The sequence below is a fragment of the Pseudomyrmex gracilis genome, unplaced genomic scaffold (assembly GCF_002006095.1).
Source record: "Pseudomyrmex gracilis isolate BER0280 unplaced genomic scaffold, ASM200609v1 scaffold_75, whole genome shotgun sequence".
NCBI lineage: Eukaryota > Metazoa > Arthropoda > Insecta > Hymenoptera > Formicidae > Pseudomyrmex > Pseudomyrmex gracilis.
In genome coordinates, this window is record NW_018020659.1 from 195,598 (window position 1) to 267,058 (window position 71,461).

The 71,461-nt window shown below is 40.4% G+C and overlaps 6 protein-coding genes across 13 annotated transcripts in view; 4 read left to right on the forward strand and 2 right to left on the reverse strand.

The window, feature by feature from the left end:
* Window positions 1-7,871, forward strand: part of LOC109854923 — an 84,362-nt gene extending 76,491 nt beyond the window's left edge. For 2 of the 5 annotated variants that reach the window (XM_020428557.1, XM_020428558.1), the window contains exons 7-11: window positions 2,184-2,762; window positions 2,994-4,658; window positions 5,036-5,134; window positions 5,283-6,210; window positions 6,298-7,871. In XM_020428557.1, the coding sequence (XP_020284146.1) occupies window positions 2,184-2,762; window positions 2,994-4,658; window positions 5,036-5,134; window positions 5,283-6,210; window positions 6,298-6,802 (3,776 nt within the window). In that variant the 3' untranslated portion in view covers window positions 6,803-7,871. The remainder of the gene's footprint in view (window positions 1-2,183; window positions 2,763-2,993; window positions 4,659-5,035; window positions 5,135-5,282; window positions 6,211-6,297) is intronic. The other 3 variants (XM_020428560.1, XM_020428559.1, XM_020428561.1) reach the window with 3 other exon arrangements.
* An 8,464-nt stretch (window positions 7,872-16,335) lies between these two features.
* LOC109854922 lies at window positions 16,336-20,245 on the forward strand. Of its 3 annotated transcripts, none has more exons than XM_020428554.1 (3): window positions 16,336-16,673; window positions 18,220-18,404; window positions 18,737-20,245. In XM_020428554.1, exons 2-3 carry the CDS (start codon window positions 18,326-18,328, stop codon window positions 19,300-19,302), a joined length of 645 nt encoding a protein of 214 aa, XP_020284143.1. In that variant the 5' UTR covers window positions 16,336-16,673; window positions 18,220-18,325; the 3' UTR covers window positions 19,303-20,245. The 3 variants fall into 3 exon arrangements, with proteins under 3 accessions (XP_020284143.1, XP_020284144.1, XP_020284142.1); XM_020428555.1 differs by lacking the exon at window positions 16,336-16,673 and adding an exon at window positions 17,475-18,085; XM_020428553.1 differs by lacking the exon at window positions 16,336-16,673 and having other exon boundaries at window positions 17,475-18,404.
* On the reverse strand, window positions 19,533-25,455 carry LOC109854921 (alkaline phosphatase). The gene is made up of 8 exons (XM_020428552.1): window positions 23,266-25,455; window positions 22,652-22,854; window positions 22,345-22,537; window positions 21,669-21,838; window positions 21,216-21,563; window positions 20,947-21,145; window positions 20,658-20,879; window positions 19,533-20,488 (listed from the first exon to the last, which is right to left on the reverse strand). Exons 1-8 carry the CDS (start codon window positions 23,330-23,332, stop codon window positions 20,310-20,312), a joined length of 1,581 nt encoding a protein of 526 aa, XP_020284141.1. The 5' UTR covers window positions 23,333-25,455; the 3' UTR covers window positions 19,533-20,309.
* Window positions 25,456-28,457: 3,002 nt separating this feature from the next.
* Window positions 28,458-52,918, reverse strand: LOC109854929 (arginine/serine-rich protein PNISR). The gene is made up of 8 exons (XM_020428568.1): window positions 52,670-52,918; window positions 35,085-35,147; window positions 33,460-33,527; window positions 33,079-33,193; window positions 31,232-31,400; window positions 30,943-31,085; window positions 30,598-30,728; window positions 28,458-30,503 (listed from the first exon to the last, which is right to left on the reverse strand). The coding sequence occupies exons 1-8, from the start codon at window positions 52,916-52,918 to the stop codon at window positions 30,146-30,148; spliced, it is 1,296 nt and encodes a 431-aa protein (XP_020284157.1). The 3' UTR covers window positions 28,458-30,145.
* LOC109854933 (hepatic triacylglycerol lipase-like) lies at window positions 35,641-43,105 on the forward strand. Of its 2 annotated transcripts, none has more exons than XM_020428577.1 (6): window positions 35,641-35,773; window positions 39,849-39,948; window positions 40,316-40,464; window positions 41,338-41,573; window positions 41,809-42,061; window positions 42,193-43,105. In XM_020428577.1, exons 1-6 carry the CDS (start codon window positions 35,716-35,718, stop codon window positions 42,432-42,434), a joined length of 1,038 nt encoding a protein of 345 aa, XP_020284166.1. In that variant the 5' UTR covers window positions 35,641-35,715; the 3' UTR covers window positions 42,435-43,105. The 2 variants fall into 2 exon arrangements, with proteins under 2 accessions (XP_020284166.1, XP_020284167.1); XM_020428578.1 differs by having other exon boundaries at window positions 41,760-42,061; window positions 42,193-42,365.
* A 16,558-nt stretch (window positions 52,919-69,476) lies between the features above and the next one.
* LOC109854935 overlaps window positions 69,477-71,461 on the forward strand; it is a 38,534-nt gene continuing 36,549 nt past the window's right edge. The window contains exon 1 of the mRNA XM_020428579.1: window positions 69,477-71,173. Coding sequence (XP_020284168.1) covers window positions 71,068-71,173 — 106 coding nt within the window. The 5' untranslated portion in view covers window positions 69,477-71,067. The remainder of the gene's footprint in view (window positions 71,174-71,461) is intronic.

Genomic DNA, 71,461 nt, shown 5'->3' on the forward strand with positions numbered 1-71,461 from the left:
GGCACATATACCACCGCGACGAACGGGGGGAGTCCCCGCGAGCCACACGAGAAATATTCGACAATTTTTAAACTCGTTCCCGAACACATCCGAACGTGCGCGCGCGCGCGTGCGCGGTCGGCACAAGTGGAAATTTCTGAGAATTGACCTTCTCGTTCTTCTGGCAGGGTGCACCGAACGCTGGATGACATGACAGATGCTGTAAGGTTGTAGAACATTGGCGTCTGGTCAATGTGACATGTAATTTTTTATCGCTGCGTGATTGGCTCCGATACAAATGTCTCATAAATTAATGAAAATCAATTGCAAATTACCATTTATTCTCGATTCGCACATGTAATTTAATGTTCACACGCGCAATTATACTCGTTGATACATTTCGTGCCGTCTAATCTTGTATAGACCTCTATAGATGGGGGTTTTTTTTTTGCACGCAATGTATCGGCATTTTACGCTTCGAAAAAGATTATTATCTCGTCGAGAGTCGCGATTGATTTTGATTGATCCGCGCGCACGTTCGAGACTATATATGCGCGCGAATAATAAAATTTTAATACATCTCGGCAAAGAAAATGCAAATGCGACCGCTTCGAGAGCGCTTTAACTGTAGAATCATTCGTTTAGGCAAAAAAAAAAAAAACAAAAAAAAAGGAGAACGCGGCGTGGTGGCGTTCGGCGCGCACAGTTTATTTCCATCTCTCGTGTGCCGCGCATTACCTCGAGAGATAATTATCGCGAGCGAGGATTGGTCAACTGAATTGCGTATCTCTCGCGCTCAATATTTTCTTGCGCGCGGCGGCTGTGTTGTTTCGAGCCTTTTAGGAGAGAGCTATGAACGCGCTCTCGTCGAGGTATATAAATGCTTACGCGCCTCAGCTTCGCCCGCGGCCACGCCGCGTTTTTTGCATACGCGCGCGTATTGCGATCGGCCCGATAGTTTTTTACCTCGACCATTCTTTCTTCTCTCCCGCGCTCTCTTTTTTTTTTTTTTTTTTTCGCCCTCTTCTTTATTCCGCGACGTCCCCGCGCCCTCGCTCGCCGAACAACCAGTTTTCGGACGCCGCGCGGGAGAGTGGCGTAGGTCGACGAACGCGCGGGGCGCGCTCATAATTCTCGGTATGTGTATCACAAGTCATTCGCGCTGATACGCGTTCTCTCTGGTGATGTGAGCGCAAACCGTGCGGTTAGATAGTATTGTCGTGAACGAATACATCGCGCCGAGTATGCACGGTCGGTAAAATACGATGGTTGGATGCCGCCGCATCATCTGCGGAGAGAGGTGGTTACGTACCAGCAAACCATATTGTACCGATCAAACCGTGTCTTACCGACTATCTTGCAGCGTATCGAACATCGATTTCTAAATTAGTTTGTGATCTATCGAGTAATTGACAAAAAAACAAATGTTAAATCTTGAAAAATTAACACAGATTAGTACAAATGTAAAAACTAAATACTTTTCGATTTATTATAATCAACACAACTCTCTAGTAAACTGCCCAGTAACAAACCGCACACCAGGGAATAACCATTACGCAAATAAATGTAAATTATAGGCTTAAAGATCAAATATTTATAGCGAAGTTTATTTGTTTTTTTTTTTTTTTAGAATTTTATATTTTTATTTAACGGTGATATGCAAACAGTAATAAATCAGATTCTTATTAAAATTATTTCAGATTATAGACCACACATTCAGAAATCGTCAAATTTTTAATAAATTGTCAGTAAAAACTCGAGTTTGAAAATTATATATTAATTCGATTTTAAATTTGAGTAAAAATGAATATGGTTATCTGGTCCTTTGTGCGTTGCACATAATTAATTTATTTGTTGCACATAACTAATTTAAAAATAATTACAAAAAGTATGTAAATTATCTTCATGAATATATGTATATGAAAAAAAGAAATTAATTCTGAATATAAATAATATTTACTGTTGTTTTATTTTTATATATAAGTAAATTTATTCAAGAATGATATTTTTTTAAATCTTCGAATTAAAAAAGAATTTTACCCGAACATCAGGTGTTAGCTTGTTATTGCCTTTTACCTATCTTTTTATTTAAACACTCAACGAGCATTATAATCGTGTATAATTAAAATAATTCCTTAATGAATTAATTAAATAAAGCTGATAGAGTTCAAGTATCTAAATATTTTTTGTTTCATTTGTTACAGCCTTACTTCGGCAAAGTATGTCACCGGTTGCGGACTCTTTGATGGGTGGTTCCAAAACGTCGGTGTCTCAACCCATCATCGATTATTCCCGGTACGTGAGGAGATATACATCTGGTCAAGAATGCGGCAGTGCGTATTGTAAGGAATTGGGATGTAAAGAACATTTTCATTGTCTCGACTGCAGCGGTCGCGTGTTCGTGAAAAAGGAAGAGATGATCAGGCACTTCAAGTGGCACAAGAAGAGAGACGAGTCTCTTCAGCACGGCTTCATGAGATACTCGCCTACGGACGATTGCTCGGAAAAGCATCCGGGCCGAGCCTGTCCTCACAATCGAAAGCAAACCCACTATCATTGCATACACGAGAATTGCGACAAAGTGTACATATCGACGTCGGACGTGCAGATGCACGCGAATTACCATCGCAAGGACTCGGCCATCATACAGGAGGGCTTTCAGCGATTTCGAGCTACGGAGAGTTGCGCGACCGATCACTGTCCGTTCGTTGGTCAACGAACCACGCACTTTCACTGTCGGCGACCGGGATGTCGATTCACGTTTAAAAATAAGGCCGATATGGGTAAGGAATTGACGATTAACGACCGCGTGATTAATGCTTCTCGATGTTCTAGGTCATAAATGTCGTCAATCAAAAACCTTTCACTACTATAGACTCACTTAACAGGTCGAAAGTTTTAGAGTCAATTTTTTTTTTTTTTTTTTACCAAGAAATATATAATTCCACACCGCTAAAATATTATTCGACACGGTTTTTATTGTTCCAGTTTCAGGTCGTCACGATTTCATCAAGTTTCCCTTTTTTCAGACAAGCACAAGTCTTACCACATCAAAGACGAGCAGCTGTCGCGCGACGGTTTCAAGAAGTTCATGAAGTCGGAGGCCTGTCCGTTCGAGCAATGTCGATTTTCCCGTGTCTGCAATCACATTCATTGCATACGGCCGCACTGCAGTTACGTTCTGCACTCATCTGGTCAGCTCTTTTCGCACAAGCGGAAACACGAGCGTCACGAGTCGGAACTTGCGTACCGGAAGTACAAGCAGGTCAGCGCGGTCGGTGGTATACGTCCACCCGGTTCGTGGGCGCCGGACGAATTGAGCTCTCAAAGTCTGTCCTTGAGCCTGAACGGCGAGAGCTCCAACGAGGGAAGAGGTTCTCCATCGTTTTATTCTCTGGAGGATTCATTTCAAAGCGCGAGCGATCTGGCTATGGATCTCACCGCTCCGACCACTACCGTTACATCCAGCGGAAGTTCGTCCAGTCTCGATCAGCAGTCGCATCAGCAATGCCAACAACAATTGAGTCCCGCAGAATTGACGTATCTGGTACCGGCTACGTCGGAATGCGCCTGCAACGTGGGAAAGGAACATCATCATTGCGGATTGGACCGCTGTGGGGCCACTTTGAAGGATCCTCGAGAAGTTCGGGAACATTTGAAGGAACACGAGACTCAGGAACGCATAACGGACGCTTTTTTCGAAGAGGGCGGTTGCGACGACGGTTGTCCGTACGCGGACAAGGAAAAGCATTATCACTGCAATTGGGAGAACTGTCGAGAAGTGATACTCTCCACCGATAAACCGTTCCGTAGGTTGCAGCATTACAAAATTCACGAGTACAGTCGACAATTGAACCTCTCGTGTACTTCTCACGCTCTTTCATCCGACGTAACGTTGACCCACCTGACCAATATCGACGCGATGTTCAGGCGGAAACGTGGCAGACCGCCGAAAAATCGTGTGATAGAAATTTGGTCGGGTGGCGATCCCGCTACGCATACTCATGACTCGCCGCAAGCGATTTTCACCAGTTTCAAGCTTCCAAAACCGCAGACTCCCAATTTAACACCAAATCCGTTGATGGAAGATCGAGATGGCAGCGTGTCGCCTTCGAACAGTCTGGGCGAGCCCGAAGGATTCGCTACGTACAATCCCGAGGGATGTCCGGACACGATCTGCGTCTTTCGATCGACCAGGCATCATCATTGTTCGCAACCGCGATGTTACTTTTCCACCGATCGGCCGGAACAACTGCTCATGCACAGCAAGGATTTTCACGACAACGTCGACATATTGCCGGGCTTCGCTTTCTACGACAAGATGGTCGATTGCCGATTGATCGGCTGTCACAGCAACAGTGTGAATCGACATTTTCACTGCACCAGACCGAACTGCGGATACTCATTTGTCAGATATTCGACGATGGCGTTACACGAGAAGCAACATTCCGGTTACGCCGAATCCTGCGGTCGAGGAATCGAGGAGTCGAGCAATCAGGAATGTCAAACGCAACCTCAGTCGTTGGTTCAGGAGACGAAACCGAGAATTCAGGTGAAAAATCCGGCCGAACTGATCGAAAAGCCGGACGAGAACTTGATGGCGAGCGATCAGGAAAACAGATCGATGATTGAGGATAAGGAGTCGGAACTCGCGAGTCCCGATAGCGGCAAGACCACCGGTGAGTAGTAAGAAAAGAGAGAACAAAAATCAGTGTGCGCTCTGATGATTTCATTCACAAGCAAGTTTCGTTTGGTAGTGATTTTTTTTTTTTTTTTTTTTAAGAACACACAACAGAGACCTTTTCTTCTATTCGAGTATTATATGCATGCATCTTTGCACGTAGTCGCGCACCAATGTATCCATCGTCATATCTTGCACTTTGTCGTCAAAGTAGAATATTCTTCACTATTTTTCCGATTGTTTGGTTTTGTCTCGTGAGACTGTTTTATCGTTTTGATTTTCTCGATGTATATACTGTATGTACACACACGGTGGTTGTATTCATATAGTGGGCGGTATATTTGAAGTGTTGGTTGTTTGGTTGATTGTTGCTAGTGGTGAGGGCGGCTGGCACCTATTATCCGGTCAGCGGACCGCCGAGTGAACCCGCACTTCCGGGCGTCGTGCTATCCATGCGAACTTCCGTGCACCAAGGTTCGTCTGTCTCTCTTTTGAACCAAATTTTGTTTGCTTTTGAGAGTGTTCGTGTATTTGTATAAAATTATAGTTCGTCTTTGTCTCTCGCGGTTTCATACGTCCCCGTATGGATCTGTTGTATCAAGACAAATTTTTCACGTTCCAGAATCATCACCAGTTATGCCGTCTTTGAACTCAACTTCGCCGCACACTCTTTACGGACCGGAACAAAGCTGCAGCAGGCCGTTCTGCAAGCTTAAACGCAAAAATCATTATCACTGTAACGCGTGCAATCAAGCCTTCTCTGAATTGGATCGCTTGGTCGCTCATATAGCGAAGCACTCGACCGGCGCCATCCTCAGCCAACAGCAGCACGATATGGTCAGTCCGTCGCCCAATCAGCTGCAGCACGACTACATCGCGCAACTGTCGCAGAAACACGACTTCATGTCGCCGAACGCTCAGATGGCCCAGAATATTCAGAACTTTCAGAACCAAATGCAGCGTCAAATGCAGCAGAGTCTCGGCCAGCAGTCACAATCGCCGAAAGATATCAAGTTGGAAAAACCGAGATGCAGCACGGACATAGGCGTGCAAAATGTGCCGAATGTTAAGCGGGAACCTCCCGAAATTCCTTCCAGAGAAGAAGCCAACAATTCCGCGATGGATAGTCACGAAAATGGCCAATTGCCGCAACCACCCCCGATCCAACCGCCTGCAAATGTGCAACAGCCTACGGTACCAACGAGCTTCGAGCTCGATCTAGCCCACGGCTTTCACTTTCCGAGTCCCGCTGTGATGGCCGCTATGAATCAACAGATCGCTCTGATGAATCAGGCCCTACCCCCGTTTCTTCAACACGGTGGAATGTACGCCGGTGGACCCGGGCTGATGTTCGCGCCCGGTTTACCGCCGGCTAATTTTCTTCCACCTACGAGAGACGAGAATCCTCTCGCTTCATTGGCAGCTAATCTCAATCTGAACAAGAGATCTCTCTCGCCGCCGGACGCTAACTCGCCGGAAGCCAAGAAGCAGAGACTTCATCACTCGATGCGCATGCTGAAGGACGAACCTGTGCCAGAGGGATATGTTAGGTTAGCGTCGCTTTAATCAGATCTTAAAGATCTTTCACGTGAAGAAACGATTTATAATATTTTGATCATTATTATTTGTTGTTACAGATTCAGGTTTAACGAAGACTGCAGGTATCCTCATTGCGGTTACAGAGAGCACCAGACTCACTTCCACTGTATGCGTCAAGACTGTGGTTATTCGTTCTGCGACAAAACTCGCTTCGTGCAGCACACAGCGAGACACGAACGATTGGACACCCTGATGGGAGGTGACTTTCAGCAGTACCGGGCGAACGTGCCATGTGGCAGAGCACAATGCGCGTATACGTCATCTCTCGGATCGATGCAGAATAAGGCGTCGCACTTTCATTGTTTGAAGTGCGACTTCGTCTGCACGGATACGAACAAAGTGGTCGCTCATCGGCGACAGCACGCCAAGTTGGACAGTATCGCGGCGGCGGGCTTTCAGAAGTTCACGCCGAGTCAGCCTTGCGGATCCGGACAGTGCCAGCATTCTGGCAAGCAGACTCACTATCACTGCCTGCAGTGTCAGTACGCGGTGCTGGGCCTGGCGCAGATGTCGGCACACAAGTACCGACACATGGACACCTAACGATCTCTCCCGTAGAAGTTCCGCGCGAGGCGGAACGTCCGAAATAAAGCATTATCTTGGTCCCTGTAGACATTCCCCTAGAGAATGGGCGCGGCCGTCATCCCCCGACCAGAGATGGAGAATCGTGCGTAATCGATAACGGGGCTAGTCAGTGACTTCGTCTCAACTCGATGCCCATCGTCGACACTTTTGTCCCGTGAGAGAAAACTCCGTTCGGTCGAAATTGTGAAAAAGACCCGTAAAAGACACAAAAATTCCTAGTCCCTACAGACATTCCCCGAAAGATCACTCGTGTGCCTTGATCGTTCACGATCGAGTTATGTTCCTGGTAATGGTGAATGATCAGTGGCCAATCGATACAGGGGGCTAGTCAGTAACGTTTATCTTCAGGAGAAATATATTAATAAATGAAGACTTTCGATGGTTAAGATACTTTTCGTATCTGTAACAATGTCGGGAAAAAAAAAAGCGTTAAGGCAACTCGGTCTCTCCGTACTTAGAGTCTGAACAAAATGACGCGAACAGACAATTTTTGAGAATCGAAACGAACAATCGCATTATCGAGCACCGCGTTTTCCAGATTCTAAAAAAAAAAAAAACACCTTCGAGTGTCCGAACAAGATGGAACTTCGAATATATATTAAATTCCATCGTCTGTTAACAAACGTTTACACGTTAGTCGAATCTCAAAATACATTTTTATCATATATTGTATTACAAAAATTGGAAGAGAAAAAAAAACGAGAGACGCGAGAACGTGGCGTAGCACCTAAGACAATAATACGAAGACAAGCCTATAACTTGTAGCTTTAGCACAAAAAAAAAAGACAAACTATGATATTTAATAGGAAGAGTAACGGAATTCTGTACATTTTTTTTCCCTTTGTTAGTATCATCCTGTGTACCCTCCGCGTGAATAATCCTTACAACGATCGTGAAATAATTTCTTTATTACGCGAAGAAAACGAATATGAAAAAGAGAGTATATGTCGTATAATCGGAGTAATTATTATTTACAAAATTAGTATAAAGATCGATTTGACGAAGTTTGTTTCATCATTTTAGAAGAGCAAAAAAAAGATATCAATATCTTTTATCGTCTTAGATAGATACGCTTACTATAATACTAGTATGTCGATAGTGTGTAATTATTATTTTATGCGTTGGGGTATTTCTATTGCACAATCGATAACGAGAAAAAACTTAATATATATACATTGGCTCTTATTTTCGTGAAATGTAAACTACTCTTATTATACCTTTATCGTCTTCTATTTGTAGGTAAAATTTTATGTTTGTTTTTATTTTATTTTTGTTGCAATCACGAATTAGAGTTGTTGACTAGTTGATTGTGCAATGATAATGATCCATTGCAACGTTATTATTATTATGCGCTCAAAGTGTGACAAATTAAAACGATTGTATATGTTTGTTTTCTGACTGGATTATATTTAGGAGGGTACGCGATGAATCACAAGCAGTATTGATAACTCGAGAATTAGAAAGACTGCGAGCCGAGACATAAGAAAAAGAGAGAAAGAGAAAGAGAGAGAGTGAGAGAGAGAAAGAGGAGAATAGAGCAAGGCAGAGCGACGATCGTTGAACGATCAGATAAAAAAAAAAAAACGAGATTATAAATCGGGAAGGCGAAAGTTAAATATATTTTATGTGCGAAAAAAAAATATATTTGAAATATATTCTAAAATACGGTCGCTGATCGACATAACGCAAAGCTGTTTAATATATATATGTATGTGTATTATATATATGTACGTAATATGTGATGATTGGTACGAATTTTTAAAGGAGCAACAGATTTCTCGCGCTTCTATTTCCAAAGTATGCTCAACGATGGTACGATTCTGTCTAATTTCATTTTTAACGGAATTTAGTTTTTTTTTTTTTCTTTTTTGGAATTTAATCTAATCTCGTCGTGTACTTCTTATCAGAGAGCGTTTTTGATCTTATTTTAGAAGCAATACAAACGATGAAAGAATGGAAATAATCGTTAATCAATTATAACCAATTGATTTTTTATTTTATTTTTGAAACAAGATACGCGCGCGCTGTCTGTGTATTTTTGTGCATATAAAAACGTAATATACGGCGAGAGATAATAACACCGGATGAATGATAAGGAGTATCCGGAGAGATCAACGCGAAATATACGAAAGCTGGAAGAGACACACGCATATTTCCTCGGCGGACAAAATGAAACGTGGTGTGCAAAATATTACGCGACTGCTCGGCGAGAGACGACGCGCTAGGGTGCCTTTAGAACTTTTTCCAAACTCTTTTTATAGTGCCGTGCCTTAGCGACTTTTAACGTACAACAGTAGACACGCAGTGGGATATTTGTTCAATGTATAATCAAAGCAACAATTTATATAACAACTAATAGTCGCGCGATCACATTTTAGAAAAATTCAATCAATCAAGAACTGTGTGAAAATCAGATTTTTTGAAATAAATATAATAAATTTTTTAATATAGATATAAATATAATATTTTTTTTTTTTTTTTTCAATATGTTCGTCGTCGATTTTGGCGATCGTAATGTAATTAAATTCTCATCTGGAATTAATTTATGTTAAATTAATTGATATCGAAAGACGCGATTGTAGATTTAGCAACTGGATGTTTAGAGTGCCTTAAAAAAACATCAACTAGAGAGATAAAATAATCGCAGAGTGTAGTCGCTGATATTTAAATGACCATTCTAACGTCTTTACATTTTATTATACTAAACTGTCTATACGATTTGTGTTTAAAATGAATCATATACTTTATACAGTCACAAAAATTAAAAAATTTTTCTAATCTTATGTTTACAAAACCAGATCTCCAACAATGCAACAGATTTATTTAGAATTGTAGACAAGAACTTCTTATTTGTAGAATTTGCTTTTATGCTTGCATATTTTTAATAGCGGATAACGACGCAAAGAAATTTGTTACATCAGACAACTTTCCGTTTTATGATGAAACTTGTACTTTGTAATGTAAATCGAACGTGTTTGCTCTCTCAATTGAAGAAACATCGTTACAAAGTTCTACTTCTTTTATCGCATTACATGATAATAATTTGATAATTTATATCTTTCTCTGTAATTTATAGTAGACATTAATCGACCGTGATTCAAAACCTTGGACCTATATCGTTTCTGCGAAAAATATGCGGTGTCAAAGTTCATTACCCGGCAAGAAATGCAAATTTCTAAAAAAGATTAGATAAATCTTGTGTGTAAAAAAAAAATGTTACATATCGAGAGTCTTGTAATCAAAGAAGTCGTACTGCATCGTCGAAAATATGTCTTGTCTCAGCAGAAGTGTATCAATTTGTGTAGCGACAATATCGCGAAGTAAACGATTATAAGACGCTGTAATATATAATCGAACTGAAACATTTTGCAATGAAAACTTCGTTTATTGCAGTTGTAAACGTGTGTTATTATTAACAATACGTTTCGCACGGCTCATAGTCATAAGTTACAAAATATGTTGAAAGCGATAATACAACAATCTCACAAACTTTATAAAAATCTTTAAAACGTGTAATTATTTACAATTAAAGAACACACACAGCTTCTTCATCAATATACAATCCTAAAGAAATTTTATAAATTGTTCAAATCATCGTCGTTCCTTAAAAAATTGTTAAGACAAGTTCAATGAAAATAACAAAAAAAAAACACAATTTTTTATATATACTTATAAAGGGCGAGTGAATATTATATAGTTTATTTTTAATTAGGCTTTTTAAATGTCGCGCGCGCGCGCCTTTAGAGAAATTCTAATTTTATTATTACAATTCTCACAACTTTTTTCCATTTTGCAATAACAAGTTCACTAATTAGCCAATGAGACGGATCTATTGTGGTGACCAAGAATGGCCGACAGGTATCCCCGATACGCGGCCGACTGAGCGGATCCCTTGGAAACGAGCCGAGGATGGACTCGATGTTTTATTAAATGTTTCTTAAAAATATTACAATAGTAGCATTCCATAGCAAGTCGATAGTCATCCTGTCCACGTCGACGGTGCGTTTTTTTTTATTATTCCTTACGCGGCAGGTTATCAAAAATCGCGGGGAGAGTTCGTTGATCTCGCGGTATCGCGTGTCGTATCCGCGCGATGTAATGTGATAGCGAAGCGGATACCCCAGAAGTAGAAGAAAAGAACGAAAACGCAAAGCCGAAGATACAATATATATATATATATATATATTGTTCGCATCGGGAACGTGGAGAGGCTGAAGTCCAGCCATTAAACGAGTGCCATAAAATCAAGAGTCGAAGTACAGTTTTACTATGTTAAGTCGCGAGAGACTTGCGCGGGACTATGGAAGAATTAGGCATGGTGGTCGATGTAGACAAATCTGTATAATATTTATTTAGTTTTTAGAGTCGAAAGTGCGTGAAGAAACGAGCGAAACCGGATCGAGTGATCGAGTGAGAATAAAAAAATAAAACAAAAAAAAAAAAAAGAAAAAAACAATTTGTGTCTGCTCGAAATATGTCATTACGAGAGACAAATTCTGATTGAACGTTGAGTGACAGAGAGAGAGAAAAAGAGAGTATAATTATATAGTAACGATGTATAATGCCTTATAAATATTGAGAGAGAGAGAGAGAGAAAGAGAGAGAGAGAGAGAGGAAGAGAGAGAGAGAAAGATAGAGAGAAAAACTGTATTATATATATAATATATATAATTTATATATGTGAAGATAATGTGTTATATATATTATCATATATAATATGAAATATATACATACATATGGTCATATCCTTCGAAGGAAGCGAATCGAGAGTAAAGTGAAAGGGTTGTATACCAGTAGATCGTACTATATTCGGAGAAGCTAGAAAGAGATCGTTTATGATCGTTAGTATTATATGTGCTGTATGGAGATCTAAGAGAGAGAAGGATAGAGAGAGAGAGAGAGAGAGAGGAGAGAGAGAGAGAGAAAAAGAAAAAGAGAAGAAACTATTATATAATTTTACCTATTATTATATTATTATAATTATTATATTACTCTGTTTAAGTTTTTCTGCCCGTCAGGCCCGTCCTGCAACCTTCGAATCTACAGGACGAGTGTGCGGATACTATACTGTGTATTATTCTCTATTATTATTTTTATTATATTATATATATTATTTGATGAAGGCGTTTCCTCGTCAGGTCCGCTCTGTAGTCTTTTATATCTACAGATCGGGCGTGCGTGAGCCCTATTATTATTAATTAATTATTATATTAACGATTACGGAACCACATCTTATGTAGCTGTGATTTTGCTTTCAAGAAGTAAAAATTAAAACTATTTATAGCAACTGAGAAAAAATGATGTGTGACAATTTTTTATCCGCTCGACACATTTCCCAGTCCGCATACGCGTGTTTCTTATCGCGCGCTTTATTGGATGTTGTGTAAAATATAGATTGAGAATTATATATCGAGATATATTAAGATAAAAACATTTGTATCGATCATTTGGCAGACTTAAGAATTTTTTTTTTTTTATTTCAATGTCATCATTTATTTTTCTGCTTCGCAACGAGAACCTCAAATTTCGTCGCGTCGCATTTGGCGCGAACATTGCACGCTGTGAAACATCGTTCAGTCTTCCGCAAAAAACGCTCGGTGCAAAAATGTCATATCGGGTTAAGTGACGCAATTCATCATATTATCAATATAATTGCGTACTTTTGAGAGAGATACTGTAACGATAAAAAAAATTACATATAAAACGTTAAAAAAATAACGTTTTAAATAAAACACGTTTTGTCGTTAATAAACTTTCGTCTCAATAAACGTTTAGCAACTTAATTACAAAAGAGCGTACATGTTTAATTAAAAACAATTGAGAGACACGATATCGTATAATGATATTTGCATTGGAATTGCGTACGTGAGGATATGACAGAATTCTTTTCGATAATAAGATAATTAACAGGTTAATCACTCACTGTGAGTGCACATAGAGAGGTGTCAGTAACTTTATAAGATACATGAATAACACTCAAGATTAAAAACTTTAGTGAGAGAATTCAACAAAAGAACTGTATAGTTATAACGTTCCGCAGTATCTTACGTTCAAACGATCACACAGATCCGCCACAGAAAATTTTGTGGTTGACCTCACAAAAAGTTTGCGGTCGTCACATTTCTAGTCACGGAATCTTGTGGCTCTCTTCTGAGATTGATAAAAAACAATGTTGCATATGCACTCTAATCGTATGATGCTGTCGCACAACAGAAACATTATCTTCTGCAAACGATGTTGTTGTGCCATTTGTAATACGAAAAAGTTATGACATAAAAAATATAAGTTTTCGTTCCATATAGAACTTGAATATGTCAATCACTGTTTGTATAGTACAAACGTACTAATACTTGTCTGCAACGCATACTTGTCTCTGGGATAAGTATATCTGCGTAAGAAGAAACGACTGTGAAGATGAAAATTTTCCCAAGCACGTGATTATTTCGTGACGAAAGATAATTGATAAACTAGAACTATATGCAAACGCACATATAGTCCGTCAGGGTGATTCTATAGTTCGATCTTATCTAGTTTTAATATATAGGAACATATATATATATAATAAACATATATATATATATAACATATAAAATAAATGATGACATTGAAATAAAAAAAAATTCTTAAGTTTGCCAAATGATCGATACAAATGTTTTTATCTTATATATCTCGATATATATATATATATATATATATATATGACAAAAGTCAGCATAGTCTACCAAAATTTTTCAGATCTGTGATTCCTGTTTTGTTGGTTAACAGAACTTGTTTTGACAAACAATTTACTTTTAAATAATGAAATCTGAAAAAAAAAAAATTTTCATTATATAGAAGAAAAAAATTATTAATATGATTCTCACGCAATATATATATATATATGATTATTTATAAGTTACCGAGAGAGATAAATTGTTACTTTTCTACTTCCTTTTATGCAACGACAAATATTATTGAAATTGAGATTACGTCATTCCTGCGTCGTTTCTAAATGTAAATGCGTTTGCTTCACGTGTCGAACACGAGTGGATAACGATTGGTGATAAATTTGAATTTCACACATGTGAATTATATGTGTGATCAGTGTGATTGCGGACGCAAGTGGAAGAAACCAACGAGAGGCAAAACGACGCGTTTGTGATATTTGTGTTGAATTTACATGCTGCGAGCAGCTTCACAAAAAGTGATCGAAAAAACAAGAAAAGTGCGTATATCTACACATACAAACATAGAGCACCTGCAAATAGGAAAAACATTCACTCAGTTTACGCGGAAATTTAAATATGTAGAAAAAATTTTGCAGAAAATCTTTTGTAATTCAGCATTTTTATTATGTCGCTGTGTCATTTATTTATGAGAATCAGTCATCATAGTGTTTAATTACGATAGAGAGGTACGATCCAAGATTAATATATTTTTAATATATTTATTAATATATTTTTTTGACATAATATAATTAACATACTTATAACATATTAGGATACTTTGATTTTAAGTAAGTTTTTAAACATAAGATTTATTTTTATCGATATATTTGATAGAAACTTTCCATCAGTATTGATTGTTTCGCGCGGCGTAACATACGTATATATAGGTACATATGTGTATATATATAATATATGTATATATATATACATATATATATATATATATCGTTTTAATGGAAAGCTTCTAACTTTAGATTAAATCATCAAATAAAATTGCGGTATCTGTCTACGAGATATCAGTAGCGCAACATTGTTGTGTCTACATTGTGAAGCACGACCATAAAGACGACCTGAATCACTCCCTCCGTCATGGAATCACTCATCATTCAGAAACACACGAACATGCAGCGAGTCACGCACGACGCGTGTTGTGCGGCCTTGATTGAAAAAAAAAAAAAAAAAACAGCGGGGTCAATAAATTTGATTCGGAACGTATTTTGTCTTCTTAAGCGCGTCTGCCACTGTTTTTGCAAATTTATTCGCTAAAATTATGTTTACCGATGGCGATATCTTGACAACTGTGTTGCACGATATCGTGAAGTTTGTATTACCATCTCTTCTCTACATCTCTCGTCTTCTCTTGATCACGCGTTTCACGCGTGCGAGCGCGGAATCTACGCGTCGATCGTGTGTGAAGGAAACCTTCCGCATCTTTTTCGAACCGGAACGCGGTCGAGTCTTCAGTTTCATTTTACGGTAGGTTTTCTGCGTTTAAGACCGCCGTCTGGGCGGTCACAGGTAGTTGTTTTATTACTTCGAAAATAAAGTAATATATATTGCCGTGTGTTGTAACCGCGAATGACACTTTGTCTACGGTTTTACATGATCTATTTATGTGTAAATATATGAATATAGCGTATGTATTTTGTGACCAATTTTTCTTCTGTTGCAAACGCTTTAATAGTTACGTGAGGCGCGCACTCGCTTTCATTATTTTCAAATTAATTATAGCTTTTTCTTACATTAGTGCATGACATACCTTGAAATATGCACATATATGTATGACATATATGTTGTTTTTATATATTACATATATATATAGTGAGAAGAATATTGAAAAAGAAATATTCGACCATCACTTTCAGTAAAGTGATGACGTACATTCAAGTTGAGATAAAAAAGTCATGCAACACAGTTTTTAAATATTATACGGCAAAGTTTTAAATATTATACAAAAGGTGACATCGTAAAAATCGACTTGTGGTTTTCTTTATATAATATCAATATAACATCATTAGTAGAATATCATTAGTATGATAATGTTTTATTAGTGTAATTTTACCGATCAGAATTTATTAACAAACTTTTTTTGCCAATTTTTATTGAATACGCTAATTATAATTTTGCGTTTTATTTATATTAAAAAACAAGATCTTTAACACAACGCATTTATATATATTACATTTATATTTACAGCTCTATGTATTATATTTTATAATTTTTTATATATCATATAATTTATTTATTATATTTTTCTACAATATAATTTTAATATGAAGAAAATTTAAATGTGTGCTAAAATTAAATAAAATTACGTAGTATTGTTGCAAATATCACACGTGTAGAAAACCAAAACTTAAGTTGACAAATATATTTCTAATTCTTATACATTAAACAATTTTCGATATGTATGTGCATTTCGCGTTAAACAAAATCGAATTAGCCGTTCAACAAATCTGTCATAAAAAAATGATGCCATAAAAATAAAATATTAACAACACATGTATATACTAATATATGCGACAGAGGAAGTTATCTACGATAAAATATCAAGGACGTTCGATACGTGCGTGCCGAAAGGCTCGTAATCACGTTCTCCTCGCCCAAACGGCCCTTTACCGTCCTTGGTGTTCACGCCGACGATACATTGATTCTCGAAGCCGACGAATCCGCTTCCAGCTCCGACAGAAGTCGACTGTTCGGAGTGGGTCGTGTTCCATATCGCTTGCAGAGCTCGCAGAGTTCGAAGTAAAAGTAGTGGTGGAACACAGCTTATATTGTCATCCGACACAACCGAAACCAGTTCAGTTTAATGTGAGACTCGGCAAGCATTCCCGTGGCGCACTCTACTCGAAGAAGCAGCAGCGTCTTTTTCATCAGCGTGTTGTATTATTGATCGGAAGAGAAGCGTTCGTCGGAAACTCAGCGCGCGAATAATGGGCATATTTCGCGAATTTCCCATAGTTTTCAATCTCTACAAAAAGTACAGTTAGTTCATGTGGCCGAATTCATATCGTTTCGCAAGAAACAGTTTAAATATTTTATTAATCCATTTATTTATCTGCGACCGGGCGGACAGTGTCTCGCTACACGCACACGCCATCGCTGACATAACTGCTGAGGTGAGTACCCTCTCTCTCGTCTGAATTACAAGCGACGGTTACGTCGCAACGTCACGTCGAGACCTTGACGATCTCGATGAAATTTCCGGTCGTTTAATATAGTTGATATCGTCAATCTCTAATCGGAGAATTAATCCGAACGCGATGTCGATCCGACATCGCGTTCCGCCTCAGGAACGTAAAACGTTAAAAACGCACCTTGCGGCGTATATTCGTGTCGCGTTTCTTAATTTAGCGATGTGACACATCGAGCACATACGCGCCACGTAATGCGATTTTTTTTACGTGCGCAGGTTTGTATGCAGATGTGCCTGAATATTTTTACATATGTTGCATTTATTAAAAATTTTTGTTTTTTTTATCACGTAAGATTTCACATCGAAAGACGATCGGAATACTTTTCATCGCGATTGACAATTTATAAATTTATACAACGACGATTGTTGTTCGCGTGTTGTCCGCTTCAAACTTTGTCTTTAATCCACGCTTCACGTTTCTCGTCTCAGCTTATCTAGTCCAGAATTGTGTTCCATTTGGTTTTTCTCTAACAAACTACAACATTTTATCTGTTTCCTTTTGTCATACATATCTTTTTTATACATATGTAGAAGCGTTTTGTCTAATAGTCGTCGTGGAATGTTCGACGACTTGAAAGAAAAACATTGCGGGACAAAAGTGAAAATCCCGGGGGTTGAATTATTTGGGTTTACGGTGCTGCTAATTCACTTTGCTGACGAATAGCGAAAGGGTTCTTATATGCTCTTGTTATCGCTCGTTAACTTGCACCGCGACCCAGCGCGAAATGCACGCAGTTGCGACACAGCTCTCGTCGATCGAGAAACAACTCTGCGGAAAACTCTTTCTTTTGGAATTTTTTTCCACACTTTGGCGCTAGCGGCAGATATTGAAAGGATAAATATAACATTATAAGTTTTAATCTGATATACATTTAAGTTTAATAAGTCGACGTAAAGCGTTTTGTAATTTAGTGCAAACGATTTGAATTTTCGATTGGTCGTTTTTCAAATTTACATACAATCGGTGCGTGTATGCACGTAAATAAAATAAGCGTATTAGATAATTTATTATATGATACGCGCGACGCGCGCGTAATTCCGTGCGAAGATTACAATTCGAAATCAACTCTCAAAAACAGTTCTGAGAAACGATTTGCACAGTCACACGTAACTTTTTTTCCGACCAACAGGATTAATCTCGGGTCAATCGGTTATCAAACGGTGACGTCTTTTTTTTTTTTAAATGCATGCAGATTTTACATGTCAAGTGCATGAACGAAGATTCCCTCAGTGTAACTCGAAACGTTCGTTGGTGATCCTCCGGCTAAAAAGTTCTCGTTCCGATCGTCAAAATCAATTATAATAATCCCGATCTGGTCTTTGCGCATCATCACAGTTAATTTCTATCCGCTACTATTCACGTTTCAATCCGATCTTGAGAGTATCTCAATCATATTCGTCAAAGTACTTCCATAACTAAAATGTCTGCAAACAAAATTGTTCACCAACCATATGTATTTTTGTTTCAGGTGTGATTTTATCATCGATATAATCTTCAAAGAAAGATTATTTTTCCACGATTGTTCTCTTACCGCAGAAACCGCAGACGCCAAACGGCAAAGATCAAGAACAAAAATGTCGGAGATAATGGAGAAAAAGGATATACTGAGCAGAAGACCTACTCTTGTGAGACGAGTGTCCGATATGTTTAAAGGTAAATAAATACACATTTTCCAAAACTTTTATTATCTTCTTCATTGCGATCTTTTCGCGCTTAAGTGAGAGCGATTAGTTATATTGGCGACAGATTTGTTATCAAACTGAGAAAAATGTTTTTTTTTTTTTTTTGTCCTTTAAAACGGTAATATATTTGGTTTGATATCTCAGCGTGCGCTCAATCGCGCAAATTGGAACATATGTATGCGAGTATATATCATGAAACGAAGTTTGTTTTCGGCACGCGAACGCGCGATAGTGTAACATGTAACATTACGTTTCGTTGACGCTGAAGAGATTTATCAGTTTCCTCTTTCTCTCTCTCTACAGACGGGAACTACAGCGGCCCACCGATGCTGTTTCGACACGCGTCGATGCAGAAAATTCGTCACTGTTGCCAGAATCTTAATCTTCTGCCGTATCTCCTTTATTCCTTCGACTACAGCAAGTCGCATCCGATAGCGCGCAAGGTGCACCTCTGCCTCAACGGTTTTCTTCAACAGATCTTCATCATCAGTTTTTTCACGTATCAGAATCTGCATCGGTTGACGCTACGTAGGATTTGCGTCAAGGAGCCGATCAACGTGCAAGAGACGATCGTCGAAACGAGTAACGATCTTGAGAAACCCTGTACGAAATTCAGCAGCAAGTTCGAGAAGCCGAAACGCAAGCAACATCATCCTCTCTACCTGGTCGTCGCCACGTACCTCGTGCCATTGCTATTGGTCTTCCAAGTGACGGCTCTGTGCAAAATGACCATCTACTGCAAGCACACACCGGGCTTCATCTTCCTGGTCACCGCGCTGCTGTTCCTCGGCGGTATCGCTCTCAAGATAGTGTTACACGAGACCGCGAAACGCGAGAAAGAACAATGCGAGAAAAAGAAAGTGCGTTAAATCCCACCGTTTTACCTAACAGACACAATCGAGAAACTGAGAGAATTCATCACGATTTCTCATCTGCCAGACGTTTGCATGGTATTACGCACCATTTCCCCCCTCCCTCCCCTCTCACAAGTGTGCAATATACAAACGTTCGCGTTTTGATAAAATCTCAACGTAGCTCGCAGTTTCTTCCAATTTTTTATACATATAAAATAGATTTTTAAGTTCCTTTTTATTACGTCTTTTTGCTATCGTCAATTTTATATACGTAATATTCGTTTCGTATTTTGATTTTATAACGTCATTAAAATTGTTAAGCGGGGATATCAGGGAAGATTATATTTGATATTAGGCTTTAAGTACAACAAGAACGTCTGAGCGGAAACGCGTAACGTCTTATATACAAATGTTCTCAAAAGCGTAATCTCGGAGGATCGCGCTCCTCTCTCGGCTTTGCGAAATAAGCGTTACAAGATATCTTTGTCCTTTGCAGCATAAGACTGAGAATTGTTTCTAACATTTTAATGTTTGTAAATAAAATAAGCGACAATGAAGCGTCAAATCACAGAATTGAGGCTTGGCCGAAAGTTGCGTTTCTTTGCTGGCAGAATCACTTTTTTTATTTTGATAAAAAAGGACGCACAAAATCTACATACAGCACCTTACGCGCCATGAGAATATCCTTTGATTATCTATTGAAATATATTCTAAAAAATATATTTCAGAATATATTTTCAAAAAATATTCAAAGAATTGTTTTACCGGTCTTTTGTGCTGTATGAGATAAGTACGTCCCCCCCATTCAAGGTCAAGTCCGATCTGTGATGCGGTGTGTGGGTGACGAAGTAACACTCACGAGCGTTTGCGATACGACTTAATTACACGATAAGAGTTATTATTATATGTAGATGAGATTTTTCTTAAAATACACGCCTTTAATTTGGGGCAATAGGTACATGTTGTTTCCTACCAAAAAAATAAAAAAGCGATAATATCTTTGCGAGTGAGTAATCACGGATTTATTTGTACGCGAGCGAAACCAACAAGATAAAAGAAACAATTAAAAGAATGACGCTTAGAACGCGCTGTAATTCGGCCGCGCTACTCTTCGCGTACTCGCCGACGTTCGCGGCGTACGCTATTACGTGCGCCACGTAATTTTGCTCGTGCACACTGTGGAAGAGATGCGCATAAGGTCCTGCGAAAAAAAAAAACAAAATTAAACTCGCATCAACGGCGAATTTTCTTAAAACGATTATCTCGTAAGAGCAATGACTCTTGTGCGCGAAACTTTCAAAATGTAAATCTTAACTCTGCGATCGCTTTGTTAAACATTAAATTGAAAACAACATGGTTTTTACGTATACCTATAGCGTATACAGCTACGTCTCCGCCACCGTGATAAGCCTCGTCCGATATGATCGCAGCTTGCTGACTGTAAGTGAAATCGCTGGTGTTCGACTTGCTCGGATCGATTCTCACAGCTCGACCGTTACCGTTCACGGTGTAAGCTACGTTGTTTGGTCCGCCGATGCTGTACGACAGAGTCGTGTAGGGTATGTCGTCGTGTTTGGATTTCTGAGCGATTCCTGAAATATAAATTTATGCGTGCGAACAAAGGGAGTGAAAAAGAAAATTTACGCGGTGGTGTCTCACCTAAAACGGACGAGCCTCGAGCGCCGTAACCGTTGAAACTCATCGAATGCGAGTGATCGCTGGTGACTATCACAAGAGTTTCACCGGTATCGATCATTCTGAGAGTGGCGTTAACAGCGTCCGAGAATCGAACGGTTTCCAGAAGAGCTTGTGCAGCGTGGCCGCGATGATGAGCGAAGTCGATGAGACCCCCCTCGACCTGTGCATTTAATTTCTCTCGTCATACGTCGACGTATCATTGATGAGAACTAAAAAACAAATATCTTTACCATTAGGAAATATCCCTCTTTGGACTTTTGCAAAATTCGCAAAGCCGTCACAGTCATTTCTTCCAGACTGGGCTGTCCTTTCGGACTTTTCTCACGTTTCCAGTCCATTTCTATATGACCGTTGGCGAAAATACCGAGCAAATAATCCACATTGTCGGTATCGACCCGAGACAATTGTTCGTTGTTTTGCACCACGCTGTAAGCCAGGTGTCTGCTGGCCTTATCTCTCGCCCAGACATCGATTAGATCACGACCGTCTTGTCTGTAGCAAGCCCACGTGTCGATCGGATCGAATTTCTTCGCAGTTACGTTGGATTTCATCATCTGTCTGCCGCCACCCATGATTACCTGAGATGATAAATTAAAACGCTCATTGTCTCGATATTTATCGCACGGAACAAAGTGCGTGAATCATCATACTTTTATTTTCTTTTTTTTTTTTTTTATATTTACTCGAATATTACTCCCGGGTTTATCTTCCACCAATTGTCTGGCGATATCTTTGCAGCCAGCAATGACAGCGTTTTCAGGCATTTTCGCCTCGCACTCCCATCTCCGATTCGCGCAATGTGCGTAAAGCGGTGCCGGAGTTGCATGCGTCACTCGAGTAGTAGTTACGAATCCTATTTTCACGTAAATTATATAGATTAATATAAATAAGATTGATTATAAATTATATTAATAAATTATATTAATTATATATAAAATGTATGTATAACTAATTAATATACTTTATTAGTATGATCAATATAATGTTATCTTGTATTAATGAATTATCAATTTAGTAGAAATATAGGAAGTGAAGAAGATAAGAAGATTAAAAAAAAAAAAAAACAAAAGTTTAATGTTTGTAAATGTCGAAGATATATATTGACGCAGAAACTGTTTTTATCTTTATCTAAAATGTTTCGAAGTCGAACTTTTAACGTAAATTGTGTCTCTCTTAGTTAATAGTTATTTAATATAAAACTCTTGCAAAACTAAACATAATTGTAAATATATATGTAGCGTGTAAAAAAAATTATTAAAAATATGATCTCCGAACTTTGAAAATAAGTCTACACATTAGTTTTGTTTAATAAAAAAACATTTAAAACAATTTTTTTTTTAATTTTTACTTAAACCTGACCTGTAGCTTTACCAGCCGCCTGAGCCCATGCTAGAAACGAATTTACGTGATACTTTGCGTTCAAGCTTGCCTCGCAATCCCCCAATTCCACATTTGCGTCAACTCCGACCACCTCGTAGTTCGTCTTTACTCCTCCGAACAGAGCTGTGGCAGTGGAAGCCGAGTCCGGGACTTGTTTGTTCGTGTTGTATGTCTGCATTATCAACAAAAGATACATTCGCGCGTGCTCGGAAGATCTTATACATAAATACAATAAAATAATTTTTAAATACAAGTCACGTCTGATGAAAAATCTCATCGAGACAACCTTCAGTATCCCGATATGGGGAAAGTGTTCCCAGGCAAGTTTACTCGTCTCGCCGCCATGATAAATCCTGCTGGCCGTTATGGTGTTCGTACTCATGCCATCGCCAACAAAAAGAATGACATTTTTTGCTTTTTTCAAATTCCAATGGTACGAAAGAGATTCTTCTAGTTCTTTGTTGGCCAACTTGTGCCAATGTTGGCTGTCTGTTGTGTTGAAAACCAAATGATAAATGTTCAATCGTTCTCTTTGAGAACACGACAGTCTATCATTTGTACAAAGAGAGACACGATAGCGAGTTTTAAAAATAAATTTTTATCTTGTCAGATAAGAATTTTTATACAACAGAAAAGATAAACAATCGGCTTATTGAAACTGTCGGTAAAGTAAAACGGTTTTTTTTTTTTTTTTTTTTTAACATATATATGTTATTGATTGTGCGCACGTTACGTAATTAGGAAATTAGCACAAGTTGCGCTTTACATCTTGCGTCTTTGAATGCGATTGCGTATCTTAGTTTCATAAATTACAAAACTTACTGCAATAATTGATGATTACAACAACACATATATATCAGAAATTGATTTATATATATAGTACAATTTATATTGAAATACCTTCTATCGTAGTCACGCTCAAGATGTTGACAACAAAAAATACAACAACGTGAGTAACACGACACATTATTTGTTAATATATTTTTAACATATAACTTGAACAAAAACTTGCTTGCAACTATATTAGTACTTAGAAAGAGAAAGAGAATGCATTTGTGACAAAATAATATTTTAGACTTGTAACGCGTCCTCTGTCGAGTTACATTGCGAACCGTGACAAGAAAATTATCTCAAACGGTAACGGGAAGATCGCATTTCAACACGAGAGAGATTCGAAATTTTTCTATTATCAGAGTGACGATATAAACGTTATTGAGTAATAAAAAACATCGCGCGATATTAAACCGACATACGGTAATTCGTAGATAGAAATATATACGGACTACTCGTTGTATCACATTTATAATCGCTTGTTCCGCTGAAGAAGAGGCGAAAGGAAAGAAAATGAGAAGAAAAATTCTAATTCAGCTAACATTCATCGTAACGTTTTATTTGATTTGTTGTTTATGTTCATTATCTGTTCTTACATGTCAACACATCGCGTAATATTATCTCTTATAAGTTTCGTTTTTTTTCTCTCTCTCTCTCTCTCTGTCTCTCTCTCTTTCTCTCTTTTTCTTTGTGTGTTTTTGTCTTTGAACAAAACTACTAAAAATAGACTTGATAAAATCAACCGCTCAAGCCGTTTTGTTTTTTTTTTAAATATCTCTCGTCTTATTTGTCAAGCGCGAGTCGATGAGATCCAAGAGAGATGCAGTCGAACATCGTATATAATTTTATATATATATATATATATATTTATATATACATATATATATATACATATATATATATATATATGTATTTGAGAAGAGGAAAGAGAGGCCTTCGCGGCCCGTTGAAAAATTCTAAGAAGCTCCGCACAAGAGATAAAAACGAAAAACGATACGTTCTTTCTAGCTGTTAGCGCATCTTATCCGCTACGATATAAACATTCCGTCGCTATGACGTTAGCGTCAGTTAGCTCTCGAACATAACGAGCAAGCGTCGATCGAGGAGCGTGAGATCGCCGTATTAATTATTATTAACTCTTAACGTTATTTCGCGTGCGTTGTATCCTCGGCACGCGCGCTCGCCACGACGGACGATTTTGATTTTTACGCAAGTCGCGCTCCTTGATTTCGCAACACATTTCTTCAGATCCGAGTGCAGATGTCGAGTTTTGTGAATATCGAAAGAAAATTTTCGTAACGTGACTCAAAAAAAAAAAAATAAAAAAACAGGAAACGAGAAACCGTATTGCTAAATCAAACGGAAGCCAACGTATATTTAGCTTCGCTTAATTCTGATTTCTAATTAGAAAAAGAGAATCCGCGATATATATTTTCTACAATAAACAGAACGCGAGATTGTTTCTCGGTCATTACAACCGAGTCGAGTCTCGCCGATCCTTTTTCCGGGACGAAGATTGTTCCGTTGTTCGGCTTACAAAAAAAAAAAATATATATACTGCCTACAAATTCTGTTTTACATAATGAAGTACAATGATAAGTCGTCCTCGTTATGTTTAATGATATAACGCGTCTTCGTACTATCGCACACGATTCGTCTTTCTTATCGTTTACACACGGTTTCTTCTTCATTTCTTCTTCACGGATCGAAGATTATTGCCAACGATTATGTTGTGTTCTATTTTTTCTTTCCTTCGTTTTTTCCTTTTGTTCATTGTTAATTTCTCAATGTGTACTTGTCAAAATATGACGAATTGTAAAATACCAGCGCAGGTCTATAATGCATATAGTTTCACGAATTTTGATATTTTTGTAATAATTATAGACACGTGATTTCGTCTTTTATCAGATCGAATACATGAAAAATGAATCAACATCAATATAGAATTTTTGAGCTCTGAAGTTTCTAAACTAGAAATATATAGACGGTCATATAAGAGCCGTTCGCTGAATGTTGGAATTATGCGTGTATCAAGCGAGACCGGTCCCACTGGGTCTCTCACGGCCTGTGAGTGCAGGAGCTACGAATACGGAGATCCCGAGTTCGAATCCGCTTATCACTTTGTGATAGGATTTTTTTCCGGACCGGTCTTTTTCAATCGACTAAATCGATTGATTGGCGAACGATTGATTTGCCTAATTTTAATTTTGTTTTTTCATTTTATAGCTCTTTACCTTTTCTTGATGCTTTTGCATTTATTTATTTCACATTTATTTTTTTAAAACACATAACGTGAACTTTTGAATTTACATGTAATAAATAAAAAAAATGGTTCAGGACTTTTTGACTCGGTTTTACTCCTTCTGCCTACGAGAGATTTTACACTAATTGTCGGACACCCTGTATATATGCACATATACGCGCATATTTCCGCAACAACATCCAGCGAACGGTTCTTATGACCATCTATATATTTCTGAATTAATATCTGTTTCGCTTTCCATCGTATTTACACGCAAAACATATTATACATTATTCGCTTAATTCCGATCGAATTAGGCTGCGTTCGTTTTTTACTGGCAGTACTGAAAAAAAATCTATAGATTTTTTTTAGATATTTTTCAGTACTGCCAGCAATAACCGAACACGGCCTTAATCTCAATATAAACGTTCGATCAAATTCGGTAATAATGAAATTTGTGCAAAAATTAACAAATCGATATATATATAACACATCGTCGAAGATTTTCATCTCGTGCTCATCCCAAGATACACGTTCTCGTGATTGGATTCTCGTGTTTCTTTCGTTCCCGCGTTTTTTGTTATTTCTACACGATCTTGTCGCGAACACGAGTATTTCTCATTGACTTTTGAGAAATCGAATCTCGGTATCGATTTCTGCTGCGTCGACGAAGGTCGACCGACCGCCGCCGTCTAGCGGGAGTCGTCACAAATATTCGCCATCGTCGGCCATCATCGCCGCGAATTTAACATTCACGTGTACACAGTGTGTGCTCGATAAAATTGACTTTGATGGTAGCAGAGAAGAGACGAGCGCGTTTTTCCATTTCCCGCCGCGTTCTCCCGTTCCGGACGCTAGTCACGCTTTGCCTTTTTTACATAGTTCCTCTTCGCTTCCCGCCGGGATTCGAGAAAGTCTCGCACTCGTACGAGATTAAGAAAAACAATTCTTAAATCCTATGTCCAAAGATTTATCCTACGATGACGATCCCCGACTGTATTTTAGATCAAAATAATCTGTACATATCTGTTGTGCAAAAATATTCAGCTAAAAGTTGTTTAAAAAATCTGTTTTTTATTAGATAGTTTTAATTTACCAATCGCTCTTGTTAATTTGCCAATATAAAAAGATTTTAAATTAAATTTTATATTAACGTTATCTTTTTTTTTTTTTTTTCTACAAGCAAGTTTTTCACTTCAAACGGGTTTCCCCTTTCGAGACGTCAATGAACTTAGTCGAGGATCCGCATCGGAACACGCGGATTATTTTGATTATAAATTGTGTCGCGCGAGTCGGGCTCGTCACAGTTGGGATCGATGCAACGAGTGGAATAATTGACATTTAACGTTACACGCTAATTAGTAGCGTCGTCGAATTGACTACATTGGCGCTCGTGATTGTATCGTTTAATTAGCGTGATTATTGTGACGCGTCGCACACCGATCTACACGGAGAGGCGAGATAGTCCGTCTTGGAGCGACGCAATGCGGTCTAAACGAGGACGCTAATTTAAAATTCACTAATTACTACTGATATGTGCACGACCGCGTTTTTAGCGTATACTTAAAATTCAAGTTTTTTCCTCCGAAGAATACCTGTTTTTCGGCAACGCTGATTCCTACTTTCATCGCACCTACATATGCATGATTCCCACATAAATTACCGTCGAATCGTACCCGCGTGAGTTCTCGAGAAACGAAGATAATTAAATTTTTCAACATCCGTCTTATGTACAATACGGCGCAACAAAGGATTACAAAAACTCTAAAAAAAAAAAAAAAAACAGAAGAAACAATCGTTATCTGTTTTACATTGCCACGTAATATGCGCTTTGCTTTTACACCTTGAGAGACCGAGAAAAAATTGTGCAGAGGGTATGAATTGTGACTTTTACGATGCTACTTTACAATTTTACACACATCGCAGCTTATTAAAATATCATAATCTAACAGTTTGATTTTCATCGTTTTTTTCGTTCGTTTATATTTAAAAACTGCATCGAGCTCGATCCCAGATCAGAGCGAACTGTAACGAAAGAACACAAATCATTCTGAGACTTTCTCATTCGTCCCGCGCTTTCATTACGCGATTCAGCTCGTAACTTCCGAAAGATTTTTACGCTCGCTCGCGCTTTCTTTCGGTTACAAAAGAACGTAGTATTGTCATTTATTTTTTTTCAAACCGTCATTGCTAACCGAACGCATTAATGAAAATAAACGCTGAAATTTACTGCCGGCGCGCTTTAGTCGTCTACTCTTTTATAGATATATATATCTCCGCGTCAAAAAACTACTTTGCCTACTCAATGAATATACTTTTTGATATCGAGATTTGCGGTTAATAAATCTTAACTTGTGCAGATTCGATAAAAAAATTGTTTTTTTGATTTTCGGCTGCTTACGGGAGAGACTCGCAAAGCGATAGGATTAATTGAGATCAAGGACGTAATAATCTAAGAGGTCAAAAAATTATTTTATCGCGTGTGTTTTATGTACGTTAGGTATGTGTGTATGTGTGTGTGTGTTTATGTTTATACGTGTGTACGTGTTTGTATGTGTCGACGACACAGGGGTTTTCGTCGTTTAAAGCTATCGGCGCGTTTAACTCTCATATTATAATTTGCGTCTTTAAAACTCTTTTACAGGGAGGGGATCTACTGAAACGCGTGCGCGCGTGTAGAATATAGAGATTTCATGAGTTAATTGTTGCTTGATTCGTTTAATAGTCGCTCGTCGAATTGCCGAGCTAAGGGAAAAAGGTTTCGAAACAAAAAAAGATAATCGAGATATATAACAAGAGAGTTTTTTTTCTACGAGCCTACGAATTCACGAACAGTAACGAGACACGCGCTGCGTTTCAAAAATTTCTGATTCTTTGTCTCTCTATTTTTTATAATATATAATATATATATATATATATTTTTTTTTTATAAATGTGTGTATATTGTACTATTGTAAGACTCTATCTCGTTTTTTTTTTTTNTTTTTTTTTTTTTTTTTTTTTTTTTTCATTAGGTATATATCCTCTCTCGCATTTTAACAAATCGATCGTATTAGGCTGTCGTACGCGACTTTGTTCGTACGACTTTGCTCGCGCGCGAGACCACGAAAGTTCTTCATGTTCCGCTTTGTGAAATCCTGCAGGTGTATTTACAATATATACGATGAATGTGTGGTGTGGGAAATATTATTTTTTTTTAACGCGAAGTGCGAAGAAAACGAAGAAAAATGCTTGCGTTTTTTTTTGTCCCTCTTTTGCCCCGGGCTTTTCGAAAAAAGAGCGACGTAATTTGTAAATTTGACGTATTTGATTTGAATCTTTTTTAAAATTTGAAAAATAGAAGAGAGAAACAATTTATATATATATATATACTTTTTGCGTGTTAAAACACTACCTTGTGACGTGTGACTAATTAAAAGTTTTTTTTTTTTTTTACCCAAAAGACCGCCGCTACAAATAAAATAAAAAAAAAAAAAAATGTACACACACACACACCGCAAGCATTTCGCCCCGCGCGATTTCTCTACTTACGTAATGACAAAACGCGAAATGTTAAAGTTAGGGATGTCGGCGATGAGAGAAAAAATCGACACACAGTGTGTGTCTTTTTTTCTGGTGACGTAGGACGTGGGCGAGGACACGATGACTGAGTTTTAAATTGACTGGAGGAACGGGATTATCGATTATCTCGAATTGGCGGTCGGTGATTAAATGTCGCAAGATGAAGATGATTTTTTTTTGTTTTTCGCGCGGAATGAATCAACTATAAATAATTGGGGGAATATATTTTTAGACGATGATATATATATTCGTACAATCGATAGAGATCACGGTTTTTTTGCTTCGTCTTATTAATTCTAAAAATTACCGTATAGTAAACCGAATGGAAACATGTTGGAAACATCTTGTGTGTTTTTTGGTTTTGTCTATGATGAGACGTTTCAAATGAGAGGGGGGGGGAGGTTTCACACGGGAGAGATAAAATTACGTTCATTACGACTAAAATAAAATGTTTTGCGATGACTAGTAAATGTAAAGGGTTGAAATAAATTTTTTTTCGCTCGGAATTCTAAAGTATATAGCTCTACCCTCGAGTTTTTCCTATCGATAATAGTTATTAGTCCGCGATAACTCGATATGACGGGTTACTAAATTTGGCCGCTTCTAGATTTTTTTTTGTTTTGTTTTGTTTTTAAGTATACTTCTCCTCCGCCGCCCTTCTTCTCCTTAACCCCACGTTTCAAGGTAACGAGCGATTCGGGACAGGTTACGGATTGTTTCGAGTTTATTGTTTCTCGATATATTAATTGTTGTGAGAATTCATTTCATCAAGTAACAAACGAGTCGCACATTGGAGTTTATTAAAAACCAGCGAGATCTCCGGCAATCGCTTGCCAAGTGCTCGGCTTCTCAGAAGAACCGCTTTCGAGCTAGGCCATGTTCATTAGTCGATAGCTGGGTGCTAGAATTTTCAAGAGGCATCGGTGCTCCGTTACGTTTCTTTACGGAGTCTCTCTCGTTATTCTTACAAGTTATGCGAACTTGTCCGTAACTCATCCCGTATGCGCGTTATCGATCCGCCATCGCGAGACCGGTACAGAATTCTGGAAATCGCCGTCATTCAATCGCCGAGGGATACTTCAGAACACCTGTACCAACAGCGACACGCTCCGTCTTGAGATTTTTCACACGATCGAGACCACAAGCCTACTTTTCGTCCCTCAAAAGGGATTCCTCGGCTTCCTTTCGCCTCGCCTTCGCTTCCTTCTTCGCTCGTTTCTTCTCTTCCTTCGCCAGTTTCTTCGCCTCCTTTTGCCTGGTCTTTTCCGCCTTCTCCTCCTCCTTCTGCCGCGCCTTCTCCGCCTTTTCCCGCTCCTTCTCCCGTTCTTTATCTTTCTTTGATTTTTGCACCTCCTGCACCACCGACATCTTCGGCGCGGACGTCGACGACGGCCGTTTCGACGTCGACGGCCGTTTCGACGACGTCGACGACGACGATGGTACACCGGACGTGCCTCTCGGGCTCGGCGACGTTTCCAATTGAGTGACGATCTTTTGAGCACATCTGCGAACAACGACGTCAACATCGATATTACACGAGCGTAACACTTTTTTGAATTTTTCTCGGTCGCTTTGCCGGAACAGATTAAAAAGAATACCTGATTCTGGTGGAGGCCTTGCCAACGCGATAATCCCTCTGGAACTCTTTGATCGGCGGCAATCGACGCTCCCGGTTCTCCCGCATGACCTCCTCTTCTTCGGTGACTTGCTGAATCGGATCTTGGTACTCCTGTCGATTTTGACAAACAATTTTGCGCGTGTATTTTATCGACTTAGACAACTACCAGAGATTATGTTACGTGCGCTATTAAAAGATAGTGTATTTGCGCGTTGTATCGTCACGCATATAAAATTTTATCCGTATGAAACGGAATCTATCTAGATCGACAAAAATGCGAAATGTGCTCCACATGTGGGAAGGAATATTATGATAATCCGCTAACCTGAATCCGCATCTTCATCGATTGCGTCTGGGAACGTCTGAGAGTGGCGCCTGTGGGTTGCCGTACTCTCGTATGTTTGCCGAGAGCGGAACTTCCGGTGCTGCTCGCGGATGAGGAAGTTGCCGAAGAAACGGAAGACACTCCTGCGCGAGCGAAAAAGTAAATGCGTATATAAAATTTTTGCGATAAAATGTACATACACATATAGGCTTTATATTAACCGGGACGGGAAAAAAGAGAATGAATTATAATCTGCAAGCTTTGAGAGATTTTTTTTAACACTACGAACCAGAAATGGAGGACGAACCGCTGGCCATCGAGTATAAAGACGCGGAGGCCGGCACGCTTCCGGTTCCCCATCTGCCACCAGGCCCGGACACGCCGGCGGTTACGCCCGTGCCCATGTTGTACTCCGAGGCACTTTGGGGAAGTACCCAGGATTTACCCGACATCGAATACTGCAAGTCAAAAAAAAAACAATCTCACACTTCATTATCGAGATTCCGTGAATCTTCGCGCGAAATATACATCTAGCACAGATTATAGTGATCGGTGCGTCATGTAAACGTCAGAGTCGAAACACAAAATCTTGATAACAATAATCATAAGAGAATTTATATGAGCAAGAGAAATAGAGAAAATATGACATTTTTGATTGTATGTTACGTGCTCGTGTTATGTTTTAGTAAAAAGATAAGGAGGTGCCAAGAAACGTGGCTGATGTTCGAGTAAAATTCTTCTTTGTTCCGAAGATTTAACCGGCCCCATGTGGTCTCACGGCCTGATGGCTGCGAGCGGGCTCGTCCCGAGTTCGAATCGACTGTCGGATTTTTCCGGCCCGGTCTCTTTCAAGTCGAGTTTATCGATTGAAAAAGCGAACCGAATCGGGCCTCGAATCAGCTTTAAAATTGGACGGTGGGAAGATAGTGGAAAAGGAATTTAAAGAAATATTGTAACCCTGAGGGGAATCAACAAAAATTCCCCTTTATCTTTATTCTTTATCCTTTGTTCCAAAGATTTAACAATTTATGATACATGTATCATTGTTAAATCGTCGGAATAAAGAAGAATTTTATCTGAACATCAGGCGTACAGTTCGTTATTGCTACCTTCCTATCTTTTTATTATGATATTTGATGTCTTCGCGGTGTTGTATTCACATTCGAAGATGTTTTTCAGGTTTGAACCGCGTTAGTGTTAGCTTTATATTATTTAGATATAAATATACATATATATATATATGTATATTTATATTATATTATATTATTTATTATTTATATCAGAAATATGTATATATATATTATATTATTTAGGTGTAAAAATGACACTAACGCGGTTCAAACGCGAAAAACATCTTCGAATGTTAATAGAAAAAAATATATTAGAAAAATATATAAATAAATTAGGTATTTTGCACGTAAATAATTTTATGCAACTTAACAAGCGATTAGAGTAATTTATATTAAATAATCTCACACCGTATTATCGATTTGCATATCTCTCCGTGCAAAACACATCACAACAAAAATTAAAAAAAAAAAAATAGATAATAACTATTGCTAGAGAGATACATGGGAGTAAATTACATACATTTTGTTCGCACAAAACAAAATTTATGCGAGAGAAACAAGCAATTCGTAAAAACATGTAAAATATTTTTAATCGTTAATCAAACAACGTCAAAGAAGACGCGTTGCGAGTGACATTTGAAAAGGATCCTCCGTAAAACAATTTTTCAAACAATTTTGATTGATGAAAATTTGTCTTCGAGCGTGACAGAGTGCGTTCGAGTCACGCGGCAACTGGGAATCGGCTGCTGCAAAAGCGTCGGCGACTATGAGAATTCGTTCCAATTAGCAGCAATTTCGTCGCTGTCGCGATCACGTCAGTGCGCATGAGTTTTTATTGACGCGTTTGTGCAAAGCGGAACAGGAAGGGAACACGGTGAGAGAGAAGAGAATAGAGAGTGAAATGAAAAAGTTTTTTTAAAGTAGAGACAAAATACGCAGAAACGGAGATACGAACGAAAGATATATATGTGTGTGTGTGTGTATAAAAAAAAAAGGTTATTACGTTCACAAAATGAGAAATATTTATACACATTTGAGATGTGAAACGCGTAATCTCGTCACTTACGTCACGCGGAATGAGGGTCTGCTTCAGCCGGAGAATCTTCGCTCTACATATAACGCATCTGAGCGGTAGAAGCCTCTGAGACACCGCCATTTGTATCGTCTTGACGAAGCAGCGTCTGCAAAACGGCGGGAGACGGGAACAAAGTTAACGAACGTCGAGACGTCTTAATTAAACGCGAACGGTTTTTTTTTTTTTTTTTTTTTTAAATACATAAAATATGTAGCAACGCTGCAACACCGGCGTGAAAAATAATTAGCAGCTTATTCCGAGCTTCTTCTTCGCGCAAAATAAAATGAGGAAAAATACAGAGAGAAGAGAGAGAGAGAGAGAGAGAGAGAGAAAAACCACATATATATAAATCATTTAAGCTGTTTCGCTCACCTGCAAACCACCCGATGCCCACACGGCGCCGTTTGCATCGTCGCCCTTGCGTTCACGCATATGACACACTGAAAAAAGAAAAAACCGAAAAAAATAACGGAGCGTGTCGGATGTGATACGTCCTCTTTCGTGGTATTGAGCGGAGCGCTTGATTAGAGTAATCGCGCACGAATATAACACTGGATATATAGCGGGGCGCCGGTCGAGGACAAAAAAAAAAAAAAAGTCGACGGGGAAGCAAAAAACAGAGGAGACCGTTTTTATTCGACGCCAGGGGAACGTGACTCTTATTTTTATTTGCATAATTCTTACGTGTTCTTGCAACTGTAACGTCATTATAAATCCCGGGTATGCGCGATCTGACGCGGCCGATCTTCGTTTGAATAACGTCCGATCGAGGCGGTCACGATCAGCTGCCATAATCGACGTAACGTAATTAGGCGTCGCTTTAATCGAAATATTAATAGCACGGCTGCGCAGGGTGGGCGAACACGTCAGGAGTCGAGGGGTTGTGCGACCGCCACTTTGTCGTCGACGTTAATCGACTTTTGCGACCGATTGGGCGGCCAATTCGTTCGGAAATTGCGACTCTTCCGGACGGCCGGTCATATTTTGCGCGATACAAGGCGCCTTCGTTATCACGTCACTTTCTTTCGAGCGTCTGCTCGAACGGCGCCTATCTAACGTGGCGCAACGAGACGGAAAAAAAAATGAGAGATATTGCACAGGTCTTTGGATCTTGTATGCAGAAGCATTTAATATTCTATTACGCGCTCTCTCTCTCACGTATACATAGCCTACTATTATATTCCGTTCCGGATTTAATAACGCAGAAGATGTTTTCGCGGCGCGTCGTGTTCATGTTTTACGTTTCTTGTATGGGTTTTGCCTTTCGAGCTATTTATAAACATTTGCGCCGGGAAAATAATTACACAACGAGGGTACTCCTTTTCCGAGGCGAAAAGAGTGCGTTTCATCGCACAATTCAATCTACGTTAGTGGACATTATCCCCGAACGCAATTTCCATTAAGCTTCCTTTATTGACTCATTCGCGCTTATATATATATATATATATATATACGTAGATTTGTACGCAAGACGTACCGTCCCCCGGCCTCGAGATACGTAATCGGCAGACACATGTGTTTGATCTCGTTTCCGTCGAAATTTCGAAAAAGCTCTCTTTTTCTCGTCCGAGCGCGTGTATATATTCCGAAAGAAATTTCGTTCGTTCGCCAATCGTCGGATTTTGTTTGCCGACGAAATTACGTATTAAGGTCTGATTGTTCGCCACGGAGCGGAGCAATAAAACCGAACAAACATTAAATCGTTCTCTCTCAAAGAATTCTTAAGACGAAAGCGTGTAGAATGAAAAAAAAAAAAAAAAACGGCCCGGCGGTATCGAACGATGTCAATCCAACCGCGGAAACGCGGTTTTGGTTTCTTTTTTAGAGTCCGTGACAGTTCGAGCGAGCGCCTTAGAAAGGGAAATTTCGCATCTTGATTTTGTTTCGTCGTCGTTTCGAAACGGTCGATTAAGTTGCTCTCTCAGAACAGCTTGTTAAACACCGATCTTCAGCGAAAAACATTGAACGTTCCGGTCTCCGCGCGACGATCTTCTTACCTCGTCTTCCTGCGACGACGCCAGCTCCGGTTCGTTCTCCTCTAATTTCGTCAACAACTTGTCCTAAAAACATAGAAAGAACATCTCTTATTTGACACTTCAAGATAAGATGTCGCGCGAGCGAAAAAGCTCCGCTCTTTCTTCCTTTCACCAAAAAAAAAAAAACAAACAAAAAAATTCCCAACAATTGTCAAGCTCGCTTGCTTCTCTAAATTGAAATAATTGTGTGTTGTGTTTTATTCTCACGCGAGAAAAAAAAATCACATTTTGTCGCGTCGCTCTCGTATCAAACGACACGTGTGGTGTAAAAAGATATAAATAAAACGCATTCTCACACACGCTTGTTTAACACCGGAACAAAATTAAATTATTTCGCAATGTCCGGATTCTTGATCCAACGTAATAATCATCATCTGCCGCGATCTAGTCGGAAAGTGCGGAAAGGGAAGGAAAAGTAGATCGCGTGACGCTCTCCGTAAGAGATGAGGAAAGGTGCGAGGGAGAGCTCTACAAAACGATCAGCTGGCTCCAATTCTCGCCAGTTCCCTCTCGAATTCAGAGTAAAGCGATACACCGTAAAAGGTTTCGCAGAGCGCGTCGTTCGAAACCTCTTGTTGAGAGCGCTCGACAAATGGCGCTCCCATCTTTCCTAGTGCCTATGCTCTGTCATTTGTACATTTTTCGAAGAGGTAACCATTTTTTTTTTTTTGCAAAAACGCCGTTTCGAGTATTTCTCTTGTTTTCTCGAGTGAGGCAATTATGTGTTTTCATTCGAAGATTATATCCGCGTACATTTTAACGAAAAAAACTGTGTGCGCGCATTGCGACGCGGTGTGCAAGTCCTGCGATTCCCGCGCGCGTTTAACGATTTTTTACGCGCATCATTTAATATTCAGTGCTCAGTATATTTTAGAAGAAAAGTGTAGTAAGCTTCAAAAATTTTTAAAAAACAAAAAGTATAATGGCCCCATTTGAAGCAAAAACACTGGTGATAATGTGTGTATGATAGAAACGTTACTTTATTCAAGCAGGTAACACAATATAGAACGTTTTCGACCTTAGATTAGGCCTTTATCAATATATGTATGAATATGAAGTTCTTGAATTGAAAACTTTAACAAGTCACATGATTACAAAATACAATTATCAAAGTAACTGAGAACCGACAGCAGTGTACAACGAAAAAAGGCCTAATCTAAGGTCGAAAACGTTCTATATTATGTTACCTGCTTGAATAAAGTAACGTTTCTATCATACACACATTATCACCAATGTTTTTGCTTCAAATGGCTATTATACTTTTTGTTTTTTAATATATTTTAATTGCTCGGTTGATTACAACGCGCGCGCGAATTTTCTGCTTGAAAAACGTGATACGAATTCCCCCGCGGGAAGAAGAAATGTTGTGCGCGAGATGATGTTCAAAAAAAACTTTATACTTGACCGGTATATATACCGACTTAGTATATACTTTAACAACGTATACCGGTCTAGTTCTATATTTAACATCGTGAAAAAAAAAAAAGCGCTGTTAGTCGCCAGCCGACTTCGAAACTGGAACTCGCGCTACGTTACTACGCGCGAATATTTCCCATATGCAAGTGCACGGCGGCGCGCACGTGATCGCGCGATGAGTGTAATTCCGCTTTATTAATAACAAGGTGGCGTCACGTTAGACGGCGTGATTTATATACTAACGGTCGCGGCGCAACGAGTTTGAGATAAGAGTGTAACAAGAGCTGCGCTAACTCTTAAGAGAAATAATCAGACGCCGTTGGTTAGGCAATTATATAGCGATTGCGAACGATTTCGTTAAAAACACGAAACGATTTTTTTTTGTTTGTACCAAGTGCGCCTGGAACAAAAAAAAAAAACTGCTGACCGAGAGCACAGTCGCGTACGAAAGCGAACAATTGATCGCATGTGGATAAGAGTCTCAGAAGATGAAAGCAATCGGATAGGCTCGTTTTGCAAACACGATTGCCTGACGTGACTCATTAAGCAATGACGATCGCAACGATGTATTTATTTAATAACGGTGAAACATATATATATACACGCTTCTCTGATTGATAACTCCTTAACATAGTTTTCGTGCGCGTATGTGATACAAATTGAGGTAATTAGGACGTGGAATGCATCTTGCGTAAAAAGTATATAAAAACGTTTAACGGTACGATAAATCTTCGACGGAGAGATACAGGGTGCTCCTTTCACAACGGAATTCCGAACAGGTCTTCTTTAAACAAGATCGCAAATTGTCCGAAGCAACCGGGACGAGGATTGGGAACTCGCGCCGCCGCCGACTTTCGTCCTGAAATCCTAAACGTGTCGCAGTTTTTTTTTTTTTTTCAGTCATTGTTCACGAGGAAGAATTTAACCGCAATGATTTAGATATAAAACCGATATAAAACCGACAGCCAGAGATATTTCAGATAAAATCCTTCGCGCTCATAATTGATGAGAGAAAATCAAATATTTTAGGTTTAATTTTGTTTTCTCCGATGATGTGGCAAATTCGCGCGCGCGTTTGTGCGGTTCGAATAATAGGGGAGTCTTACGTGTCTCGTCGCAAGAAAGCACCTTTGCGATCAAGCAGCGTCATCAAAGCGACGCGAATCATCGCGTTGTTGCATAGTAATGCCGATTATTGAAATAAGAAAGAATAAAAAAAAAAAAAAAGTAAAAAAAAAGGGAACAGGCCTCGCCGTAACGGTTGTGCGCGCATTGACCGACATTTCGCAACGTCTTCATGTGTTCTTCCACAATCTCTTTTATTCTCGCTCGACCGATGCTCCTCTCACCTGTGCCGGTAAGATCTGAGGTTGTTGCTATAAATCCGAGATAAACGGTTAGACGATCGCGAGTTTTCTATCAACAGATTCAGACAATTCAGACAGACGAGTTGATATCGGTAATCCTGAACTGAGACACAACTGCTAGTCACACGATTGTTTCCAAGTGAAAATGCCAGGCGCGAAAAAGCGTTGTGAATAACCACGACGAAAGTGTAAAACCGCGACCTATTTTTCAACGAGCCATTTAAAAATGTGTATAATTATTCCGTTGCGCAATCGTAATGAGAGTCTCTCTCTCTCTCTCTCTCTCTCTCTCTTCGCGTCTCTCGTAAACTTGTAAACTGTATTTTACGAACTTTTTTGTCAGCCATAAAACAAAAAAAACCCTTCTTCTTCTTTTACGACTACTTCCTCGCATCTTTTATTGTTTTTTTGCACGCGTTACGTGAAAATAAATCTTTCATTTAACACAGACTTCATTTATGGCGTTAACAAAACGTTATCAGACGTTTTATGTATTATTTTTCGTGGCGTGTTAAGAAATAAACTTTCAAACACACAAACGAAATAATTAAACCTGGCGCTCAATGGTCGTATATATATATATACGATATAATGGTTTATTTTCAACGCCTCGTCGCTTGCCGAGGGTCAGATTTAAAGGGGGTTGTAAAGGCGCAAACCGAGCGAGCGGTCTCGACAGCCACTTAACCACCGCTTGGGGGGTACCCGTGCGTTTTCTACGTGCGAGCTTGTGATAGCGACAGAACACGGCATTACGTGCCTTCGCGCGAGAGAGATAAAAACGTCGGATTATTACTTGCGTTTTTCGCGTCGACACACACGCAAAAACCGAAACAATCAGATTGACCCGATGAAATTGTCCGGCACGTTTGTTTCGAAATTACTTGACATTGTCGCAGTAATTTAAAGACGTTCGTCGCGCTCGGCGATTAATCCGTCGGGACCGTTTTTTGCTTCGTCTCGGCGGAAGCGCAGCAACCGCGTTTCCGGATCAACCAAAAAATGTTAATCAATCGATCTACGGAGAATAATAATAATTGAGGAAACATCTTCGGCGAACCGTCAAATCAAAAAGTAAATTCCCAAATAAATTTGTATTGTATACAAGCAGCAGCTCTCGGAAGTGTTAAACGGACTCGAAGAAAATGTTTCCGCTTTAGGTAAATGCGCTTTCGTGTGTTAAACGAAATTGGACGGCGCGTTCCCCGCGCGGAATATTTTGCACGACAAGGGGAAATAAAAGATTCTTTCGACAAGAGGTGGTGGTGGTGGTGGTGTATCGCGCACCGTCAATCTCCGCCGCAACACGCAATATAACGTGACCATCGTCAGGTTCAATGACGACGACCGCGGCGATTGGTCGAGGCCGTCGCCGTCGCCGTCGCTGACATTATGCACCGCATATACAACGAAACGCAAGACATCGAAACGTTTCGCAGAGGGGAGAGCCAAAATGGCTCTCCCCGAAGTTACTTGATATTACTAATCGCGCGATATCTGAACGAGCTCCTCTGATCTTTAAATTCGCTCGATGAAAAAAAAAAGAATCGAGCCAATTAACTTTCAAGCTTATCTCTCCTTATTAAAGAATCAAGATGTACAGACGGCGTCATTAATTCGAAGAATAGGCGCGGGGATCACATAAAAAGTCCAGTTGATCCAAATATCCATTAGTCCCAAAATCGGGTGTCCAGTTGTGGACACCCGATTGCTACTAGTTAGTTAGTACGGCGCCCGTTGGCGCTACGAGCAACCGCCCCGCTTGCCCTCCGATCCCCGCGCCTATTCTTCGAATTAATGACGCCGTCTGTACGAAGCGCGCGAAACTTGGATTTAATTCAAGTTGCGGTTGTTTTTTTTTTTCGATTAGAGTTTTGCGAGAAAAAAAATTTTTAATTAATTAAAAACTAAATGTACAAATATTTTACTTTTTTGTTGTCAGGAGATACCACGCTGCACCTGACTCTGCTGCCGACCGGCAATTGTTTCTATTGCTGTCCCATCCAGTTGAATCGGGACGTCGAATTTCAATTGTACACCAGGTACACACGTTGAGGATGAGTCGGATTTGACAAACCGCGCGTTTAACAATGCAATTTCAAACGCTGTTTCAAACGCAATTGTGAAATTTTTCTTATTCCAATATCTCGTTAAAGTTGAAAAGAGACTGTGACGTAATTAAAACGGAAAATTTTCGTTTTTTGGCTCGTTAGTGAGAGAGAGTTCCAAATTATTCCGCTCAACAATCTCCGCGATTATATAAATCACCCAATATGTGACGTGTCGCGTAATTCATTTTCCGATATCTAAATAAATTCCAACAATTCGTAATTCCATCATCGACCGTATTAAATTTCACGAATTTTGCTCATAGCGACAATTTTTCTTGCGCATTAACCCCCACGGCAGGCGAAATCCGACGTATCCGACTATATTGGATCCAAATGACGTCACCACGTTGTGGAGGAGTAACTTCAACGTTAAACACCCGACTGTCGTTTACATTCACGGATACAGCGACAGCACGATGGGAAAAGGTCCTGTCGCAATACGAAACGGTATGTTATTTATTTTTTTTTTTTATAAATCCGCGATTTTTGAAAAACGCGTTCTCGTTATTACGCGACGAATTAATTGCGAAGAAGAGCGTTGCGAAGGACGAGAAAGCGCGAGAAGAGAAAAGTGCCAATCGCAGTCAAAGTCTGTTACACGCTTTGCCATGCATAAAAAAAAAAATTTACATCGTTATTCAAAACACCAAAAAAAGTAAAACTTTGCGCAGTTTATTTGAGAAAGTGTTTCCGCTGAAATATAAATTTCAGTTTATTTCGTTGGAAGATAATAAATGTTATTATAAAGCACTTTTTTTCTTTTTATAGGCGCGTGATATCACACAGGTTATTCTCGCTCTGAATAACCAAATAGCTTCTTAAAAGTCACCGCGACGCTTCGTTTTTCTTTCCGCTCGTAAAGTTTGGTTTTGCGATCGAGCGCAGGCCGGAGATCTATTAGTAATAGTAACTACACGCCACATGATCTACGAATAGCTATGCCAAACCTCAAGAGGCTCTGTCGGAATGACGAATGGTGCCACCAATATAACATTGTCGCAATAAATCGCCAACTTTTCCACTTTTCACCAAGCGAGTTGATTCCAATTCAACTTTCCGCAGGAACTTATATACCTTTGTTCGAAGAGCTCTATTTTTTTTTTATTTTTTTTTTTTGATTGACAAGTTTCTCGCAATTTTTTTTATTCCGATTTTATTCAACGCGAAACTCCTTCTCGTTCTCGTTGAACAAACGATCCAGACTTTATCCGCGCGTTTTGTTGTAACGTGCGTTGCCAAAATTATTTATTATCACGATGTAAAAGTGTAGTTTCATAATTAATTTTTTACCTGTTTGTTGTTCGCGTATGTGTGTTCTAGCTTATCTTCGTCGTGGACATTTTAACGTGATATTGGTGGACTGGGCCAGACTTGCGGTTTTACCCTGGTACGTGACGGCCGTAAGAAACACCCGACTCATCGGACCTTACATAGCTCGCATGGTGAGCTGGCTCGACAAGCAGAAAGCCGTTCCTTTGTCGAAAATTCACGTGATCGGTTTTAGTTTGGGCGCGGAGGCAGCCGGTTTCATGGGAAAGGCGCTCAGACCGCGAAAGGTAAGAGCGTCGCGTAAAGGTACATAATGGCTAATAATGATCACACGCCGCGGTCACACCGCATTGCACATTTCGCTCGGTTTAATCGAAGGCCGCATTATCGGAACCGCATTAGCGTCGGGAGTTTCTCAATCGAGGAGCGATATCGACGCAACCTGATACCCACGTTGTGTATATGTATATTAGGGTATAGGAAGCGAGAGAGCTCTGTACGCTGAGAGAAACGCCCTTTCAGATAGGCAGAATCACTGGATTGGACCCGGCTTATCCCTTGTATATGAACACAGGCGACGAAGGTCACTTGACATGGGCCGACGCCGCTTTTGTCGACGTCATTCACACCGACGGCGGCCATTTCGGCTTCCCCAACCCGCTCGGTCACGTCGATTTTTATCCAAATGGCGGCAAGAGACGACAGCCCGGTTGCGATTTGAAGAGCATCGTTCGCACGGTGAAAGAGAACTTCAGAAAGGTCGTAAATCAACTCAGTGAGTGGTAACTACGTCGCGATGTGTGCGCGCGTCGATTTTCTATATCTTTCTTCAAGTTCGTTTTGTTGTTGTCTTTTATTTTTTTTGTTTTTAAAAATAACGCGAATTCATATTTTTGTTCTATCTAGTTACCTGCGGACACAATCGGGCCTGGCGTTACTACGTGGAATCGGTGGGGAATCCTTACGGGTTTCCCGCTAGTCGTTGTCCAAAATGGAGTCCCGAGATCCCGGGGGCGAGTTGCTTGTGGAAACCCGAAGCTTACATGGGCTTCGTGGCCAGTTCCACGTATCGGGGAAAATTTTACTTGAGCACAAACGCGCAATCACCGTACGCCAAGAATTCCACGATTTACAAATTGGGCAAATGAGAGTTTGTCGTTGTGCGACAACAGTCTTGGATTTGGATGAACCAGATTAAGAAGCGAAATTTTCCGCAGTCGCTTCTCGTCGAGATAATTTTTTGTCTTGCGACAACAGAGGAAGCAAAGTTGAAAGAGAACGTTAATAATAAGTTTTCGTAACACAGATTTGGACGCGCGCTCGCGTTTTCGTGACGATGAAAAACGTTTGTGTTTTCCGTCGTATATTTTGGTATTCTCTCGCAAACAACAGAGTCCCGCCGATTCGAACAGGGTTCGCCGCTTTCTCGAGAGCTTATCCCGAAGTGACAATGGGGAAGTATTTTTCTTCTCTCTCTCTCTGAGATAACAAATAAACAAGCTTCACATGTGATGGAAACGTCTGATATATATATAGCGAAAAACGTGGCATATCGAAAAACACGAATCGAATCGGGAACGAGTGGAAGAAGGGAAAAACAACTCGTGTGCCGACGTGGGTTCTAATGCCAGGCACACCGGCGCGATCTCTCGTGTCAGATAACAGCGCGTTGTTTATAGCGTTTTCCAACTTTGTCATTAATTATCAAACGAGTAATAGTCTACAACTATACTTATATGCATTCGTAACTTCGAGAATATATATATGTACAGACGGCGTCATTAATTCGAAGAATAGGCGCGGGGATCGGAGGGCAAGCGGGGCGGTTGCTCGTAGCGCCAACGGGCGCCGTACTAACTAACTAGTAGCAATCGGGTGTCCACAACTGGACACCCGATTTTGGGACTAATGGATATTTGGATCAACTGGACTTTTTATGTGATCCCCGCGCCTATTCTTCGAATTAATGACGCCGTCTGTACGTATGAGACTGAAACTTGGACTACAGTGGGACGTGACTTCGCACCAGTTGGAAAACTACTTTTGCGTGAAAAGAAATGACACATTAAGAAGAAAAAAATTCTAAATTGTAAGAACTGAATTGAATTGTCGTGTACTTATTGCGTTATGTTTATGTATTTTCTTTTTTTTGCAAACATAATAAAGAGCCATTACGCAAATATCTCAGCGTCGATGAAATGAAACTGATAAACAGAGCTTTGTTGCTAATTTCATATCCACACTTGCCGCAGGAATAACGTAAATTTTATGCGCGATGAAAAAAAAAAAGGTTCGAGGAATGCTAATGATCGACTAAACAACCGGTAATTTTCGTGTTACTTCCTGCACACCCCCCGGGGAATATGTAAATTTCAAGGCCGAGGTACTCTTTATTATTCCTCATTTTGGATAATCGATAGACGAATCTCGGAAGCGCCGTGCTTTCGAACAAAGAGGAGCGCGTATTTGTATTAAAAAATTAAACGAGTAACAGATTGCGGAAATGCAAACGACGAAGAAGCAACGACGCTCGCGCGCGCGTGTGTTGGAGAATGGAAATATTTAATAAGACTCGAGAACCGAGGTTTTCCATCTTCGCGTTTTTATTCTGCTTTTATTCTGCGCCAATTTGATGCAAAAAAACACATTCGAGCGGTAATCTTCTATCATCTATTTACGTCTTCTCGTACTACTATTGCGTCTATTGATTGTTTATAATTAAATTTGCGTAAAATTTGTCTCTCTCTCTCTCTCGTTTGGATATTTCTTTTATACCGACAAATACAAGTCTCGTCCTCTCTTGAGAAAGTTCGGCACCGAGAAACTCTCTCGTTCGCACAACTTACGCGCAAAACTTTCGTCGGCCGAACTTCGAGGCGGATCCAAATTACACGTTTTCTGAGGAATTTCGCTCAGGCCGTTTTTAACACCAGTAGTAGCGGCGCAACTTTTCTCCCTGAAGCAAGTTTCATCGAATGTCTCACGGAAGACTTCTCGAGGCCGTGAACGAAGAAAAACGGTCTTCCTTAATTACTCCGCATCATTAAATTCTATCGAAAGTTGAACGCCGAAAGTAACTTACGTTCGTTCGCGATCACAAACTCCTACCCCCTCCCCCCCATCCCCGTCGGAGATTTTCGAGAAAAGTTTCTTCCGCATGACAAAAAGTACGTGAAACAGTAGCAGGCGCAACTATCTTTCGTCCGCGATGATAAAACAACAAAAACACCGTTTAAACAAAAAAACTAGTAGACAGAACAATATAACATATTCAGAACGGTCGGAATGCAATTTAAGGATCGATTCAGGATGATTTATGTAAGACAGAAAACATTCTCTGACTCATCTTCGAAGATAGCACCGTGACCTTTCACGATCGCGTAACCCATTAAACCACCGGTGTAGTAGTACCCGCATTCGCGATTTCGGAATACATTTTTTTGCGGGACAAATAAATAAGCGAATAAGGCCAAGAAGGAAAGGGGAGGATGGGGTCTGTCTGCGGAGAGAGACGAAGAAAAGCGCGAGGTCTTTCTTTTTAGAGACGAACGACGAGAGATCGACGTTCTCTTTTTCAGAGGAAGAGAAACGTCGGAATGCATCGAAATTCATGATACGTCTCGGAATCACGAACGACATAGACTCCACGGGATCTGTCTGGCGGTCAATCAACCCGGCATGTAAGTTGCTGAAAAATTCAGCACAGACAGGCAGGTCGATAAGAATCCAATGGGCCAGGGTTATAGATGACCCTAGTCTTGAAAGACCCACGTTACGGAAAGGCCTAAGGCGGGCTCTCTCTCTCTCTCTCTTTCTCTCTTTCTCGCGCAGTCTACGCTTCAGCACGTTCGACCCGCGCGCTCGGTTCCTTCTCCTCCGTTGAGGTTCTCTCGAGAAGGAGCTCCCTCGAGTATCGTTACCGGCTATATTCTCTCACGGTTATATACCACAGGTCGCCCGTATCTTCACCCCCCCCCTTCCTCACTTCCCCGGGTTTCCAGACACTTCCTTTCATCGTACTAGAATTCCTATCATTGTGCAACTCTCCCGCTTCTCTGTGTGACGGCAACTTGTTCTCAAAACCAATTAATTTCCTTCCGCTTTCAGAACTCTCGAACGCTCGTTAATTTCGACATTAATTTCCACGGCTTGCTTTTCTTCTCTTTACGATTGTGAGAGTCGATTTCCCAGGTTTTGAATATATATATTTTTTTTTGTTTTTGGTAAAAACCCATTCGGAACAGGTTCGAACGAGGTTCGATTCGAACGAAAGGTCCTTTCTCGATATAATCTCCGTAATTCGTTGAAATTTGCACGGAATTTTCTTTGTTCAGCCAACAAAGGTGAAACTGTCGCTCGTGGTTATCGCCGTTCATAGACCGCGCAAATCGATGAGACGAACCTTACCTACGTCGGCAGTTTCCGCGCGCAGCTACAAAATCGCTGCTAGCTACATATCGACTATTCGATCCTTGCATCGTCGGGGGTGCATTGTCCTCCGCGGAAATGAGAAACGAAACACGAAACGTACCACCACCACCCGCCGACACCAACCATCCCGGCGTCGTGGATATCGATCCTTTCTTTGTTCCCGTTGTTGGGGTTACGAACATGTTAGTCCCACGCCATTCGCGTGTTGCACCCTATGATGCTTACGCACGTACGTACGTGTTGTACTTACGTACACGGCTTTCCTAGAAAAAAAAAAAAAGCTCGAGCGCAAGGAGAGATGCTTTCCCTATATTCTATTTTTATCAAGCTCTTCCTCGTACTTTTTCCCCCGTTTCCCCGAAACGTTTTATTTTCATCAAATGCTACGTGACATTCATTTTTGAGAAATTTTATCATACAGAACGTTTTTATTTTTAGTTACGTAATTATTTTTTTTAGCACAAAGCAAAGCGCGATATTGACGGTAGATTAATTTAGATAAAATATGGAAGAAATTATTTGTCATTGATGTATAAAATATATATAATCGCGTGTATACCGATTCACAATTTAAAAACCGTGAAAAATCTCTTCGGTAAAAAAAAAATCTCATTTGTGACGTCGTTGCGCAATTAGCATGGTATTAGTCCGAGAGTGACGTTCTCGAGGACGTCATTAATGGCTCGTTAACGATTCTTCGTGAGGAATCACACAAACCAAACGTGCTTGCTGTGCCAACAAAAGTTGTTCTTTCTATTGCCGGAAGTCATTATTAAGCATGTGTCATTATACGAACGCGGCGCGCTTCGAAACTACATACATTCCCGAGACTCTACAGACTCAAACACACACCCGCGAATTCGTTGTTCGGAAGTTCGGAGGATTACTACGGAGTGTTGCCGTTTGTCCTTTCCCGCTTAATTCATTTCGTTCTGTTCTAATTTCGTGCCCGTCCTATAATGAAACCCGAGTAACCAAATTGAATCTCCTTTCCCAGCAGCGCGGGCCAGAGAGAACGTAGATAAATGCGAAGCCGCGCTCGCGGCGCGCATTCACGTTTGATGGGACGCTATTTGCAACCCGTCAAAATATTCCGAGAGAAACCTTTCCCGATCTCGTCGAGATAAATTAGACTTCGAATTTTCGAGAATATCAAATTAACGTGAAAATTAATTCAAACCCGTCGCCGTCTCTTGCATTTTTGAAAAATATATTTTGCCGTATAACTTGATTAGATTATTTATTTATAGAATTCACGCGAGACGCGCGCGCGCGCGGCGCGGCGCGGCGCGGGCGTGTGAATAACAGGTTATGTAAAACCGTCTCTTCGTAATTTAAGAGCGTAAAAATATTGTTCAACACAACACGGAATAAAGGTTAATGGTCACGTTGAGCTATTTATTGGTCAAATTGTTTTCAGAGTTTTATTTTTTTTTGCTCTTTAGCAGAGAACGACGGTTTAGATTAAATCAACGTACTCGATATTTCTTTCTTTGTCAAATGTTTAAAATATCATTGTTGCTCCGACGGTTTGGTTGTCACTTTTGAATCGCTGAAATATCAATTTTTATGTGTGGACGAATGCTGACTCAAGACTTTTATATATTTTTATATATTATCTTGGTTATATATTTTAACACATATTTTATATATCTAAGTTACAGAGGGTGTCCGGAAAATCGCTCGCAATACTTCGGGATTGGTGATCCGAAAAGAAAGAAAAATATGTTATATAAACATAGGTCCGGAAATAAGTCGTTTCCGAGTTATGGCCACTTTTATGTTCAAAAATCGTAATTTTTTGTTTTAACATAAATAACTTCATTTCCACTATTTTATTTTAAGAAAATAAAGTGGTCATATCTCAATTCTATTTAAATACCTGTTTATGTTCAAAACAACCATCTTATTTTCTTCCATCGAAATAGTCCGAAACGAAGTTTATTTACGTTAAAACGCAATAAAATAAATTATGATAATGAAAAAAATTACGATTTTGAAACATAAAAGTGGCTATAACTCGGAAACGACTTATTTCCGGATCTATGTTTATATCTAACACATTTTTCCTTCTTTTCGGATCCCCAATCCCGAAGCTATTGCGAGCGATTTTCCGGACATCCTGTATATTTAAACACATTGACGAAAAAGATCTTTTTTTTTTATGAAATATTAGAGTCACAATGACGACAAAAGAGCTCATTCAAAGGAAACCTTTTTTCAAAATTGAATAACACTCACGCAATTCGACGGAAGCGGAAGATTGCATCGTCTCTAGCGTTCGCGTATTATGGTGGTTCGTGTGGTTCTTAATGGGGGGGTATTATCAACCCTTAACGCTGAACCCTTCCAGAGGTCAGCGACCGGGCTCTCTTATGAGTTCGTTATTTAACTTCGTGCCGCGAAACACACGTTTTGATTTAAAACTGATAAGCATGCACTTTCGGAAATTACACCGAGGAATATAATTTGTACCTTGAAGATTAACTTGTGTGCAAAAAAAAAACAAAAAAACAAAAAAGAAAGTAAAAAGCTTGCGGCAAAGTTACAAAAATTTATCTTTTCGCAAAATAAGTTTTTGTTCTCTTTGATATTAAAAAATTTTTAAATAATTTTGAATCGGTAAGAAAATGAAACATGATCTGTGAAAAAAGAGACGAACATTTTGTCAAAAAATATTGCAAAATAATGGCTAGAATTTAGACAGCAGCTGGCCGTAATCGCGGGGATCGAAAAGTTTTTTTCTAGCTCGTTTCTCCAAACGAGCTCCGAAGGCGCCGACGATTTATCCGCCGCAACAACGGTAGTGAACAACGGAGTCTCTGAAATCGCGTGGATGTGCACTTACGTGACTCGCAAGATGAAACACAGACCAGCGACGTAAAACTTTAGTCCGCCGGCGGGGGTTGGGGAAGTACAACGGCAAACAACTCCGCCAGCTTGTTATTTTCTGCAACCCCAATTACGCCGCATCGAGGGAGAAAATTCGCCCAGTTTTTTTTGTGAATGTTGCGCCACGGGGGATATGTAGGCGAACCGTTTCGAAATTAATATTAAAGAGAAACCGTCGCGTCAAAAAGTGAAGAAAACTGAAGAGGAAAAGGAATGTGAATTAACAGAGCGCATAATTTTTTAACCCGACTGAGGGTGAGTCTCTCTTGTGTGCTGCAAAAAAAAAAATATAGTATACATATCAAACGCTCCAATTAAATTCCGTCTTAGGCGTGGACATTTAATTTAAACGAAACTTTGTGAGAAAAAGAGCTAACAAGAGCTCGAGCTGAGTGATATTCCGCCAAGTATATCGCGCTACCTCACCGACGTCCGTTTGATCGGGTACAGAACCTCTGGATGGAAACTCTCGCGTATAGCTCGCTGAAACAATATCGAAGGTAAAGAAGAACGTGATATCTGATACTGATAATCTCATCGGAACTTTCTTTCTTGTCTTAACTCTTGTCTGTTCTTCGCGTCGTGAAACAAATACACTTTCCAGGATAAAGTCCACGTGCTTGACGGTTAGGTATGATCGACGGATCTTAACGTCGTGTTGGCGTGAGAGTCTTATCAAGGAAACGCGAACCTTGTTCGCGTCACCTTCGTCGTCTCTCGTAACCGCCGAGTTTCGATCGCCAAGTAACGATCGCTTGATTTTTGAATGACGCGACCGCTCGATCTGCTCTCGCGAGCATAGTTTGCGAGTTCGCGCGTTTATTGTCGCAAGGTTGAGCTCGATCATTTCGTTTCGCTGCGAAAAACGAGAAAAGAAAAAAAAATCCAAGGTTCTTTTTCTATCATTTAGTATCGCGTCAACCGGTTGATCTAACCCCAACTCGTTTGCATCATTAACGCTGATGGACTTGACCCCTGGTCATTATCATTGAAACGCGCATATGCAAATTTAAATCGCGTGTATAAGCGAACCCGAGGCGAGCGGCATTAAAGAGGCAGCGAGAAGTACAATACACCGAAAAAATTATATTCTCGTAAGTAGAAGATTTTATACTTAAAAAATCTTCTTAAAGATTTTAGATGATATTCTTCTGAAACTAAAAATATATTCTTTATTTAAGAATATATTCTTAATTTAAGAATATAGTCTTTTTCGATAGTGAGATATATATGTTTTTCTATATAGAGGCTTTTTATATTCTAATCAGTATATATTCTTACACCGAAAAAATGATATTCTTGTCTTGAGGATATCCCACTTACTTTAAGTATATTTTATACTAAAATAGGCGCCAAGAAGACTTTCTTATTTTAAGAGGAAAATCCTCTAAATAGTAATATTGATAAGAATATATGCTGATTGGAATATAAAAAGCCTCTATAGAAAAACATATATATCTCACTATCAAAAAAGACTATATTCTTAAATTAAGAATATATTCTTTATTTAAGAAGAATATCATCTAAAATCTTTAAGTAGATTTTTTAAGTATAAAATCTTCTACTTATAAGAATATAATTTTTTCGGTGTATCAATATTACTATTTAGAGGATTTTCTTCTTAAAATAAAAAACTCTTCTTGGCGCCTATTTTGGTATACAATATACTTAAAGCAAGTGAGATATCCTCAAAACAAGAATACAATTTTTTCGGTGTAATAATCGCTCGTAATACCAGTGATTTAGCAATCTCCGTGATAAGAACGTGAATTTCGTGCCTCTGTACAATGGGAGGAAGACTAATTAAATTAAATGCCTTTGATTTCATCATTTGCTTCCCGTATTCGATCGCGCCAGCTAATACGGATATAATAACGATAAGTGGGTATCGAGAACTCTCGTCTCGCTTTCTCTCCGCGGTCCAGTAGTAGTTTACTACGTCCCCCGACGGGCGGATGTCGCGTAGCGATGATAAATCAACCGGTTGGACGTGTGCGGACTGGGGTACGTGAAATTCCGGTTTACGCGACGATCCACGATCCCCACGGTTACACGAGGAGGCTGAACGGAGGTATTCGCGGTATTCCCCGGTAACGATCCGCCGAGGCGCGCAATGCAGCCTTCTTGGCAGGTTTCCCTGGTCGGGGATGTACTTTTTATCATCTCTGCCTCTCTTGCCAAACCCCGGCACTGACCTAACAAATTATCCAAACCGGGACTTTGCAAGGAACGACCTTGGGAAAGGATGACGGAGCACTGTGTCGCGGATAGAGTTGCTGACACTCTATCTCTGTGTGTGTGCGCGCGCGTGTGTGTGTGTCGCATAGCCGAGATTTTACTTATCTGTAGTAGAAATAAACGGACTTGCGAGACTTCGTTTTTTTTATCCCATTCGCAATCTGGCTGAACAAAGATCGTCACGCTACGCGATACAAATTTTCGCGAAACAAATCATTTGTTAGCACAAATGTCGTTTCCGATACTTTAATCTCAGAGTCGCGGCTTTTCCATCAGCGATCAGTCGACCCGCTAAGTCGACTGTGAGCACGATAGCCCGGGACGGACGGAAATCAATACGCGTGTGTTCGGAGTTTACAGAGTTCCCTGACTGCGGGGAACACTTCCATAGACGGCGAATTCCGCAGTGTCAGCTATCCAGAGTGGATATCGACGAAATCCACCCCGACGGTGCGACGGACGACCGATTGGCTGATTTTTTTTTTCCGAAATCATCGAAATTTTCTCGCGACTCGGAACTGTACTCGGAATAACGCTGCGTTCTCAAAGTGTGTAAAAAACAACAACTCTCTCTCTCTCTCTCTCACAAGAAAAAATTCGAAAAATTCTTTTCGTTTTCAAAGAGAGCCTCGGATGAGAGAGAGATAGAGAGAGAGATCACATGATTACTTAGATTCTTTGATACGAGGAAACTCGATGAAGTTTCGCCGAATATAAAGTTTCGGAGATACCGGAGTACCATATTACGCGATAAGATCTCATTTCCTTCGCGACGGCGAAGATCTAAGATAATAACGAAGACAAACGCCGCTAAGGAGGCCGCTTAATAAGGATCGCTACTTACAATAGCAAGTGGTTCCAGTCTTTAGAAGATGATGCAGCTTTCTCAACCGACGGGGGGAATGATCACGTTAGTGATCCCCTGTCCGGGGTAATCGAACCCCTTTCACCGCATTTATCCCCCGAGTTCTCCCACGTAAACCCAATCCCTCTTGTCGCCCATCCTTGTCTCTCCCACTTCCGTCTCCTCTCTTATCTCGCGCGTGCTTATCATCCGGCCTTATATGGACGGGATGCTAGATATGCAATCACGTCATCCCGTTGACGGGCGGCTCATTTCGCGTCGCCCGACGACCCGGTAAACGACGTAACGTCATCGGCGAGCGTTAAAACCCTTTGATTAGAAAAGGTAAAATGAATTCTTTCTACGCGAGAGAAAGTTGTTGTTTACTCGCGATCACAGGGATCAATATTGGGACGAAATAGCTTTCATCGTCGCGAGTTTTTTTAGAGTTGTCGTTTGTTCCTGTCGGATTATACAATACATCGTAACAAAACCAATCTTTCTCTTGTTGGTGTGTACCACGTTACGGAGCGCATTTGTATAATAAATCGTTATATCGAGGCCAATAGTGATACATCGCGTGTTCTCTCTATCTCTCTCTCTCTCTCGGTTATTATTTATTCGATCTTTTTTTATTTCGCAACTTGGACAAATCGGCGCGCTCTTTGTATTTTCGTCTTCCACGTCAGCGTAAAAATAATACAAGCAAGTCTGCGGGGCGTAGACCTAAATAACGTATATATATATATATATAACAAATGTGTTTCCGCGCGCGTAAACGAATTTATTCCGATTTCGCGCGCGGCTAAAGATAGACTCGGACTGTGATGACGTAATCAAACAGGTGGGATGTGTGTTTCGATCGCGAGACCCTATCTCGCGCGCGCGCGCAAAGTTCTTTGACCTGCCCGGCAGGAAAAAGCTCTCGGCGCGATCGTTAACAAGCAATCAACAATCCGGGAAAATCTTCTCACTCACGATCTTGTGATGGAGATGCTGGAGCTCCCTCTCGGTTACTCTTCTGCGGGAGAGCTCGCGCTGTTCCCGTCTGTACTGGCTGTACTTGTAGAAGAGATACATCCCCGGCAGGGCCAACACCACCAGGGGTTTCATCAGGCCGGCCCGTCCGCTATTACCGCGCGCACGTGGCTCCGGCGGTTCGTCCAGTTCCTCCAGCTGACCGGCGCCCTCGGCCACGGCCGGCACCGCCGCACCGGCTGCAGGCATCCTTCTGAAAAAAAATAAAAATAAAAAAAAATGTCGTTCCGACAGATTTTTTTATTACGACTTTTTTATGTATATATGGAGAAATCTCTGTGTTTTTGTCACAAAAGGGATGAATTACAAGTTGCGCCGTACACGTCGGATGATATATATATATATACATATATAAAGAGGATTATTCCTAAATCCTCTTTCCCTTTGTCCCGGATATTTCTACTTCTCTCCGAATTACTGAGACTCAAGCATTGTTGCGCGGAACTTAATCAACCGACGACAAGAAATCCAGCGACCGACACCACCAGTGTGCATTATCTACGACGCGAACAATGTACGTGTTCCGAACACGTACGTACACTAGGTAGCTCGTTGAGAATATCGAACTGCCACGTCAGACGACGTTCCGGTCGTTTGACAAACATCCGACGTGCTGAAAGCACGTCTGACTCGATTGCCGTTCGTTTTCTTTCACCCGTGATTTTTCTCAATTAATAAGCGTGCGCGCGCGCGCGCGCGCTCTGTTCTGTTCGGTGAAATTCTAAAGTATATATCAATTTACGCGAAAGCAAGTGCGCACTCGGCAACACACGGGAGAATTCAGTTTTCTGCCGGAAAAAAACGGAGAATTTTTAGGTCGGCAAGAGAACGACTATTGGATATTGGTTTCCCATCAAATCCGGTTTTTTTTTAATTCTTTTTTTTTGTTTTTTTGTTTTCACTTCTGTCGTTGCGAATGCTGGCGCGCTGATTTCAGCCGTCGCCTTATATATTTTTTGGAATAATACGAATTCGCCTTTCCCGGATATTTTTTATCCCCCTTTTTCCTTGCTTTCAGATATTTACAATGTTCTCCTTGTGTCTTCCCCTGCGACTTCTACGAGAGAACACGCGCGCGCAATATATCTCGTTCGCAATCATTCCCGCAAATGTCCGCGCGCAGTTGTCGGAACTTGTGTTGTTACGTTTCGTAAAGGAAATTTCGGACGTATAGCAGCGTCAAAGTAGCATCTACTTTTTTTCTTACTCCCACTTTGAGTCTATCAGAGCCTATTTTGAGCCTATCAGAGTCTGCAATGCGCAGCCTGATCTGAGAATTGAACCCTACTTTAAAACTTTAGCAGAAAAAAAAGAAATTTCGGACGTACAGCAGCGTCAAAGTAGGATCTACTTTCTCTCTTACTCCTACATAAAAAAAAAAAGAATTGAGGTTCAATGTAGACGCTAAATTTCGACTCAGCCATATAAAAAATGACCGATGAAATTTCTACGATCAATTCCAGATGCTTCGAGCGCATTCAATGCCGCGAATGTGTTCCCGCACGAATTCTCGACGAGTCATCGCACACGAGAAAATGATCGTCTCTGAACGCTTGAAGCTAATTTCCATGATCGTTACTAATAATAATCGCGGAGGAAAATGTCTGTAAGTTTATGAGCATTACCGTGCCATCGATCATGTCTGCGATTGACACGACGCGCGTTTATAAAACTGTTGCAATATTGCTGGTCTGTAGCCAGTCCGCAACTATTTCGCCGAGTTCAAACGAAGACTCTCGTCTCCTCGGTGACGGAACAAAAAATTGACCGTTCGCGTTTTGGATGTTCGCGAGAACGAATATCTAATTTTAATAAATCCGTACCGCGCATCGGATATATTGAGATCCGAAACTACGTCGATGCGCGCGGACTCGCGCGTAATTTCAATTTTTGATTAAATTTTGCAATTTCTACTTGCCGATCATTCACCGTCTATATTTAATTCAAGCGTCTACTTGACGTTCTATTCTTGAGTCGGGCTGCTCTAGAAATATACGCGATTCGCTCTATATCGCCGTCGTCGTCGTCTGGAGTCGGGTCATGCACCTGCTTCATTGCGCTCCGCAGTAACGCCAGCGGGTAGACGTTAGATTCGCGTTGTGTGTGTGTGTGTGTGTGTGTGTGTGTGTCGGTGACTTCCTGAACGTGCAGTCTGCACGTCGTGATAAGCGTCGGCGATAAGAGTCGAGCCTTTCAAAGCGCAACGTACGTTTATGTTTAGAAAAACGCAATTTTTTTTACGAACGCATCATTTTGTTGATCCGATGATTAACGCAAAACCAAAGAAAACAAACGCGTCGCCTCGCTTTACGTCCGCTTTTACGTAAACAAATGTGTCGTCAGAACGACCGGTATAGCAAACAACGACGCGTGCGAAAGAGAGACCGATGGCTCCGATTTCGCGCGTGTCGTGCGAGAACTTCGAGTTTCAATTACCTTTATCTTTTCTAGGTTTTTTCCAAAGCAAACTTTTCTACGCGCGTTTCGCGCTGCGATATGCGTTTAAAAATTTACCAGAAATTTCGTTTGACCGTAAAAAAACAAAAAGCGATTGCAGTTGCGGTTTATTTCCGACGCGTGCGTTTTCGATCGATCGGTAACGTCATCCGTCGTCAAACGACGGAGGACATACATACTTTTTCGCACGTTTTCTCATAGCGTGACAATTTGGACACGACGCGCTAAACACGAAAGCCGATACGCCGAGATAGAGGATCAACGGCGCCGATACACGATATACGTTATATATCCACGCTCTCACACACGTGTTATCGCCATGGGAGGTAATATATTATCGGAAATGAATCGATATATCGACTCGCGATGTTTTGTACTTCACACTCGGCGTGTGTCGCGAAAACATACACGACCTGAGGGATTTCAGGACGTTGTGTGCGACACAACGTAATTTTCGCGAAGGACAAGGTCAGAGTTGTGCAAGCATTTTGTCAGATTTCTTCTTTCGCGGAAAATCAAATCGCGCGAAATTGTGAAATTTTTCTCGCCCCAAAACGCGTTTTGCTCGGCTCGGACAACCGGTCGCGCGCCGAGCAATCACCAAACTCACGGCTTTTAACGGCAATGAAATGAAAAAACTAACAATAAATTTTGATCGAGTTTATTCAATGTTTTATGCAATGTTATGCAACTAATCGACACGACTGATAATACGCGGAAATCGTTCGTTTATTCTGATAAAAATGATTTTCAACGGAGTCGATTGTAATTCGCAAGAAATTACGTGCTGAGAGACAAAACCTACACCGAAAAAATTATATTTTCGTAAGTAGAAGATTTTATACTTAAAAAATCTTGTTAAAGATTTTAGATGATATTCTTCTGAAATTAAGAATATATTCTTTATTTAAGAATATAGTCTTTTTCGATACTGAGATATATATGTTTTTCTATAGAGGCTTTTTATATTCTTATCAATATTACTATTTAGAGGATTTTCCTCTTAAAATAAGAAACTCTTCTTGGCCCCTATTTTAGTATAAAATATACTTAAAGTAAGTGGGATATCCTCAAAACAAGAATACCATTTTTTCGGTGTTAGTCTAGTTACCAAGCAAATCGAAGACGAGACGTCAGAAAGTCTGTTTTTAACGCCCGAAATTCGGATGTGGTTTTACGAGTTTAAGCCGCACCCTAGGTAGGTAGGTAAAATCAACGTAGCGGCAATCACCACCAGAAGCGCAATTACGATCGAACCGGGGTTCGGAGAAAATTATTACGTTGTCGGAACGCGAATATTATCGGAACCGATCTGATATCAGCATATAACGGTACGTTATGCAGTTCGCCTTGACACAAACGTGACGACGGTCGCGCGCGAGCAAGGACACAACCCAACATTGCGGGATAACATCGTTCACGATATTTCTTTACGACCAAGTACACGTTTTGTGTCCGTTATTTTTATGCTCTTTCCACTGTCAAGTTGCTTTCAATTCACTTTTGCCGCGCCATTAGAATCGATCTGAACGCTCTCTCGGTTTTTTGGTCTCCTTCGTTGCTCGTTTGAAAAGAGTCGTAACAACATGATTGCCAACGCCGACAGCGTCTAACCAACGTGTGTATATTATTGGCGTGAAGTTTGGCGAAGAGAGATACACAATCTAAGCGCAATTTGATTGATTTGTTGAAGATAACGGTTGGAAACTAATTATCTCCGAACGTAAAAAAATTTTAATTAAACAGTCGAGTCTCGGGATATTGATTCGCTCGAGTATTCCGATTGTCGGGTTGATTGTGAGCTCGAAATTAGCGCGTGTATAATATATAACAAAGACGTATACATATGTAAAAGATACAACAAAATGACGAGCAGATCTAATAATGTACAACAACATATTATAGAGATCAGTTTGACGTGAAATAATTGATCGACGACTCTCCGCAAAAAAGAGTTAAGTTCCGGGACGCTCGATTCTCTCGGTTGTTGTCGCCGTACATTCCGCTGTTTGTCGAAAGCGACCAGACAAAAACATCAATCACAAACCCCCTGTGGGGGGTGTCCATCCCCCTTGTCGTCGTAACGCGGATAGTGCGATCAGGTTTCTGTCGACTCTTCGTCAAACGACGCGAACGATGATACTCCGCCACGCGAGAAGCGCGTTGCGTTGTAATCAAATTCACGAAAATCGAGAGCTTTTCGCAATGTAGGATAATCAAACGAAACTCTCTGGCGAGATACGTCATGTCCGTATTCTCGCTTGTGTGTTGCAAACAGATTCGCAGTCTCAACTTCGCTAAGTTTCATTCATCCTCGTACAAACAACAGCTTTCTAGCTAGTAGATGTAACGTAAATGTGACGCGCGGAGAGACTTATGTCTCTCCGTCTCGTCACCTGTCATTGTTCCCGCCAAGGCGATGCGTACTACACGTCCACAAATCGACCACCGACCATCGTGCGCGTCCGCCCGCCTTCATCGACTCTCCGGCGCACGACTACTCCGACACGCCGCCGGAACAGAAAAAAAACTTTTACGAATCACCGAGTAGCTTGTAGTACTTTTTGCAAGAAGTCAATTCTCTCTCTTTGTTCTCCCCCAGACCGTGCGCGAAAGACTCGCGTGTCACCCCCCCCCCCGTGTATAAAGTACGCGCGCACCCGAATTTTTTTTCACTCCGGCACGTGCAAATGTCATACGTGACGGCGTTGTACAATTGTAACGATACTATGCGTTTTTTTTTTCTGATTGCTTCTCGCACTTACATCGTCCTGCCCTCACTCTCCTAGGGTTGAGCAAGGATCCACGAGCAGGATGAGAGAAGAGACGGCGGCGCGAAGAGGATGTTGCCTGCGCCGGCAACACGAGCCTCCTCTCCTCCGTATATGCGCTCAGCTCAGCTCAGAGCTGAACGCATCGTCCAACCGCGCGACTACCCTGGTGCCTGGTGGTACACCGGCGGCTGCACTGGCGCGCTTGCAGCCAGCCAACCCCCTTGCGAGCACACACACTGCGCTTCTGTGTGCAACCTTCGGCAGCTCCGCTGCCGCTCTCTTGCGCGCGCGCGCGCGTGTCTCGTGCGCCGCGTTTCGTGCGCGCTCGACCGGCGCGTCAGGTTCTCGGTTTTGCGAGAACGTCGTGTTCCACCGAGCAAGCGCGCAAACGTCGTGTCGCGGCTGACACTTGCGTGACGCAATGCGTGGCGAAGAGCCGCACAAACCGACCGACCGATCGAAGCAGTTGTGCCGGCGTGGTGGCCGGGCAGCCACTGAGGGATGATGGTCGCGACGCTGATTGCTGCCGACGCTGCTGCTGCTGCTGTTGCTGCTACTATTTGGCGTGCTGCTGCTGCTGCCGTAGCTACCGGCTATGGTAAAGCAGAAGCTTTGTAGTTGATGAAGGATCGATCGAAAAAGGGGTGAGGGAAGAGCGATGTGTTATACAGACGGCACTGTGGGAAAAGAAACAATGGTTTTATAGATATTTCTCTCCGAGATCTCTCCTCTTCCGCGAGATGCGTTCCTGCTGATGTGCTCCTGCCGAAGAAATTGGCGTCGATGTCGAGGTGTCTCTGTCTTCTCTACGCTCTTTTGTCCCCGCGCTTTCAACCTCCGATCTAACAATCTCACGTCACTCTGTCGTGTATAGCGAATAGAGTTTAGTGAACTTGCGAGGAGAAGAGAGGGGTGGATTTCCCGGCGAATTGTTTCGCTTCCCGTTTCAGGCACGTCCGGTGTACATTGAATTAGAATTGCGATAATTGATTCCTCTCTCTGTGATGGACTATAGTATTTATTGAGACAATATATACTCCGTTCGCGCGGACGTTCGCGAAACAATTCAAATACTTTTGGAATTTTTGCTACGCCATTAGCGCACGTCTATAAAAAGCAGTCGATTTTTTTTCTGTATCTTATATATATATATATGAAATCAACTGACATTTTTCTTCTCTTTCAATTTTTATTCAAATTCTTCAAACCATCGATCATAAAAAAAAAAGATAAAAAAAAAACTACAGAAATCAGTCACTCTCGACTGATCGCGCACTTCGTCACACGATAGTATTATGCATGCGAAGAAGAAGAAAAAAAAAAAGAAGAGCGGGAGCTGACTCTTGAATCACAGCCAGGAATTTCGAGCGAGACCATTTTTCGTGACGTTTGACCCGTTTCTATCGAACGCCAGTGACGTCATCGCGGGGAATGTCAGATCAATGGTCCCCGGGGAGTTGGCGACGGATGCTTTCCCTACCCTCGCGTCCCCCTTAACTTAGGGGCAACTTCCACGCGTGTGGCGGAGAGAGAGAGAGAGAGAGAGAGATCCCGATATTATATGCGCTGTAACCAGCTCGCACACCAGTTTTCGGTCGAACTGAAAGTTGGGAAAGGCCGTGCGCAGCAGGCCCAATAAGCGATATCATTGCAATAAAGGGAAGAAAGGTGCAATCTATACCTAGAGGCGCGCAAATTCAGACAGACCGTTGAATTTGCGTTTCGAGAGATCGCGTATCCGTAATGTATTTTTAATGATGATTCGCGACTGCACCGTCGCCGCGCACGCTATATATTTGCGCGAAATAGAAAGAAAGCGATCCAAGCCAAGATAATTCGCGAAATTACCTTTCTCTCTCGTTGAGACGTAGCACGCGCGCCCTTACCTCCGCGCCGGCGATAAATTCGCTCACAGAAATTTGACTTCGAGACACCGTGCGAGAAATGTGAAATTGACGTTAAGTTATCGAACCCCCGTCCGAGTAACTCATTGCGTCGCCATTAGATTTTGTGCTCCGGTCCTCGCTCCGGAATGAGAGCCACTGGTACGACGTCATACAGAGTTCAATGACGTCACAGGGCGTTCGATACGAGAGCGGGATTTCGTAGTGGGGGCTGCTACACAGAGAGATGAGAATAAAGAGGAGCGCGAGAGGATACGAGAGGGACCGAGAGAGTCGAGCAACGAGAAGCGTCACAGACGAAGGGAGAGACCGGCATGGGGGAAAAAAGAACTTTTCCGACCCCGATCTCTTCCGACGACGAAGTTTCGACGCGTTTCCCGCGTCGTCCGTTATCTGATCGTTATCTGAGCGTTATCGTCGTTATTCGTCATGCAAACAACAACGCACCTGTACCGCACGCTGTTTTCGCGTGCTCTCTCGCGTTGGATATTGTTGATGTTTGATCGTGGCGTCGTTCGTGCAGTCTCGCTGGCGCTCGTTAATTAACGATCTCGTTTAATTTCATTAGCTTCGAATAAATCACGCGTGAAATACATATATATATATATATATATATATAAGAGAGAATCGCTGCGGAAGTCCCAACAACGCAATTTTAGCTCCAGAACTTCTCTCACGCGGCGATCTTCCACGATGTTAGAGAATGAATGCGAGTCGGGGGCCGCCGCATTGCGCCACCCCCACTATCAAGCCACCACTTCGCGTTCATAAAAGGCACCCTTGTAATTTTCTTACTGTGGCAAGAAATGGACTCTAGTGCACTTCGCCAACAAATTCTTCTCGTCGCTAGCTGAAAAAGTTTGACTCCCCGTGAGTTACGCGTTGAAAAATAAACCGCGCGTCCCGGTGACTTGCTCAGTCAACCGCTCGACCGCTCTCTCTCTCTGCCTCGAAATATTTTTCTCTTATTATTTCAATCTACGAGCGAAAACTGAAACCGCGCACACTCTCTCGGGAGAGCAGATCGCTGATACTTTGTCGCTTAATCATCCGTAAACTTCGGCGTGTTTTCTCGTTTCCGTTACGTCGAATGGTAAATTAGATTTATGTCGTCGTGCCGTGTAAGTTTTGCGAAAACGGCAAAAAAGAAATATTATTTTTTTTTTTTCCATCCCCCCGTCCCGTTGGGAGAAAACGATAACGATGTTTTATTGCCTTTGTCAGATTTATGGAGAACTGCCGTTCGCGAGAGAGGCATCGATTTCCTCTCTGTAGAAACGTGGTAGTAATATCGTTCACGATATCAGGTGCGTACAATGTGAGAATTCTCCGAGTACGGTATTATTAATCAGCTTAGACGTTCGGTGTGTTCCGCCGGCGAAACTCGTAATCGGCGTAATTTACACATCCGGCTCCGCCGAGGAACGAAATTGGAATGAATTGAGAGCGACGACGGTAAAGTAATATATCGCGTTCTGCAAAGACTGATCGCAAAAAATGCGGCGAGATCAATTTTATTTTATTTTATTTTTTTTTAACTTAAGAGGAATTGGAACGTCTAATTTTTTATATAAGTAAATAATATATACTTATAGAAATTTTTCCAGTTAAGAACGGAATAAAAATAGAACTCAAATTGATATTACTTTACATTTAATTTTTGCAATATTCATTATAGCGCGATATTAATCTTTCTCGAATAGTATAATATATATTTTGTATTTTTATAATATAAATAATATAATAGAATATATATTATATTATATTATATTATATATATTATATATATTATATATATTATATTATATAAATAATATAATATATATATGATGTTCTTTATATAAACAATGCAATAAAATTATATTAACATTGTTTTTATAGAAACAATAAAATTAAAATTTGAGGCAAGCTCTTGTCAAGAAATTTGCGATAATGGTAAATCAAAAGAAAGAAATTCTAAAATCAATCTAAAAATAACAGAGATAAATTATAAAAAAAAGGACACGAAGAATCGGATAAATTTTTTTTCTTTTTCAAATTCGAAATGATTATATTTTCTTGTGACCGCAGAAATTGTTGTTCCGAACGGAACAGTACCGCCATCGCTTTGAAAGAAGCCGACTTTGTTAGAGAAACCCTTGGTTCTCTTACCAGGGAAAATTCTATCCGCGCTTACTTGCCGGATAACATTAGCTCCAATGATAAAACCAGAATACACAACACTGAACTATCGGTAGAACAACTGCTCGCGGTCTTTGCTAACGTTAAATAGACGACTATTTATATGGCACATACGCGCCACGATTCATTTTAATATATCCTTTTAAAAATTTTAATTAATGTTATTACGTAAAACTCGATTTCTTATCAATTTGTTTCTGTGTGGTCTTCTATCAAGATATAGACATGAATGATTGCATCTTAATCCATCGTGATAGAAAAACATTATCTTCTCGGGATGGCAAAGACGTTGGCTCGATGGTCCCATAACTCGATGAATAATGACACCAATTGCGCGAGTAAATTAGCCGAATGATCTCTCGAGAAACCTTATTGATGCACGTTGAAATGGTCGCGATAAGCGAACTGTTCGCATCAACTTGCGATTTAATTGTCACGTAAATAAACGCAAAATTCGAGCTTCAATTGATATATATATCGACCGCGAAACTTTTCTTCCTCGCGTTATTATAGCGCGAGCGCGCATCGAACTTTGTGTCTGAAAAAAAAAAAAAATAATAATTTACGTGGAAAGAGAGAAGGGGATGATTCAGACGTGCGTGGGATCATCATCCGGCGGCCCGGGAGAAACTGCGACTCGCGGCCGCGTCGAATCTTTTCTGCATAAACTAAACGAAGATTTGTGTCCCGCTGATTAATGCTTCGTTAGTCACGCTTATGGGGTGTCAAAGTTCAGCGGCGCTATTGGGTTTATATCAGCAATCTCATCTAACGACAAATGTCACGAAATCTTCCTCTGACAGCTAATATATGATCTCGCGTGCGCAACTCGAACGATCTATTATTTTGTGACGCTCAGCGCGTCGAAACGAGCTTTCAAAACGTTTACTTTCTAACTGCTCTTGTAGCGCATTAATTATGCGTTAACATTTCCGACGCATCGCAAATTGCTCTTTCTCGGCGACTCTCTTTTTCTCTCGATCCACATTGTATCGGTATTTTTTTTTTTTTTGTTCTCATTCAACAGATAATTATCTAAACGCGTTTATGATTTTCGTAAAACTTCAAGAGAATGAGTCGGGATGTGAGAATGAGTCAGGATCTTAAGTTTTTTCCAATCGAGCGTATCTTCACTTTCATTGTGTGAATTTTCTCCGATAAATAACGTTTATCAAATTGAAAAGATATTAAACCAAAAGTTAAGTTTTTCTAAAGTTTTATCAAAAATTTAAAACAATGCAGAAAAAAGCCAATAGAAACACAGTTGACTATGCGTGTGATTCTTTTATTAAGTATGTATGTCGTAACAAATGTCTCAACCTTGGATTGCGGTCTTTTTCAACGTAAGATAGCGTTACATAAAAGTATTCGATAACAATCTACAAATGTATGTAATAAGATTCGCGTATAAAAATGGATTTTTATAACATTTTGTTACAGTTACATTTGTAAAATTAGTTGAATAGTTCTAATAGTTAATATTATAATTGTTGAACAGTGTGTTCCAATAGTTACGATCAAAAATGTTCAAAGTTTATCAAGTAATATATTTTATAAGATATTTTTTCTATAATTTATTAATACAATATTTTAAGATATTTCTTTATAATTATAAAATATATGTCAAAATAGCTTTTTTAAATTACAAGTGCAGTGTTCTCGAAAGTTGTAGACCGCAAACTAATAGACAATGTTGACAAACGATACAAATATTAATATATATGTATTCACAGCGTGTATTATCCGCAAGATTTTTTTACAATTAAAAATGTTCTTTATTTAAGATAATTTTATTTTATATATACACACACACACACACGCACACAAATATGACGTACAATAATATAGTCCACTATAAGTGGACATATTTGTAACTATTTCTTTTTGGCATCTCTTATCGGTAGGACTTTCCTGCTGTGAATTTAATATAAGCGATACAGTATCACGCAGGATGTCACAAAAAAAGTTCACCGAGATAAACTGTTACGATAAATTTGTAAAATTATCTTGCTAGTTACGACTACTACCGGAAACAATGAATAAAAAGGAAAAGGAATATTTGTTAATGTGCGAAAAAGACGCGACAAGAGATAATTTTATATTCTTTCTATTTATTATACTAGCACATCACAGACGCGCGCTACGCGCACGCTATTATTTTTATTTTAACATATTCCGTCAGTAGATACAACATGTCACCGCGATGACAACTAGTATATACCAGCTTCAGACCAGGTTCAGACAAACAATATAATATACATGATGTATAAGAGATGTCAGAAATAACGCATAAAAATCAAACTCGAAAAATAAAAGAAAGAGAAGAATGGAAAAACAACACGTGACTAAAGTCACATAACAGGGAAAAGAGTAAAAAAGAGAATATTATATATATTGTATATAATATTCTATATCTATATATAATACACACACACACACACACACACACACACACACACATATATATACCGTAATCACTAAAGTCAGCGACTCCGCCAAGGTCGCGCGGCCGAGGTCAGTGACCGTCCCCCCACCAAGGCCGCGTGGCCGGGGTCAGTGACCGCTCAAGGCCGCGCGGCCGGGGTCAGTGACCGCTCAAGGCCGCGCGGCCGGGGTCAGTGACCGTCCCCCCACCAAGGCCGCGTGGCCGGGGTCAGTGACCGCTCAAGGCCGCGCGGCCGGGGTCAGTGACCGTCCCCCCACCAAGGCCGCGCGGCCAAGGTCAGTGACCCCGCCGCGGTCACGCGACTGAAGTCTTAAAAATAAGATAAAATCATCTTATTTAAGATTAAATCATTTTGTATAAGATAAAATCATTATAGTTAAGGCAAAATTATCTTTTAAAAGAGAAAATTATTTTTTATAAGATAAAATTATCTTATTTAAGATAAAGTCAACTCTTTTTAAGATAAAAACATCTACTTTCAGATAAATTTATCTTTTATAAGGTAAAATCTTTTTTGTAAATATAAAATCTTAAAATCTTCAATAAATTATATGTAGAATATATAGTATTTAATGTTATATATAATATAACGTACAATCACGTTACTTTAAATAATCACGTGTTGTTTTTCTACTTTTTCCTGTCACGTGACTTTAGTTACGTTTTTAATTTTTTTTACATATACGACAAACTCTGTTTCAAAATCGCTTTTGCCTTTTTTAATATAGGACACGTGTTTTTATCGAAATATGTTTTCAAAACATGTAGTTTTATGATTTTAATATATAATACAAAATTTATGTTTCTCGTGTAAAATACCAATAGAGTTTTTTTTTAAGATAAGATTTTTTTTAAGATAAGATTTAGCTATGATAAAAAGATACAATCCTGTTTTTAACTTGTATGTGTTTACACGCGCAGATTGCGACTCGCATAGAAAAGTCGCAACAGCCGCTTAACAAATGCACAGACGAGGCCTATAAGCGCTCGTCTAAATTTGGATCATACAAGAAATACGAAGAGACATTTATGAATTCCAGTTTTCAGGATGAGACTCTCCGCGAGTCGTACAACGTGCGGATTATAAAAAACAAGTTGCATTCATTTATCTTTTTTCTTTCAAAGTAGTGATTGCGAAAACTCGATTGTAAGTAAAAAAAAACTTGACGTAGAGAAAGCGGACATTTGATTGACAATCTTGTCTTTTTTTTTGTTTTCAAAATAATCTTTGAAATATACCGATGAGAGAGACAAAAGCGAGGTCGACGATTCGCTTTACACTTCGTGTTTTAAGGCGATTTCGAAACAATTTATCATAGCATGATATAATTGACTCGTAAAATTAGCGTGCCGTAACGAGAGAGGTACATACGTTTCCTTAAAAGTGAAAGTAAAAGTTGTGCATGTGGGCATATCGCATGCTCGGTGCGCTAAGCGAGCTTCGACCGAAACCATTCTTATCAATATATATATCGCGCGTTGGCTCTACTATCGGCTATGAATGCGTCGGAATGTAATTTCAATCGATGATTCACAATAGCTTTGTATGACAAAAGTCGAGATAACAATTAAAGGACAATAAGGTATATTTGTGTTCGTATATCTCATGGAGATTATTAGTTTTGTTCGACAGAAAAATTGTTGTCGTTTTTTCTTTATTTTTTTTTTGTTTTGTTTTTTAAGGATACCGACCGCAGCTCCCTAAAAGGCGACGTTAAGAAGAACGCAGGCGAAGATTAATTTATTTCTTTGCATCTCTCGTACGAGGCACACGCTGCTTTTCGATTCGCGACGGCTGACGCTCAACGAGCAATTTTAATTAAGTGACACCGTGACTAACGTCGCGCGCGCACACATGCACACACACACACACACACACACACACTCACGCACGTTTGAATGCACTTGTGACTCAGGGCTTGGTCCCGTGAGTTTCCAAGACTTATAGAAGGATTACAAAAGCACAAGGTGGAGAAAATTAATTACGTCTCTTACTCCCATCAAAGTACCTTCCCTCTTTCTCTTCCTCTCTCTCTCTCTTTGTTTCTTTCTTTCTTTCTCTCTCTTTTTCCTTTTTCTCTTTCAAATAACCGAAATAACCGGCAATTTACTTAAAGTCATCGTTGCTTAATCACGCCGCGATTTTACAGGCGAACGCGGTCGATTCGCGGCTCGTAACTTTTTTCAAATCTGCGGAATTTTAAATCCGACATTTTAAGAGAAAGCCCGGGGATGTAAAACCGCGATCGCAGTCGCTAAACTTCTTCACTTTACGTCCAAAACGTATCACGTCGCCGTGATATTTCGAAACGAGTTTGCATCCACGTGCAGTCGCACGAGCGAATTTTATTTCAAGACGCGAGAGAAATCGTTTTTTTTTTTATTTTTGAGAAATCGGACCAGCGGGTCGTTCATGAGTCGGTAACCAAGGAATTGGATATTTTTGGAGCTTCTCTCTCCTCATTTCGTTTTACCGTTCCCTCGCTTTGACGATGGGGTACGCTCGAGACGACCGCATTTTTTGACGCGCGCGCGCGCTGCGCGAGAAAGATAAAAATATTTTTTCGCTTTATTATTCGTTCGTGTGCAACGATGCGAGTTCGCGATTCTAGCTGCCGAATAAAATTCGCGACGGACGCGATTCTTTGTCCGCGCAACAGAACGCGCGCAGAATATTGACATCGCTGCAGAGTCGCGTGAGCGCGCGCGTTGACATTGGGAATATATCTACATATAGCATTGCACGATATATTCATGTCTCGATATGGATCGGTGCGTCGCGCAATTATGTCTCGTTCCCGAGACGCAATCGACCATACGCTATCTGTCTCGTCAGCGCGCGATTTAGTTTCCCGAACGAACCTTGGGCGATCAATAAACCAGATCTGCTGTGTTCTCGCAATGAATGGAAAAAGTACCTACACAAAAACAAAAAACCCGATTTTTAATTCATATACAGAAAACTCGAATTTTTCTTTAGAATTGTATAAAAGTTTTTTTCACTCGAATTTTTTTTTTTTTAAGTTGGAAGAGAGTTTTTATATATACATTCCGTGTTTGATATCACGTTTTTTATATATCTGTTGCAAATGTTTTTTTGCAAAAGCACGTATATATCATACTGTTCAATTTGATTTGTACAAACTGTTCAAAAAAAAAAAAATCGTCTGGAAGATCGGTCTCTTTAAACGAGTCGCAATATTCAATCGGGGTCTCACGGATTCAGAATCGTTCCGCCCCATTTCTTCGTCGCTCCCCTGTGCGCGTATGTACATGGTGTATCCCTTTTCTATAAAAAAAAAAAAAAGTTTTCTTATCCGGATCCCGGATTCCGATTTCCGAGTCCCATCGCGAAACGTCCGCTAATACGTCGCCGCCGTTATTGGTCGCGCGCGTTGTTGCGCAGTCTCCGTGATACTTACCGAAGTGTTTTATGGTGTGTTCCGACCCCCCGACGACACGATAAAATCCCTCTTGGGACCGCACTCCCATATGCGGTCGACGATAATATACGACTACTTTGTACACTTTTGCTGCAACGTGACGTGCCGTTGGCAGTGTGTGTGCATTACGGTTTCCGTGCGGCCGCGCCACACGCGAAATTGCTCGCGTTGCAGTTCCGTTGCGCCAAATATATTTTCGAGGAAATAAAAAAAAAACAAAAAAAAAAAAACAAAAAAAAGATCGAGCGCCGCTCGACCGAAGGGGAGAACCGAGCTGAGTCACGCGAATTGCGCCGACGGCTTTTGCGCCACGCCACGACGTGACTTTTCGTCAGCATTTAAACGCCGATATCCTTCTTCGCCAGACAAGCTTCTCGATTTTGCTCGCGATCGCGACAATTACGTGAGATTTTTGCGACGTCGTCGTTCGCGCTCCGTATCGCTTGCAGACAGAAGCTGAATGGCGAGTCGTTATACATTGCACATAGTATAGTAGCGGCTGCACTTAACGGTGAAAGTGTGTCACCGCGTTTTTTAATTCGCGACTCCTATCGTCATAGATCGACGGTCTTGAAAACCTTCGCGCGTCATTCAGATCGAGATCGAGAGTTCCTGTATCCCCCGGGTTGCGGGGGTAAAAAAAAAAAAAATAGAGAGAAAAAAAATCAGTTTCCGTATCCTTCTTTTTTTGTCGGTGGAAAGGCGCGCGCGCGCTATCGCTTGCGCGGCATATTGCAAGAAACATTACAGCAATGTCGAAACGGAAAAGGGGATCTATTAATAGCAACAACATTTTGCTAAAGCTTCAATATCACTCAGACAAACAACCGCGCTCTCTCTCTTTTATCTATCAAAATAATTACGACAGTTCAAAGAATTTTACAATTTGTATACTTCTTCCACTATACTTGGTATTTATCAGCGGCAGCAGAGGCTTTTCACAGGCGGTGTTGTGTATGTGTTTATAAATACAGCTTTATAAATAAAGAGAAACGACGAGAGATTATAACTTCACGGGAGTTGTCTCAAGTGTACCGCCATCTTTGCGAGGACAGACAGATTAAATGTTATCTAAATGCGAGGAAAACGTTCACGCGCGAAAGATATATTGTCGGTGATAAAAAAGATTTCTCGCTGTATATATATAAGACAAGAAAAATCTTAGGCGCGCGCGCAACACGAGACAAGGTTGTTTGCGCGACCTTAAACCTGAAAAATGTGAATTTTAAATTCGTTTTTTTTTTTTTTTTTTAAATTTCATACAATTTTACATACAAAATCACCGATATATTGTTTTCAGTCTCGGCATTTGTAGTAGTTGGAACTAAATAAAAATAGAGCATCGCTGTGAGAGGGTTGTGAGCGCAAACACGCGATTAAAGTTTCACAAGGGTTGTGTGTACGCCTCTCTTCCTCTCTCCCTCACTCCGATTCGGGGGAAAGAAAAAGAAAGTCGACGCAGATGGTTGAATGGTGGGGATCGACAGGGGGTAGGGTTAGAGACGATGCGTTCTCGTGTTGGCTTGGCCGTGTCCGTTCTACGATCAGTCGTTCGCTGCGCGCGCGTCAAGTTATCACGTAACTATAGTGTTTTGTTGATCGGCTCTGCAGTTGGTGCGCGTGCACGATTCCAACACATTCTTACCGAGTTGGTAATAAGAATCTCTTCGAGACGTAACACAAACGAGACACACGGTGATAACATTCCGATACTCCGAGGTTGCGAGAGAGATTTTCGTTTCTATATAAATCGGAGCGTTAACTGTCAGAAGTGTGAAAAAAAGTCCTCCTCGCAAAAAGTTTTTGTTTCGTGTCGCGTGCCAAATTGTGAGCGATATATCGAAGTCGTGAACAAAATTTAAAATTGTGATGTGAAAACGATCATTATCGAGTATAGAAACAAAAAATTTGTTTCGACCGATTCGCTTTCTTCTCCACGTTGTTAATTCTTGCGGTAAAACTAATTTGTTACTAAAAAAAAAAAAAAAAATCAAAAGAGTTACGCGGTGACATTCGCGTCGCGTTTGTGATCTCGAGATATAATATCGTCTAGGAAAAAGCGAGAAGAGTCGTCTGTGCACGCGGAACGAACTGCGACGCGCGCATTTGACTCGAAAGTCGCGTTCAAGAAACTGCTCTCGTGGCATCGCAAGATATCTCGGTACCTAAGATACCAGTCTTATCTATCGCGTCGTGATAAACCGACAGGTTACGGCGTAAGCGTCCAGCCGGCGTCGTCGCGCGTCCTCGAGAAAACGTGCTCAAGTGTCGAGCCGAAGATTCGTTCGAGGCGAATCGAGGCAGATCTCTCGGATAGCCGTAACAGGTGACACAATTAATTCCGGAATCGCTATTGGTTGGATCGCGTTTCTCTCTGCTCGTTAATTTGTTTGTGTTTTTCTTTGCGTATACGAAAAAAAGAAAAAGAAACAAAGACGCAAACTTGTGTTAAGATGACGGCAGATCGAAGCGACAGATTCGTCGATCCGATTGTGGGCTCGCAGATTCTCGCAGATCGCCGACAAGCCTGAGTCCGAGAAGAGTTGATTGGCATTTCGTCTGATGAACTTGTTGTTGGTGAACTCGTCGGCGAATGGCTCGCAAAGATCGCGCGACGAGTAGTGCTCTCGGCGATAATAGCTCGCAAATCGGAGCTCGCGTCCTTCTCGGCGCGTCGGAAACGCGCAGGGTCACGTTCGCGCGCCGATCGAATTAAAAAAAAAAAAAAAAAAAAAAAATACCACCGGACGACGATCAACAAGGAGGACGGACGGCGAGCGAGAGCGAGCGGACGATAACGAGGCGGCGCACGCAGAAGGAGCATCGCGCTAGTGAGAAAGGAGGTCCCAGCCGGTGTCTTCTCTCGATCTCTCCTTTTCCGCAACAACTTGTCCAGGTTTTTATCGGACAAAGAAGAAAAAAAAAACAATCATCGGCGAGTGCTGTTTTTTGATAAGATTTCGCGCGAGTTTCAAACGACAGTTAATGGTCAGGTTGTTTACAAATTTGGGGAATCGAAAGAAGACGCTCAAATCGAGGATTGATGGGAGAGCTCTCGATCGACATGACAAGCAACGCAAATTGAGATATATATTCCGACAGTGAGACAAACTGCTCGGAAGAGAATCCAAGTATGATGATGCCACCGCCACAAGTTGTAGGCGTTTTACTCAAGAAACCGGGACAGCAGACGCACCCACGGTTACCACCTCTGGATCCGCAGGAGACCAAAATTAGAGGTAGGATCTATCCCCCATCCTCTTCTGCATCTTTGCATGATTTTGCTATCTTTAGATATTTTACGTAAATAAAAAAAGAAAAATAAAAAGGGGTAACAGCAATTATACACGCGTATATGAAATAAGATACTAACAATAAGATCCTAAAATGTGGATAATAATTATGTTATTTAATAAAATAATTCTAGTTGAGTAAAAAAATATCTTATTTACAATAAGATAATTTTTCTTCAGTGAAAAGAATTTTTTTTATAATTGAATTATATATTTAATTGGGTAATTTTTTAT

Coding starts and splice junctions, on each gene's coding strand:
- LOC109854922 (XM_020428553.1), top strand. CDS start 18,203: ATGTATTTTTGTTTCAGGTGTGATTTTATCATCGATATAATCTTCAAA. Junction 18,405..18,736: donor AGTGTCCGATATGTTTAAAG/GTAAATAAATAC, acceptor CTCTCTCTACAG/ACGGGAACTACAGCGGCCCA.
- LOC109854921 (XM_020428552.1), bottom strand. CDS start 23,332: ATGTGTCGTGTTACTCACGTTGTTGTATTTTTTGTTGTCAACATCTTG. Junction 21,564..21,668: donor AACCCGGGAGTAATATTCGA/GTAAATATAAAA, acceptor TTATCATCTCAG/GTAATCATGGGTGGCGGCAG. Junction 20,880..20,946: donor TCGAGGCTCGTCCGTTTTAG/GTGAGACACCAC, acceptor TTTATATTTCAG/GAATCGCTCAGAAATCCAAA.
- LOC109854933 (XM_020428577.1), top strand. CDS start 35,716: ATGGCGCTCCCATCTTTCCTAGTGCCTATGCTCTGTCATTTGTACATT. Junction 35,774..39,848: donor TTTGTACATTTTTCGAAGAG/GTAACCATTTTT, acceptor TTTTGTTGTCAG/GAGATACCACGCTGCACCTG. Junction 40,465..41,337: donor TCCTGTCGCAATACGAAACG/GTATGTTATTTA, acceptor TGTGTGTTCTAG/CTTATCTTCGTCGTGGACAT.
- LOC109854929 (XM_020428568.1), bottom strand. CDS start 52,918: ATGCCTGCAGCCGGTGCGGCGGTGCCGGCCGTGGCCGAGGGCGCCGGT. Junction 33,528..35,084: donor CGTCGTCGCAGGAAGACGAG/GTAAGAAGATCG, acceptor TTCTTTTTTCAG/TGTGTCATATGCGTGAACGC. Junction 30,504..30,597: donor AAGGCCTCCACCAGAATCAG/GTATTCTTTTTA, acceptor CGTTGTTCGCAG/ATGTGCTCAAAAGATCGTCA.